This window comes from Pyricularia grisea (genome assembly GCF_004355905.1).
Source record: "Pyricularia grisea strain NI907 chromosome Unknown Pyricularia_grisea_NI907_Scaffold_7, whole genome shotgun sequence".
Lineage (NCBI taxonomy): Eukaryota > Fungi > Ascomycota > Sordariomycetes > Magnaporthales > Pyriculariaceae > Pyricularia > Pyricularia grisea.
This window is the reverse complement of record NW_022156720.1, coordinates 3,456,924-3,527,605: the sequence shown is the minus strand read 5'-3', so window position 1 is coordinate 3,527,605 and position 70,682 is coordinate 3,456,924. Positions and strand designations below refer to the sequence as shown.

Genomic DNA, 70,682 nt, shown 5'->3' with positions numbered 1-70,682 from the left:
CCAGGACTTGACGTATTATCCTCGGAAAGCCAGGGGTACCCTACTCGGAGTATGAATGCCGCCCACATGGATGGAACTTTGTATTTAGCAAAATATCATGGAGAAAATGAGTCACCTAAAGAATAGCCATGGCCGTCAAGATGGAAGCTTGCATTGCATTAGGATAGTTCGCACGATTTAATAGCAGTCCTATAGAATTCATTTCTGCTATAGTTATGCGCATTGGCAGTGTTGAAAAGCATCGGCCATGCCGAATAAAAACTGTTTTCTTTTCTGACGAGATGCAAAACAATACTGTACATGGGTAACCCGGGGCAACAAGTACTCTGACAGAATTGCATCAAATTCTAGGGCACCTTGCGGCCAGAGTTGATATCAGCCTGCTCCCAGGAATCCGACATGTGTATGGCTTTCGCTGTCAACCAAGTTTGTCAAAGAAATGGTTGATTGCATGGATTCCTTTTTCTTTTTTTCTTTGTTTGCTTCAACGTGGCCAAATGGGACTAAGTTCGGTTTGTCATGATGGAAGCGGGGGACCCTAAACATTTATGCGGCATGACAGGAGATTCCATAAATATTTTGGTTCAATCGTACTATACTGGTAGGGGTAAAAATCCCCATCCCTGAACAGTTAGCACAGCGTTGTGGGCCTTGTGGGTGTTCCCGATTTTGGTAATAGTCTTGTGCAAAAAAAAAAAAAGAATTACTATGCGGTAGGTACCTAAAGCTCCCCACGGACAGTTAGGTTGGTACTATGGTGGTAAGGGTAAAAATCACTCCCCTGGCACTGTCGTCCAGTGATATGGGCCTTGTGGGCGTTGCCGACTTTGGTAATAATTTTGGGGAAAAACATAATTTAGGTACTTGATTTCTCCCGCAAACAGTAAAACTGGTAAAGGCCCACGAATACACGTACGGTGGCAGGGGAGGGCTTTTTTCGCACGACACCATAGTAAAGGCCCACGCATATACATACAGTGGCAAGGGGTGGTTTTTCTTTTGCCTGTACCCGTGGTAAGCGCGTCGTTATATCGAACCATATATACTATATTGCAATCAACACGCGTGATTTCACGCATTTGTTCTAGTCAATTAAGTTTAGTTTGAGATGTAAATCCGTTTATTAATCGCCCGGATCACATTTTACTCCGGAGGAAACAGGGTAGCCAAGAATTTAACAACGGTAATTCAATGGCATATGCTCCAAAGAAAAATGCTTTTTCCAAGCTTCAGGCTCGGGGACCTCGTGGGTAGCGGCGAACTAGTTGATACATAATGCTATAAAAGGCAGTGTAAAGTCCATACGTTTTGTAGTCCTTCAAGTCGTCAGAGTCTTGGCTGCAGAACACCAACCCCATTCTATCTCATCCCTCTTATTCGTATCGCCAAGCATCTTCTGAAAATCCGCTTCGCAATATTTATGAGCTCTAAAAGGTTGTAGCCATTCTAAGTCCGGATTTTTCTCATGAAGTAACCTAAAAGCTTCGACTAACCTGGCGTGTACACAGGTCTACAAAAAAATAAACAACCATGAAGTTTGGAGCCGCCATCGCCACCTGTGTCCTGGTCGCCCTTCGAGCGAGCGGCGTCATGGCTGCAACTTGCAAATTGACTCTTATTGAGCTCCGTGTAGGAGGTCATCAAGAGGCACTGGTAATAAAACAGGGTGACGCAGGATCCGATTGTGCGTTTGAGGTAGACGGCGCCAAATACGTTGTGAGGCCTTCAGGTACATGTGAGCCGGAGCATGTCAGCGGGTCGTTGCCGGACAAGTACAGAGTTCGTGGCAGCGTAACTGCTGACCGTGGGTGGTCGAACGCCGTTTTGGGCTGGGGCACAATGGGATACTGTGTTACTATCTGGAAAAAGGTGGATTTGCCCAATATGGATTGGTCTTCTTTTTTGCCACTACGACACAATCGTGGCTAATTCAAATGCTGCGCTTCGGGATCGGATGTGATTATTACCTGAGACCTGTAGCATTAACAAAAATGCTCAGCGACTAAGGCCTGCCAAAGCCCGAAAAGCTTGGGGGCCCGGCCCGGCCCATTAACCCATGGGAATGGGATGGGGGCCCGTAAGGGCCCATGGGTTTTCTTGGCGGGTTAATGGGGGCCCGCGGGCTTACGGGCTTGGCCCGAATTGGGTAACCCGCGGGTTTTATGCAAAATTAAAATTTACGAAAAAATTATTGGAAAAAATAAAATATTTATATATTTAATTAAATAAAACAACGCAAATTTTAAAAAATTGTAACCATTTTTTATGGTTATTTTATATTATATTAAATTATTAAATTAAAATAAAAACGTATTATTATTTTTTTCGGATATAATAATAAATTAATTTTTTTTTATTTTCGTCGGATTTGGCGTTATCGTTAAAAGATTTTTCATTATCGTTAAAAAATCTTTTAACGATATGGAAAATAAAATTAAATAATTTAAACGGCGAAATGTTTAATTCGTTTTTTTTTTGGACCGGAAATAGGTTTTTAAACGAAAATCTAAGGTTATATTTGGGAATTTCTTCCGGAATAATGCGTTTTTTAATAATAAAAATTTTATTATTTATTTTTCCGCCTGTTCGCGGGCGTCGCGCAGTAAAAAACCATAATAATTTTTAACCAAAAAATTTATTTATATTAAAACGGGCGATTTTTTTTTTTAAATTTGGGGCTATTTTTAACGAATATAACGTTGTGGAATATAAATTTAAATTATATATTAACGTGCGGGTGCGTCCAATTATTTATAATATTAAAAATAAATTTAACGAAATTAATATTTTTAATTTGGATAATAATACGGCGAACGTGTATAATATAAAAATTGGAAATTATTTTATATTAAAATGGTTATAATAAATAATTATAACGTAAAAAAATAAAAAGATTTACCAATAAAAAAATTGGTGAAAAACGTTTTAATAATTTTTTACAAAATCGCGATAATAAACGTAAGAAATTTGCAATTAAATAAATATTCGTAGGTAATTTTTCGGATTAAACGTTAAAAAAATATTTTAAAAATAATTAAATCGAAAATTTGCTGTATTTTTCAAATTTCCCGCAAAATAATAATTAAAATAAAATTAAATAAATAAATTAAATATATAATAGGAAAATAAAAATATATTACCGGGTTTAAAACGTATATTTTTACGTTTTTTGGCGATATTTTTTTTATTCGCGGGTTTAAAAAATATTTTGGGCGTTTTACGCGTATAAAATTTACATATTATTTTTATTTTAAAAATTTTGCAAAACGTGTTAATGGAAATAAATTATAGAAAAAAAAATATTATAATTAATTAGAGTTAAATAATAAAATAATCATAAAAAATGGTTATTAAATAAATAATTTAAATCGGTAATAATTAAAATTGGATAAATAATCTGGTGGAAAACCGAAAATTATTACGTAATTACCAAAAAAAAAAATTATGGGGAAACGAAATTAAATCCGATTAAAATTAACGTAAAAACTTTTTTAAATAATAGCGTTTTTTTAATTGGATAAAATGCGGGGTGGATGTGGGGTTAACCTAATTAAAAAAGCACCGTTTGCAAAAAAATTTCCAAATTTTAAAATTTAATTGTAATCATAAAAATTTTAAATTTTTACAAATTTTACAATTTTATAATTAGATCGCGGTTTTGTTTTATATTGGAAAAACCACTATTTGCAAAAATAAATATCGCTAATAAATAGGGGTAAAAACCTGCATTTTCCACAGTAATTTTAATTATAATTAAAAATTAACCAAAAATAACAATATCGGTCGTAAAGTCCAAAATTTACGAAATTACAATAAAAAATTTAAAAAATAAACAAATAATAGCGATAAAATTAAATTATTTGTAAACCGCGCGCGTAAACGATTTAATATAATATTATCGCGGTAAAAATCGAAATTGCGCGTTGGTTGTAAATATATAACGTCGATTAAATTTAAATAAAAATAAATGGAAAATAAATTTAAAACAAAATTTATTACCAAAAAATAAATAATTATTTTATATAATTATTTAAAATAATAAAATTATAATAACCATTTTTTAAAACTATTTAAAAAACGTTAAAATTAATATTGGAAAAATTTATAATCCAAATTTGGTTTAAAAACACGTACCTCCGTCCGAATTAATAACGAATATCGGGAAAATGTGGATAATTTTAATAATTTGGAAAACGTTTTCGAAACCTTTTTTCAAATTTCCATTAAAAAAATTGAAAAAATACTATTTAAATGGGAAAAAATGGNATATAATTATTTTATATAATTATTTAAAATAATAAAATTATAATAACCATTTTTTAAAACTATTTAAAAAACGTTAAAATTAATATTGGAAAAATTTATAATCCAAATTTGGTTTAAAAACACGTACCTCCGTCCGAATTAATAACGAATATCGGGAAAATGTGGATAATTTTAATAATTTGGAAAACGTTTTCGAAACCTTTTTTCAAATTTCCATTAAAAAAATTGAAAAAATACTATTTAAATGGGAAAAAATGGTCGCTATTTTATTATTATAATAAACCAATTACCAAAATAAGGCAAATAAATTCGTCCGCCAAATTTTTTACAGCTTTTTTAAAGGCGTTTCGCCTATTAATATTATAAAAATTGGTAAAATAATGCGCCAAATTCGCTACAAAATCACCTATTTTGGTAATATATTAACGTTTTCCCAAAAAAAATGGTTAAATTGGTAAATAATTAATGGTTATATAAAATAATTACTTTTTATTTAATTAACAACATTGAATAATACATAATTCCGTTTATTATTGTTGGAATAGCCTCACTCGCGCGCGCAGCGGAAAGGAGGTAAAGCCGGGCCGGAGCTGCGGCCCCGGCGATTGGGTGACTAAGCAAGGAGCACGGACCGCATGAAAGACTTTTCATCCGGCCGTGAATAATCAAATGCAGTCGCACGACTTAGGTAGAAGACAGACCGAATATACCCAAATTGCAGAGGTATAACGTTCTCACCCATTGATTAAGTCTACCACGCAATGCATTGTTAGTAGACCTGCGAGTCTACGAACAATTATATTATATATTGGTGCTAATATTTTTTAATTGCGTATTTGGTTATTACAATATATTATTAAGTAAAAAATATTACGGTTTACAACCATAATATAAACCAAATATACCAAATATTCGAAAATAAAATAAAATAAATATTCCCCAAATTAAAAATTATAATACCAAATTTAATAATCATAATATAAAACGGTTTATTTTACGTTTATTTAATTTTTTACCCTTATTAAAAAAATTTTATTGCGCGTTTTTATTTATTATAACGTGCCCAAATTTTTAATTATAAACTATATTTATATTATAAACACCGCCAAATTCCGCGCGTAAAAATTATATAAAACATTTAATTATAAAGCCCTTATCCGCCGTATTTGGGCCAAATAAACGCCTTATAAAATATATGCAAATATATTTAGCAAATTAATTGAAATAATTTGCCGAATAATTATTTAGGAAAATGCCCAAAAATAGGTTATATTTCCATTTATTACCGTTAATTAGGTTAAAGTACCCGATTTTGGCGAAATAATAAATAAAAAAATAAAAAAATTATAAATATTAATTATAAATTTATTTATAATAAAATATTTGAGAAATTTAAAAGAAGTTTTTTGCCTGTAATATAAAATTATACCCAAATACGGTTATAATAAATAATTACGGGATTTTTTTATATTTTAAAATTAAAATATGGACAATTAAATTATGATAAATATTAAAATTAATATAATATAATTTTAACGGTAAAAAGGGTTTTTATTTTCGAAACCTTTTTAAACTTAGTAAAAAAATTAAAATTAAAAGTTTTTTTATTTATAGCTTTGCGTTAAATAAATTAATATATTTTAACCAGTTTAAATAAATAAAATAAATATAATTTAAATAAATAGGAAAATAAACAGGTAAATAAATATTATTTATTAAAATCTTATTTTATACCCCATTATTTGTAAAATAAATCGGATAAAAAATATATTTTTGGTAAATACCGTAACCCGTTTAACGTAAATAACAATTAAATTTAAAACCGTAAATAATTGTATTAAAAATATTTACCCGGTTTTTTATAAAATCATTAAAACTTTAATTTAAATATGTAAATAAACGTAAAACGTAATCGTATTTATGAAATTCTTTATTATACGTTGGAAAACGATTTTGGATACTAATAAATCCGTATTCGATTATAAACGGTAAATATTTTTTAATATAATAATTAAAATAATATATTAATATATAACCATCCAATATAATTATTATAATTTATATTTACCTTCAAATTTAAACCGTTTTGCACAATTTTTCGTCCGTTATCCTTTTTTTATTATTCGGTTATTAACACGGCCATTTTTTCGAACTGGCGGTTTGTTTTCCGTCGTTTTTTTCGCAATTTGTTTCGTTCGACCTCGTTTTATAATTGGATTTTGGAATAAAATTATATCCGGGGGTGGTATTTTTGGTATTTTTCGTAATCGAACGGGTAATCGAAAGTTTAATTATTCGATCGGATTTAACAATATAAATTAAACACGATTAATAAATATAAAAAATTTAATTTCGATTAATTAATATAAAATAAAAATTAAATAGGTGAAAATTTATTGAATATTTGGAAATTTTTGTTTAAAAACCGGTAATTGCCCGCGATATTTTTATTTTATTCGTGCCATAATTTATTATACAAATAATGGCGATAATTTGGAAAAAAAAAATTTATCAATTTTCCAAATTTTTATTTTTCTTTTATTTTAAAAAAAACGTTAACCGAAATAAATCCAATATTAATTATTTAAAATTCCATATTAAATTTTAAGCGAATAAATTAAATCGATAAATAATTTTTTAACGTTTTATATTATAAACCGATTGTTATTTTCTTTTTTTAATTTTTAACCATATAATCAAAATGGATAAATTAATAAACTTTTTAGGGGAGTTAATCGAAAAACTATCCTTTTTAAATGTTAAATTTATTAACGAATTTTACGATAAAATTTCGAACGTAAAAACGCCCGTATAATGTTAATTTAACGTAAATTCGAACGAAAATAATTTCCTTTTGGATTTTAACCAAAATACCGAAACGAAATTTATCGTTATATTATTTATAAATTATAAATTTACGGATTATAATGAGTTTGTGGTAAGCGGCGGAAAAAATAACGTTTATTGTTTATATATTTTTAAATTATAAAATAATTTTTTTTATTTATTCGTTATTAATTTTTGGTTTCGCCGTTGGATTTTAAAAAAAAATAAAATCGATTTAATTTTAAAAACGTTCCAAAAACACAAATTGGCAAAAATTTGGAAATTTTACCAATAAAGATTTTCCCGAAATAACGGTGAATTATATACTATTTATAAATAATATTTACAAATATTAAAATATTTTTAATTTAATAAAAAAAACCAATAATAATATAACGGAATAAATACCTTTATACGGTATCGTAATATTATCGCCTATACCCGAAAAAAATCGGAAATTTAAACGACGTTCGGTAATATTATATAAACCAACGTTAATTTTCGGTAGGTAAATTATTTTTTTTAAAAAAATATAACCATTTATATAATTATTTATATAATTATCCATTATAATTTAAATTTATTTATTTTATATATTATTTTTTTATTTATATAACGTTAATAAAATTTTATATATTTATATAGGCCAAAAACGTACAATAATATTCGAAAAATAAAATCGAAAAATCCTATGTCCGATTTTATATTTCGTTACGGAAAAAATTTAATATTATACACGATTCGGAATTTAAATTATTCGTACAAACCCAAAACGACCGATAAAAGGTTTTTTCGCCATAAATATTTACCAAAAAATACAAAATAATAATTAAAAATATTATTATTTAAACGTTGGTTAATATTCCCCGAAAAAGGAAAATATTTTTAATTATTAACGGATAAACCAATTCAAATTTAAAACACGTTTTTTGGGGTATTATAATTACTTACGTAAATAATAGTTAAATGCGCCGTTATATTATTTTAGATTTTATTGCAATTAACGTTAATAAAACGGAAAAACGATTAATAAAATTTACGGCCCAAATTATTATAAAATACAAATCAAAGGGCAAAATATTGGTTACTACGGCCGATAATATATTTAATTTTCGCGCCAATAACATAACGGCGAAATTTCGGGCTTATAATTCCTAATTATAAATATAATTAAAAATTTCCCAATTATTTTATATAATCCACGTTTTACAATTTGTAAAAGGGGTTATATATTAAAACTTTTATATTATTAAAGCAAATTTCCGCGTTTTTTTGGTTAATTTTTATAACGACGAAAATTTAATTATGAATAATACTAACGAAAGTAAAACGAGGAATATTTTTCCAAAATATATTATCGTTTAGGTAAATAATATTATTATATTAAATAATTTAAATATTATTTAATCCAATATTTTATATTAATTAAAATATTTGGCGGTTTTATTTTATTAAAACCCCAAACGGATAAATTTTTTTGCAATTTGCAATAATTTACCGGTAAATATAAATTTAAAAATTTTCGATTATTAATTAAAAATATCCAAATTATATGGAGTTTAACCATTTTAATTATTACGCGTATTTTTTAATTTCGTTAAATTATAAAAATATTTATTTAATAATATTTTATTTCGTTAAATGGTTAAAATAATCCGATTAATACCATTTTAATTAAATATCGAATTTTTAACGAAAATTGGATTATTTTGGAATATTTATTAACAACAATTAAAATTATAACGGCTTTTACCAACGTTTTTGGGGTAAATAAAATAAAAATAATTATATACGTATTATTTAAATTAAAAATTATCGGTATAATTTTTATTAATTTCGAACGTAAATTTTAATTAAAAATTCGAAAATATCCATAAACGGAATGGTATACCAATTTAAAAACCGTAATTTTAACGGCGCGAGTAAAATTGTATAAATATATCGATTTAATTTAACGTTACCACGTTAAAAAATTATATTTTTTGGCCGTTATTTTAATTTGTTTAACGCGTACGGATTCCCGAAAAAACCGTTTGCGGTATTATGTAAAATACACCAATTAACGCGTGGAAAATTTAATCGTTAAAAAAATTAAACGTTTAACCAAATTATATTCGAAAAAACGAAATCCGAATTTCCATCCGAAAAAAAAATTAATTTAACCGGATATTAATTCGGTTTTATTTATTTTATAACGTAAACCAAATCCGAAAAAATCCAAATATATAAATAATTAAAATTTAAACCCGACAAAATTTCCATACCTTATCGATTAATCCGTCGAAAAAGAAATCCGGTTAAAAATTAAAATGTTTTTAATACAAAATACGTAATATATTAATTTTATTATAATTTAAAATATAAATGGTTATACGGATAATTATATATATTAATTTTTGTCTATATTTAATTATGGAAAACGATAATAATATTTTCAATTAATAGGTTATTTATAAAATAAAATTTCCAAAATTCGCCCAAATTGCCCGCGATATTTTAATTATATTTATTATTTTAATTTTTATCGAACGTTCATAATTATAATTAGGCAATTTTATCGGTTTTAATTAATATTCTTTAAATTTATTTATTATTTACAATTATATTATTATTTATATTTCGATTAAAAAAAAAAATATTTTTTTGGTCGGTATTAAAATTATTATCGTGGTAAATAAATATTTAAACCCGGAAAACGAAAAAGCTAAATACGATAGGTTTACGGAATTCGTCGGTTTTATCCATAATTTGGGTAAATTAAATAATAATTTTAATTCCGATAAAAATAATATTATCGAAATAGCCGTTAATAATACCCCAATTCGGGCTAATATTAACCGTATACCTATATTATTTATTTTTATTTAAATTGGATTAAAATATAATAGAACTTTTATAAAAATTCCAACCAGGGCGTTAAAACGGGTACGGAGCAATATATCGTATAGGCGTAATTTAAGAAATTTTCAAATGTAAAATACTGTTAAATAAATTGTTTTTTTTCGTATTTTATATTCGGTTAATAAAAAAAAACAAAAATTAATAATAATAATAATAATAATAATAATAATAATAATAATAATAATAATAATAATAATAATAATAATAATAATAATAATAATAATAATTATATTGGAAAATATTATATTTTATATTACGTTTATTTTGGTATAATTTCCTTCGGAATTTTACAAGTGTTAATTTTGAAATATTTACGTATTTACGGGCTTTTCCCACGGGGGCCCGCGGGTTGCCAAGAAAACCCGCGTTCAAATTTGGGCCGGGTTGGGCCCCCCCATAAATATCACAGTCTACCCGCGGGCCCCCCGACCCACCTACTTGGGCCGGCGCGGGCCCCCATGGGCGGGTTTTGGCAGGCCTTATCAGCGACTGTTGTGGCGGTCTGGCCTTTTATGTTCACCAACCCTGTGCCTGGTCGATGATAAGGAATATGTTAGAACAACAATAACTATCGCTTTGTAGACTGACTGGTCAAGCTACACGTGCGATCCGAGTGATTGAATTATAGCACCCATAAGTCCCCATGACCTTTTTCTTTTGTGTTGGGAACACATTGTGAATACATTCCTTGGCGCCTTGGGCGAGAGAGACAGTGTTATCTGCGCCGAATCTGGACCATTGAAACCGTATCATCTTCCTATAATTTGCTTCACCTTCTTTCAGGTTGCTCATGCAAAGATCACCCAAATTTCGGAGCTGTTCGCCCCATTTAGGGGCTGTTAGGCCGTTTTGAGGCGGGTTAGGCAAGCATTGCGCGATTTTACCTGTTATCTACTTTATTCAAAGATTGTTTGACCGTGTTTTAATGTGTTCAATTTCATTATACATTAAAGCCTATTCCCTGAAATGATCTCCAATTATAATTACTTTGAAAATCGGCAAAAAATCTCAAACTTAAAAGTTCAATATTTCAACAAAGGTTACAAAGGTAACGCGTAAATCAAAACTAGCAAAATGTTGCGTGATATATGGTGAGAATTATAAAATTCGACAAATTAAGTCGCACACATGGCTTTAAAGTAAAAAGATAATTCGAAACTTAATTCCAATGGAAATGGTCACTCTCGCAAAATCTGCTTATTTATTCCAAAACAGTGTGATAAAGTAGACGTTGAAAAGGAGTAAAACAGCGGTAATTTCTAGTTTCACACGTTTTATATTCCTTCGCCTGGAATACTCCCTAGCATGGACAATGCTATAATTACGAATTAGTTTATTAAAGTATCAAAAATATAAAAACCGGAAGATAAACTGGATTAAAATTGTCCACCGACGTTTTCGCGGCCTTGCCTAGGGTTTTTTGGGTCCCAATATTCTTCCACAAGCTTTTAGGGAGCCATCGGCGAAATGGAAAACAGTCGCAAAACAATAACCTTACAAATCGTCCTTCTTATTAATCTTTTTATTTTGACGGCATTGAAATTCGCGTGTGCAAACATTAAAATATTCTAATACGCCCTGTCCGCCGTTTTTGAGGCATGTGAACGCAAAATAGGAAAATAACATAAACCAGGTAACTTTATTTCCCAATGTTAAACGGCCATTAAAGCCGTATATTTTAAGCCGTGACTTTAACCGTAATTAATAAAGCAGTTATGGTATGCGGGATCCAGCAAACGGTATACCCCAAACCCCGACCGTCTCACGGATATTTAGTTAAGCGACATTATAAGCGCAAATAAAAATAAAAGTAATAAAACGCACGCCACGGAAACCATCCACCATGATGTACGAGGCTTATTATAAAATAATTAACGAAAGATTCGTTGATAATGTTGTCAGCCAGGCGGTTGGTTACAAACTACATTTCAACCCTGAAAGCCCCCTTTAGCTGTTTTCGGAGCAATGCGTCCTATATTTAAAACCGAAGGGCTAATTCGTTTGGCAGTGTAATCTCGTCGGACAAAGCGCGTAGAGAGAAACTAAAAAAAAGTAAAGGACTGGGAGGGCTGCGATAGAGATCCTGCGTTACTAGTAACTATTCAACCGCTTAGTACTGCAACTTACAAGATTATTGTATGTTTATAAAAGGTTTTTATTGCCTCAAATCAGTCGCAACTGCGTTTTATATCGATTAAAACGTGAATGGAACTACTAATCAGCTAAAGTCTCCTGCATTTCTTGTACATGCGCTGACAAGGTAAAAAGCTCTGGTTCTAAGGACGCAGCTTTGGGCCCGGGCATCCCGCCGTCGAACCGGCCGGTCGCCAGGTGCTAGCTGGCAAAAAGAAACATTCGTGGGAAAAGCCATTGGTCGCTACCCAGAAAGCACAGTGTTTTCTACAAATCTTCCTTGACCAGAGTACCTTAACGCTTGAAATTGAACCGCCCGTCCCAATTTAGCAAGCGCAGTAAACAATTGATTGGTATTTGAACAGCAATAACGAGGGCCACCGCAGTATTCATTTAACCTCACATTCTCCACAAATATTGATGATGTAAATTAATGTTATTATGTCCCCCATGCCAAACGCCGCATCCTTGGGGTGACAAATAGCGTTTCTCCCCTGCTTTGGCATAACTTTTACTATGTCTTTTGTAACCTTTTGTGATTTTTGATGGTGAAGGATAAGGCCATGATAAACGATTTGAAGCTTTGTAACGGTACCTTGGAGGCTGTGAGTGCTCAAATAAGTGAATAATGGTTAAGAATCGCATGGAAGGAAATTGGAATTAAATGCTGTGTATACAAAATATGATTGAAATTAAGGTTTCATGTGAAGAATCGGCATTGGTGATTTTGGTTGTACTGTATCGATCCGGATTTGCAAAAGAAAAACTGGCCGTCTCTATTTATAATACAGGAAGCAAGCGAAGATAGAGAAATAGTTGCGTGGGTGTGGCATTAACCCAGTTATTGAACTTTTTATATTTTAGTAAAATATACTAGCAAAATAGCACAGGCAAACTGAAAAACTACATCAGAGCTCCGACTCGCCGAATAACGTATACAAGCCAGTCTTTTTATATTTCTAATAATTCAAATCGATAATTGAGCGTATCTATTCAAGATAAATACAAAATAAATGTTAACCCGTAAATAGCAATTTCTCCCATTTACTATCAGGATTATTAAATTCTTAATCCTCCACACAAGGCTCAGTATCAGTCCCCGGGTCGTCCCACATTCCATCTTCTAAATCACCTAAATCTAGATATTCGCCGCTATTTTGGTCATCAGTTACACAAGACATAGCGTCGTCATCATCGTCATCATAGTTGTCGGCACGCGCAATTAGTTTACCGCCCCGTCGGTGACAATTACGGTGAGCGGCACGGTTTGAAGGGCCGTGGCTACCAGATTTCTTATGGGCGGTAGAGCGGCCGATTCCTTGCTTGGCAAACCCCTTTACACTGAGTCTCTTGCCGCTACTACCAACTGTTGATCGAGTAGCGGAAATGTCGTGATTTTGTAAATTGCCAGTATGGGCGTAAACCGAAAGGGCAAAAGTTAAAGTAGCGAAGAAGGTAGAAGGCCGCATTTTCAAAAAGAAAAGAGTGGTGAGAAAAGAAATAACTGTTGTATGATAAAGATACAATTGGTAAATTTTGAACGGGAGGTAAATGTAGATTTAACTGGCACACAACTTAGACTGGCTTTACTTTTAAAACCGATGAGATGAAGGATAATCTCTCACTCGAAACTAATTACTTTTCGGTCCATTTTATACTTGGGCCAAGTTATATAAATATAAACATAGTAACATTTTATAAGTTATTTATACACAGCGGTTACTTTTGCTAATAAGAGTTGTCTAATCGCTGCCATCGGCGAAAGTCATAGAATAAAACCGGTCGTCTTTTCATGCATTAGAAATTACTAACTACCCCTGTTTATAAAATCACATGGATTTGTTACGTTCTTGGTTGTAATATTTGGTAAAATATTTGGACCTGAAAATTTCCATATTTTAATCCTGACCCCAGACCAAATAACCCACCAGGGTAGAGCCCTCTAACCGCGTCGCATTAAATTTAAAAATATGATTTGTTCCTTGTTTATTTTTAAGATAAAAACTTGGTAATAAGAGCTGACAAATTCAAGTCCAGATTATATTTACCTATGCCCTAATAATATATCTATTAGTCCCGGCTTGAATTAAATTGGAGATTATATTGAAAAGTTAATTTGAAGCATTTTAAATATATATATAATATATTTAGCAATTCCTAGTACCAAGAAAAGTGCTATTCCCATTAGGGATTACTCCACGTAACACATTATTCCACGTAAACCAATTCGGCAAAACAAGGAAGGACTTTCTATTTTGACAATATTAAAAACCAGAACCCCCGGTTGAAATTAACGGAAAATCGGAGTGTAAAGTGGAACGAGCTTTTCGTTTCGCGATTATTCGGGAGAAAAAAGAATCATAATATTAAGTATTACAGTTCCGATAAAGCTTTAATACAATTTCGCATAAGAACCACGATTTCAACAATTCAGCGGAATGGCTCGAGGTTTATTACAAGTAATATTCGGACGTAATAAAACCTCGGCTAAATTTGCGACATTGGATTAAAAGGTTATGACAAATACGTTCGTAAAGGAAGAATATGGGGATAATACGGCAAAACACGATACGAGGAAAATGGGCAAGCGGCGAGAAGTCCCGAAATAATATTTGTAATAAATTCAAAACCTCAACCGCCTGCGTTAATTGGATTTCGAAGGGCGGCAATATAAGTATTAGCCTCTTAGATTACTTTTAAAGCTATTAGTCTACTCTGGTAATTACGCCAGTGGCGGATTTAACCATGTTTAATCCAAATTTGTACCGGGGGTTTTATTACCCCCAAGTTACAAGACCTTTCTCCAACCCGCCCTCACTTACAATCTTTTTTATTTAACAAATTTTAAAACGTTATTAGTACTGTTCAATACTCTAAAGGTATTTAATATATTACCACACCGGCTCCCGGCTTATAAACCCGCGAAATCATAATAACAGGTGTCTTTTGTTTATTTTTATACAACCAAATGTTGTCATAATGTTTCAATGAAAGAAAATATTATTATTTTATCGACATAAAATAATCTTAGCCTGCTTAATTATTTTATTCTTTATGATTATTATTTTTATGTTATTTTACATATTAAAAATATTTCAAAACTTCCCAAAGCTAGACTGCGCTACTCTCTCCGATACATGGCCCGCCTACCCAAAATTCAGGCTGCACGTGCACGTTACTGTGCGTCAAAATGAGGTGACGAGCAGAAATTTTTATTCTGGCGTGGCAAGGGGGACCAAATCTGTAATCTCACCAACGCAAACGAAGCTCTACCAAAGGCGGACTGAATCGCTGACAAAAGGGGCGGTCCCCTGACCCGATAGGACGTATTTTTCAACTAGCAGCCTTTACATATTGCGTTAGTGCAGGCACGGCAACAACATTGTTGGCCCTGCCTCTGGGTTGTGGAGGCTGCCGAGAAGCAAATATACCTGTCGTATTACCGTGGCAAGTCTGGTATCCCACCAGTGACATAACTGCTGGGCAAGCTGATTTTGCCTATGTGTTCACAATTTTGTCTCCCAAATCTTATATATGCTTTTTCTCAGTACAAAAAATTTCAAAAAAAAAAAAAAAACCAATTATTGCTGCGGGCCACCAGAGCCAGTGCTGCCGCGTCTACCAGCGGCACCAGCGGAACCAGCGGAACCAGCGGAACTCGGTCTCCCGGAGCCTCCCGCTTGTGCCTCCTTGGTCGCCAGAGTTTGAGCGTGACTCACTGCCATTACTGCGCCAACGCCGGTGTTGGCCAGCCGTCCAACCTGTCCCATTTGAGCCTGTTTAACCATCAGGGCCCACTTGTTCTTGGTTCTGGTGATCCAGTCATAACCCTTCTCTTTTTCCATCAGATAAGCGCCAAGCAGTTCCATCCTGTTCTGGGCTACCGATCCGGGAGTAATCTTGGCATTCTTTTGCAAGGGCTGCATTGCCTCATTGCTTGCAGCCGAGGCTATGTTCGGTCGCTTTTGACCGGTGTTTAGCTGCTGCATATCGGGGCTTACACCTTGGGGCAAGCCGCCTTTTTCAACGGCGTTTGTAATGGTGCTTCCAGTGATCGTTGGGGTGACTTTAAAGGCAGTGGCCCAAGCCTGGATGCTTTCTGCACACCAGTATAAAGTCATTAGTTTTGGTTATACCTTTTTTATAATTTCCTCTCGGTTTAGCGTTGAAGGTAGATGTTTGGGGAATCTTACGTAGCCCTTTGTCACCAGCAGCCGTCAGCTTTTTGGCATGCCATTGCAACCACTCCTTTCTCAGGTTCAAAACTTCTCTCCGTTCGGATGTCTTAGCTCTGCCTGGCATCGGCATCGATGCTATTTTCATGTCCGCTGCTTGTCTGCAACAATTTAGAGTATTTGTTAGCATTCTTCTTCGCAGCAGAGCGGAGAAACCATTGTGAAGTTGGGATGTAACTGAAATTGCTTACAAGTTGGTACCAATTCGATCGTTCTGGACCAAGAGAATGTCCCTTACAAATTTTAATATCTTCAATTCGTCACGGTTAGTTTTTTTTCTCCGACCACTGCTCCATATAACGGTTGATCGAGGTAAGGAGTTGGGAAGACGCCGTCTTCAGGAGCAACTCACATAATCAAAGCTTGCCACAAGAGGAATAATTGTATCTGGGAATTTATCCGTAGTTTTTGCTGCGTTTTCACCCCTGCTGGTAGCGAGAGCGTTTGCATTTTCTGGATTCATAATTCTAGATATTGTAAAATAATTGTCAGCCAATCTTTGAAAAGCACAAGAAATTGAACCATGTTTGTACTTACACCATTTTTTGCGTGTTGACCGGCTTTGTTAACAAAACAAGCTCCTTTGTGTGTTGTTGGTTGTTTGGGAACGAGTTCACTATCAATTGCGCAATCTCATTGGTCCAGAACATCGCCAGGTACGAGCATATGTCCTTGCCTGTACCAGCAATGTTGGTACCGGGAAATAGCTTCGGCAGGTCGTTCATGAAGCCGGCTGGGCCCGTAAGTTCCTCAACCTCCTCAACGTGCTCAGATGCAATGGCATTCTGGTCCGCATCTCGGAGATCTTCCCTTTCCTGGACGTTCAAAGGTCGAAGTATCACCTCATTCGCCATGTAGCCGTAAGTAACCGTATCCGGGTGTAATCGGAGGAGATCCGTGGTCGAAGGGAAGTTGAGATTTGGCATCCCTAGCTTGTTATTACATACGCTGGGGATTTTCTTCGTGCCTCTTGGCAAAATGCGTGATGTGGAAAATTCACGCGTCGAGGGTTCCAAAGGTCGCGATAGCACGGCGGTGGGAAAAACGCAGCCGATCATGGCCATGGCCAGCAAAACATTGCTCTTATCCATCACTGGATCTTTTGTGGACGTGGGAAGGTGAGGAAACTTTGTATAAAATAGTAAAAGATGGGAGATGCTCAGGGACAGTGCGCTTAGATGATGGGTATATATAGTAAAGTCAGGTGTTGTAAATGTAAAATGTTAATGCTGATAATACATATTGAAACCACTGTTCTTCAACAGACTTTTATAGCTTCATTTAATATCATCATATTCGAACTTGCCTTATGAAAAGGCGACCCCCATGATAACAGTCAGCCACGGCTATGCTCATAGTAATCAATATCGTGACATAGGTTGTGGCTGGTGGCCAAATGGGCGATGCTAGCATGGCTTGAGAGTAGAATGATCATGCACAAATGGTTTTCTGACTGACCAGGATTGCGAGACAAAAATTAACAAGAGGTTTTTGATGCTGTAAAAAGATGTAGGCAAGGCATGTAAACACGGCTGCTTAGATGGGGACAGTAATACAACCTTATTTTTATACATGAGGCTGTGCAGACCCTTGTCCAGGGAGACACGTGAGAATGAAGTAAGAGTAAAAATAAAGAAGAGGCAACACGGCTGCTTAGGTTGAGCAAGGGTGCATTTGGGCTGCCATACTCAGGATCCTGAAGTAAATACCCTGGTGGCTGACAGGCCTAAATTCTGACAACCCACCTAAATTCTGACAACCCAGACATTCTAGACCAGGTCTAAACTAGTATGGGTTAGTTAGGAATGGTGCTAATCAACCAGGATTGGCCAGTGCCAAGCAGGCACCCTAGGTAGCATACATCAGATTGCCCAGCTTAGCTTACAAGGTAATTTCTTAGCTATTTTTACTGTGTGTGTGTGTGTGTGTGTGTGTGTGTGTGTGTGTGTGGCGCAATCAATTCTTGGCATTTGGCACCGCCAACAACCGTGTGGCTAGTTCTAACGTCTAGATCTAGATAGATCCCATTCACCCATGCAATACACCCACCCCTCTTCCTCGCGAACCTTTCTCGACCCCATGTCGTTGGATTCTCAAATGGGCCATTTCCGAAAATAAATGCCACCAACCAAAACAAAATGCACCTCGACTTGGACCGCCAAATGCAATCATGGACCTCGGATTTGCAACTGGAGTCGCCTCTATTCAGCAAATTACCCCCCGAGCTCCGCCAGCGTGTGTTCGCGTTTGCCCTTAGCCCGCTCGAAATACTTGTAGATAACTCGTTTACATTCGAAAGGGTCGGAGAAAGCAGGCAGCCGCATGATTTTCGGATTAAGCACGACCACGAGGGCGACCCTGATGACGACATCGGGGAGGAACCGCGACGTTGGGTAAATGGGAGCTCCATGGGGATTTGGAGTCGGTACCCTGAAAACACCGGCCCTGGCACCTACCAGTGGCACCTTTGCCCGACTTTGTTGGCAACCTGTCGACGCGTCTACGCCGAATCGCACATGTTTCTGTACAATGCCGAACGCAGTTACAATTGCGTGGACGGCATAGTTCGTTCACGACACCGATCCCCCCCAAGTATCAAGTTTGCTGTAGATGAGGCCATTCCCTCGTCCTATGCCGGGCGGCACAAAAAGCGGACCAGTGTAGGCCATTGGAGTCGACAACGCGTAGAATGGGAACGCCGATTCACTAGCATCGACTACCACGGAAAACTATCCACCTTTCACAGATTCCTGGCCAACACCCCCGGGCCCATGGACTTTCCTTGGTCATGCATCACCACCAAACGTTTCCCCTGGACCAAGGTCGAACACGTGCGCCTTTTTACATCGTATAAAGATCGGTGGCTCGAGGAAGTCAACACGATGCATAATCGCTTTTACCATTCCTGGCACCCGCTACTTCAAAGACCCGACGAGGTACCCGCCGTCGGACTTGAAAGACTCAAGCCTGCACACGGTCTCGAGCTGGCTGCCAAGCGGCATTCGGAACTGAAAAAGTCTGAAGCCGAGGGCCGCGTCCAAGAGCAGCACCATCAAAAACCAGGACGGCCGGGTTGGATGCCCATGTCGGCTGATCGGTACCCCTATGGTTCATGGGCTCGGGAATTTGTCAATTTCCCACGTATTAAAACCTTGACCATGAACTTTCATTGCCCGGAGGGCCAGCGACGCAAGCATGAAGATATAATACAGATGGTTGTTGATACGTGGCGTTTTCCTCTCAATCCCAAACATACTGGCCATCACTACCTGTCGATAGACCATGTGGAAAGAATCTCATGGCGTGGCGATAAGTGCAATTGGATAAACCAACCCGACGGCTCGCCGGGAGCGGCCACCAAGATTGAACGGAATATTGGGCCTAGAATGTACACGTGGACCGTTGTGTGGACGCCCAAGACGTACGACGGACCTGAGACGTACCCTTACGGAGGTTTGGTTGAGATTGGCGAGAGGGACTATCAAGAGGAAGGGGATTCCGATTTGGATGAAGACGAGGAGGTTGATTGGGAGGAATGGGGTGAGGAGCCGCCGCTGGATGAAGAGCGAGGGCACAGGAGAAAGAATAAACTTAGTGGTTAGGGCTTTAATTTTAGGTTTATTTGTCCTTTAAGCTATGGAGCTGATAGGTTTGATACCGGGGACTGGTTTGGCATCGAAGCCAACCTGGGCGAGTATTTTTACTGGCTGGCCAGGCTTTTAAAAGCCCATAAATGTGTTTTGGTCCCATCGAGGTAAAAAGACGTGCGTTGAACTAAGTATTACCATGGTCTGATCTCCGTCCTATAAGCAAGATGTTGTACCATCTCTTCAACTGGATTGTCGGCCAAAAACGTCTCAAGGGCCACGCAAAGACTTTGGCCAGCGTTGAACCGATCATGGGCATCATGTTTCCGTGACTTGTGCCGGTGCAGGAATGAGATCGTCGCCGCGGTTGTCTTGCACACGCTTCTTTATGTGCACAGGGAGCCCGGTGTTAAGAATTGCGTTGGGGGGTTGGACGGCGGAAGCACGGGGTAAGGGTCGGTTGTGAAGGGTCCACTTTTCGTAATTTCCCGCAAGTCCATCAGGGCAAGAAGGCAGATAATGGTTCTTTCAGAATCCACAATCAGTGGCTGCTGATGGAATAAGATGTTGCGGGCCTCAACATCATCGTGAAGACCGTCATGTTGATGTAGTTCGACAAGTGCTTTGGAATCAATACAGCCCTGACCGATTGATTGACACGACCCTCACTTGGCGATAAGGGCTCGCCAGCCGGGCTGAAAAACAGGAAATGCTCGTAAACAACGCCGTCGCATCCTGCGGGAGGTCCATAAAGATCAGTATGGGGTATACCGGAGCGTGATTCCCCTAAATCGCGCGAAGGCGGTTATAGATCTCTGCCTCACGTTGCAGGGATTTAAGACCCGTAGCTTCCACACATTTCGCCACTAATTTATAGTTATATAACGATGACCGGGCCTTAAACACTGAGCCAATAAACCGTGGCAGGTATGACGGCGTACAGTCTGCGTCAGGTTTACGACTTTTGGCCAGCTGGGCTCGAAGCAGACGTAAAAGCTCTGTTTTGTTAATGTGTTTCCCCTCGAGGCTATTGGCGTTTGGATAGGTTTTATCAATTGGTTCACCATCCGTGAGGCCAAAAAGGTATTTATGGCTGCAGTACAGCCTATCCTGTATTCCTTTTGCTTTCCCTACCCGCAGTTCTCGAAAACCTTCCCTGCGTCCACCAAAGTTGAATGTATTATTTCTGTAAGCATTGGAGGAGTTCTTTTGGAGCTGGGGAGGGTAAAAAAGCCATTAATGTTCTCATATTTTTGGTAAGAAATAAGCTGGGTCGGCAGCTGCCGGCAAAACGCAAGAGCGCGAATCGGCGAGCGTTTAAAGCCACCCCGACGGCGGTGTATATAGCAAAAGTATCTCGATACATCCTGACACCGTGACACGTTACTCCCGCACCAAGTCTTTATGCATTACTTCATAACCCCTAACCTCGAAGAACTCGGTAAACCGAGAGTCGTTCGAAATTGCATTCACAAGCTCATTCTCGACAGAAAGAGCAATTTCGGGTCCCTCATCTTTGCCCGACGGACCGTGAAGACGCGGTGGAAAAACAACAACCATGCAGGCAGCGGCGGCCGGGGTCAGATGACGAAAAGCACAAGGGCAGCCGAACCCGAAATCACAGCCCTCCAGACTTGCTCGGCGCCAGTCGGTCACGACCATTGAGAGGGGCGGGAGGGACTTGATATCCCTGGCGAGGCTCGACTTGTCGCGGAGGGCGAGCATCCGCGTCACGGCCGCCTCGACTGCCGGCTGCGTTATGCTCAATGTCAACTCCCGAATCCTGGCGGCAATGTTGCCGAGCGGTTCCGTCTCGGCTATCTGTGCCACTGTAAACTGGTCTGCGAGGTCTTGTGTTCTGGCCGACCACAGCAAGTTGCGTTGGAATTTATCAGCCACAGGTGGGTTGAGACGGTCATTGTAACGAAGATTAATCGCCTGCCTCAACAAGGGCTTTTCGTCGCTTCCCACTCTGTATAGCTCTCGGCGGTGCCTGGTCAAAGTCCGCCAGATCAATGCAACAAAAGCATCGTACGTCGAGATCCATGCCGACAAGGGATTTGGACAAGTCGCGAGAGAATCCGCTGCAACTTTCTTTAACTTAATCGCCTTGCTTTTTGACAGGTGGATTAGTAACGACGAGGCTGGCTTCGTTGACACAGAAACAGGACAAGGCTTGGATCGCGGTTCTTCCACTTCCTGTCCTCGGCGCGCCTGTAGTTTAGGAGTAAAACGATCACCATCGGTGATAGCGGCGGGATCCCAAGGAGGAGGCCCGGTGCCGTTCATGGCCGCAGCGCAGTTGCCAGCCAGTTGGCGGGCGCACGAAGACCAGCCCATGACGTCTTGGCAATAATGCAGGTGGTTCATGACAAAAATGAGCCCTCCCTGTATGAAATTGGCCTTGAACGCACAAAGGACGGGTTTCTTGGAGTATGGTTTTAAAAAGGTTAGACACTAAACTAACAGCTGAAGACTTCACGTGTCGAGGATTCTTAAATTGCTCACATTTTCAGGGTGGCACGCTGGCCTTTGACCACATTCCATGCCCGGGGCACAAAAGCGACCGACATCGCCGAGAATGCTGCTGGCAAAGTGTGCCTTTTGTATTTCATCCAAGGACGGGACGTTCGCATCGTCCCAGTACTCGACAATGAAGTCGACCGTATCGTCCTTTCTCTTGACAAAGGAATAACCATCGTCGTCCAGGTTCGTTTCAAATCTGCCAACGAGCTGTCGGCACTGCGAGATCGTTCTCTCAAGACCGGTTTTGAGGACCTCGACAACCTTGGGCCGACTGGTCTGATCGTCCAACTTGAAATAAATTGCCCACGCGTTGTAGGACATGGGGACAGTATAGTCGAAAATGGTGGCGTGTATCCGCTCTTCATCTTGATCATTTTCTCCCCCAAAAGGACGTAGCTTGAAAATTTGATTCCGATTTTCCATCTTGAGGCTGTTGATGAAAGTATTGCTTTTCAGGTGAAGATGCTGGGAGGAGTAAACGACTTAGGGGTAATTACATTTGCAGTGCTCCATCAAGCAGCCTGAAGATCTTGTTCGCAAATTGAACCTTTTCCTGTGCAAACCAATTGTTCATCTTACTGCGGGATTAACGGTCTAAATACGTGTCAGAAATGGGCTATTTTTATACTTTCCGTGCCCCTCATATTCGCTTGATAGGCTTTCAAGTGATCAGAGCACCCCCGTAACGCAGACACGCAAGTTTATTTCGGTGTTACAGTGCGGAAAGTTAAACAGTAGCTTCCAATCCTGTGATAGCATTTACCCTCCCAGGTAGCAGTAAATCATGGCTGAAAGAAACTTATTTCTGGGTTCCCGCTTCATTTTCTTTTAGCACTCGACGATTTCTAAGCTGTCAAACATAATGAAAGCTATACCCAATTATTTGTTCCCGAACCCACATTCATGCCTGGCTTCAGTGCGAAACTAGTGAGCTGTTTCCATGGGGGACTCCGAGCTAGCTCATTACCGTACTCTTCCAATCTTTCCTCTTGCACTCGGCATCAAACAAGACAATCCGTGGGAACGTGTCATGTTCTTCAAGAGCTCGTCGTCGATCTGTTCGACTTGGTCGTCCAAAACCTTCCTAAAATTTCCGATGGAAGCTTCCCAATTTCTGGGGTCCGTGATCCACCTCGTCAAGCTCTCGAGACTGCGCAGCAAAAAGGTCAGCACTGGCGGCTTTCGCAGGAAAACCCCCCTCCAGCGGACTTCCTACCTCTTGGCAACTCGTGCTTTTTGTCCCCCGCTCAGCGCATCCCCCATGAGATGCATGGCCACGACGTCGCTGTTCACGCCGCCCAGGCCAAGCCGGCAGAGCAACCCGATCCGCCAGCGCGCCACGGCCGCCAGGATCCGAAGACTCGGGAACGGCTCCATCGCTCGATCCATTTGCGCCTGCGCCCCGAAGCCTGGGACCCAGTTGAACTTCATAGTGGTGAAAACGCGTTGGATCGTGTCCCTAGGGACCCCGACGGCACGCTCGAGTTCTGGCCACGGCGCGAATGCGTGCTTGGTCAGGTTGTTTTGGTCGTCCTGCATCCGGTGCAAGAAGTCGAGCACCCTCTCCGTGGGGTCTATTTTTACCAGGTTTGTGACAAACTGTATGGTTGGGCCGGCGACGTCCTGCGCGTCGGCGAAGATGCCGCTTTGGTGGTTGGGCATGGGCGGCATGAAAGGCCATCTGGTGCGGCCGTCCTCGCAGCTTGCAAACAGGGCGTGGGTGTGTCCCGTATGCCAGACGTTTAGGAGGGCCAATGCGCTTTTGAGTATGACTGGCGGCGATATGCTCGGGTGTGCCTTTCTCAGTGCAACTATTTCTGGCGCGTGAAAGGTATAATGCACCCCATCAGGATATCCTCTGCCGGTTTGGTCGATCTCTCCGCGTGCCGGGATCGGTGGCCACAGCGCCCTTTCTACATGGCCTCCAATACCGTCCAGATATTTTGCATGCCAGTTGATCGAGCTCCGGGTTTGAGGTGAGCCGCGGAAGGAATAGTACGAGTCTGCCCAAAGTTTGTAATCTACGTGGGGCTGAATTCGCTTGCCTGACAAGATGGTGTCCAAATCCTCCTGGAACATCCATATGCTGCTTGCGTCCAGGACCGCGTGGCTCACTGTAATATAATTAACAAAGCTTCCAGGTCTCGAACGAGAGGTGTCACATACCGATGTAAAACAGGCCTACAGTTCCGGTCTCCTCGACTTCGTAAATAAACGCCTTGAATAGATTTCCAGGTAGAACACCACTCTGCGGTTCGGGGCATTCGACAGCTAACCTCTGTAGATCGTCTACTAATTTAATGGTGCCAGCTATCTTCACCACGTGGTCGAAGAGCTTTTGGTTGTGCTTTAGCGCAACGTGGAGCGCCAAGTCTGGAGGCAAACCAGAGGTTCCTTCCTGATCCCAGACCAGATAGGAGGCCAGAATGCGATTGTGGAAAAGCATTGTTTGCACTGCCCTTTTAACATGCTGGTTGTTTCTCGATGTCTTAGGCACGCGGCTTTGTAACTCTGTGGGGGGCATACGACGTACCTCGGGGTTCTTTTCAGCGGTCATCAAGTCGACGAAATGGAATTTGGCACTATCAATCACACGACTCCGAGAAAGCTCGCTAACGCAGCTCTGGGCAGGAAATATATCTTCGACGTCGTTCCAGTCAAACCCATCTTTGCGAATAGTCTCAAGAACCAAGTTCTTGGTCTGGTCCAGCAGATGCGGATACTCGGTTAAGTGAACCTAAAAGTCCGAATAAGCTTTGGCCAGCGAGGACCTTGGTGTTGGGAGACTTACCATTTCATCAACGCTTGGGGGTCCCTCACGTTCTACATGAGTTTGCTTGGATGTAGGCTCTCCAACATGGGCCTCTGCTATCTTAGTATCTGCCAAACGTACCACCAGTTCGGTCTGCTCCTTGATGTTTTGAGCCTGCATCATTTCCTGAGCCGACAATGTGGAGCAGCCTGGTATCTGCCGTCGGATCTTTCGTATGACACGTGCGATCGTCAAGCTGTCGGCGAACTGGGAAATGGGTTGCTCTAGTGACAGATTGGCCGTTTGAAGACCGACGGAGCGAGCCCATATCATCAACATGGTTTCTTCCAGCGTATTCCTTCCGCGATCGATGTCACTCTGGGCCTCGGAATCTTCCTGTGCTCTTAAGAGATTCTTGACCGCTTCCGCCAGCGGCGGTTTCTTAATCTTGCCTGTGCCGGTTCGCGGCCACTCGGTCATGCCGAGTGCTTCGAGCGTGAAGATGTGGGCGGGCGAGTACATCGGCCCCATCTTGGTGATCACGGTATCGCAAATCTCTTGGGCAACTTGCTCCAGCTGCTCGGCGCCAGTTTCGACGATCGCGACGGGGACCTCGCCGGCAATGACGTCAGGTGCCCCAACGATCTGGATAGCGACGCGGGCGAGCTTGGGGTTTTCTGCAAAGCACGATTCGATGGCGGCCGGGGCGATGTTTTCTCCGCCCCGAATAATCATGTCCTTGGACCTGCCAATTACGTACAGCTGTTGTGTGTTATCGACAAGACCAAGGTCGCCCGTGATGAGCCACCGTCGTCCTTGCAGATCGTGGTAGCAAAACTCGTCTTCATCCGGCCTGTCGACGTATATGGTCGGGCTTGACAGCCGATGAGGCCCGTAGTAGTGGATTTCCCCCGGCGTCCCGATGGGTAGCGGCAGTCGCTCCGGACCCGTAGCGTCGAGTGCGCAAATCTTGAGCAAAGCATCGCGGCTACGCGGTCGTCCCACTGACAGCATCCCTTTGTCGTTGGTCAACTTAGACCAGTCGGCGCATGCGTCGGTGTGAGCTTCTGCACCCTCGGTCATGCCGTAAACGGACGTGATCGATTTGACCCCAAGGATTTCGGAGCAAATCTTCAGGTCCGCCGGCGTGGGCGGCGCACCGCTCATATAGAGTGAGCGTATCAAGCTTTCTCTCCGGGTAGTCTGTTCTTTAAGCCTTGGGCTCAAGGCTTGGCCCAGCAGCCTGATTAGACTGGGCACCATTGCCGCGTGCGTGCAGTGTTCTGCCACCAACAAGTCTGCAACCTCGTCAACGCTGAAATAAAAGCCGGGATATGCAACACCGCCACCAGAGGTCATAGGCGACGTGATCGATGACCGTCCCATGCCGTGGTTGTTAGGCAAGAATGAAAGCCATAAATCCCCAGGCCTGCGATCGCAGCCGGCCGAATTGGCAAAATCATATATACCTAGCGATAGCGTAGGATATTCCATTTTGATGGCCTTTGGACGTGAAGTCGAACCGCTGGTGAATAGTATCTCGTCATCGGTTGGCTGCTCATCTTGAAGGCCACAGTTGCCGTGTGCCACCGCGGCCGACATGAGACTTTGGAACGAAATCTCATCATTTTCAGGGGCGCCCGAAACGAAAATCTTGGCCAAGGGGCAAAAGCCTTTCAGGGGCTCCGATCGCAAAAGTTCCTGGTCGAAAACCACCAATATTGGCGGTTTTTCTCCCGTAACTTTTACTACCGTGGACAGCATATGCTCAACCTCCTCTTTATTGGACACATTCCGAGGGTTAAGGGGGGCCATGACTAAACCCATTCCGCGCGCCGCCCACCAGGTGAGGACATACTCGGCACAATTTGGCATTAAAGCCACTACAGCCGTGCCGGGCTGCGCACCGAGAAGCCTTAGTCCGACCTTGAGTCGCTCGGCGCCGGACTTCAAGTTACGGTAGGTCCAGCGCAGATACACAGGGCGCTTTGATTCCCCATTGGAGTTTTGCTCCTGGAGCTTCTTGGGTTCGCTTGGAATGCCGTAAAGGTCTGGGGCTTGGTGAGCGCATATCAGTGCTATGTTATCGGGCCACCTGGCTGCGGACTCATCAAACAGCTGGGCCGTGTAGAGAAGTTCTTCAGGACTGATTCCATTGTCTGAAGTGTTCCTGCTAGTGAGCAAGCTCAAGGATACCATGATTGTTGAGATTATTAATTTTGTTGCCCACTTGAGAGAATATCAGGCAAGCAAGCTTCGTGTTAGTGCATGATGTGCTGTTTATAAACCAGGGGTACGGCGCATTATCCAGGCAGACACACTACGGGGTTCCACTTCATGTTGTCCTGCTTTTTACAAAAAGAAATAGATGCTATGACATATCAAAACCTCCGCCTCACTCTGGTATGCATAACATAATCCAAGGGTAAATGACCGTTTTATGGCCGAAACGTACGGACGATAATTAGAGCTAGAACCTTTACTGCCTAAATCTTATACCAGTCTTGAGTTGTTTTTCTTTTCACGGTTTAAGCTCGACGCTATGGACTCACATGCTCTGGAAGGTGCCCGGAAAAGTAAGATAAATTCTTACAACGCCGATGAGGTAGCAGAAAGTGTAGCATTTTGATATTGGCCTGGGGTTATTCCCACCCCAACCCACTCTCGTGGGGTCCTGCATCATGGTACTCAAACTGAACTTTATACTCCAGATTAGCAAGTTGTCCGAAGTTAAGCTCGTGTGTGTCATACGTCTGGCAAGTCTTGTCATCGATCTTGATTAATTGTAAGGTTGTTCCGATGGAAAAGCAGGCTTCTAGCGCAATAATTGCTTTGGGTCCATACGATTGGTGGCTGCAACGAACTCTTCAAGTCGTGAAAGTCAGATAATTTCAATACATCTTCAATATCATTCAGAGTGAGCCTAACCACCGTACTCATAACACGGTGCTACAAGTCACCAGCGATCGATCTGGTTCGGAACATCCGGGGGTTGTGAGGTTGCAACAGGCTCAAGTAATTGTAGCCAAAAGGTCTTTGGGCTCCCAATGCGGCAAAGCATACATAATGTTACTTGCAAGCCAAACTGAATCAGTATATAGGGAAAGGAAATAAGGTACCAAAATGTCATTTTTACTTGGGGATTGACAGGGTTAAAATTTTTTGTGTAAGATCAGGTTAACCCTTGGAACAATCTCAGCGTAATGCTAAAGTTTGTTGCGTACCAAGTGATTATTGGTCCAGGTCTATAACTAGCCTCTGCAGCTACCTTTCCGTGAGCCACGTAATTGATTGCTCAGCTAGGAAGGTCATTTGCTGGTCAACTCCCTTTACTATGTGTTATCTTGTTAGCGTATGAAGACATAGATAGGGCCGAAACTCAACTTACCAGAGCTTATCATACCATATGCTTTCCCATCTGAACCATTCTGCTGCCTAGAAACGTAAAAGATACCGGAAATTATTGCCATGACAAGAACCTTGTGATTGGGGTCTCGAGTGCTTAAACTTCAATGGTCTGCTCGGTTTTCGAATGAACCTTGAGCCAAATTGGAAGGAACCAAAGTAAGCTTCCGAGGTTTGTGAAAAAGAAAAAATGAAAAAAGAACACCCCTCTACAGGCAGACCATAATCGACTGGATCCCGAATCCTTCCTATTTCAGCCTAGCCTCAATGACACTATCGCCCCGCGCTTCAAAGTATGGTGTGACCTTGATCACTTTCATCCCAGCTGCGTCCAACAACCTTCTCCAATCGCCTTCGGTACGCTCCGCCCCGGCGAGATGGGTCAACATCTCCATGTCCAACTGCGTGCCCCGCCAGGGGGGGTTGAGCTCGGGAAGGACGACCTCATCGAGCAGTATCACCGAGTCTCGGTCCATGGAGAGGGTTACGCTTGACAAGATCTCGAGACTCTTTTCATCGGACCAGTCATGCAAGATATTGCGAAGGTAATATACACGGGCACCTGGAAAGAACGGGTGGGAAAAAAAATTAGATCTTAGACTGCCGATCCTCGGCGAAGCTAGTCTGAGGGAAAGAGTGTGACTTACCCTTGAGAGGCGTCGGGCCCGTGAAGAAATCATGCCCCTGGGTCTCGATTGTTTCGATTCCCGGTCGCGCTTCTTTATTGACCAGATCTATGATGTGGGGCTGATCCTGTAGGAAGACGCGGCCGGGGACGTGGGCGTATCGCTCCCGCACAGCTGTGGTTACGTAGCCTCTAGAACCGCTCACGTCCACAAAGAGTAACGTGTCTTGGTTCGAGTTTTGGAAGAACTGCATGAGGTCCAGCGAATCGAGAAAACTCGGGTTGCCATCACGCGCGTGCTCCATCCAGCCCAGAAAGTCTTGATAACGTTCGGGCCTTTCTTTGCCCCACGTCCAAGGGTCGAGCTTGGTGTTGTGAGCAATCTGGAAAGGCGTGTCGTCGATATCGGTAATCAGTCTGTAACCATGCTTCTTGAAAAAGGGTGGAATGGCCATAAAAACAGGGGCTTTGAAATTGAACCTGTCGGTGGTCTGAGTTAGTGCTTTTCCCTCAGTCTTCCCTACTGATTGACGCCTCACCCGTGTGTAATCGCGGTGCACCCTTGAGCCGATGCAAGAGCCTCGGTGACGTTATTTGCAGTCCATTTGTCCTCTTCGAGCTGGGCAACCACACCCAGGGAGCCCCAATAACGGAGAACCCGTTTCATCATGATGGGCTCAAATCCGGCCTTGGCAGCAAGCTCTTTGTGCGAAAGGGTGTGGTTGTCTTGTTTGGCCTGGGTAAGGATCTCAAAGACATGCGTGTCCACGCCCACTTTAGCCATGGCAAGCTGCAAAGGCTATAGCTTTTTGGAATAGATTGAGTAAGCGTTATTTTACAGCTCGATTAGGTTGGGTATACCTACAGTCTGTCTTATTCTGTTGACGGTATCACCTTGGCTTTCCAAGGCCATACTCAGCTTGGTCGCAGCGGCTTGCAGACGACAGCGTTGGGCATCGTCATTACGAATTGAGGCGAGGGCATTGGCATCGCTCAATGCGCTATTGATATCCCTTGTGAGAAGTTCTGCGGCCATTTGGCTTGTAGTTTGTATTGGGAGAGGGATTCAATGTAATTAGTGATATTCCCTTTGTGACATGGGACGTCGTGCTGTGAGACAGAAGACCATTTGCGGCGACCAGAAGCCTGTTTTATAAACATCTTGCACACTAAACAGCTCAGTAGAGCTATATGATGCGGCAGCTTTTCTCACTTTGCCCAGATATATTTTAACACCCGTGCAGTGCGTGCACTCAGCCAAGAGCGCGCACTTGCTACGGAACCAGGCAAAAGGGCCCTCCCCTGCTACCGTGAGTGTATGGGTGGGCCCTTGCCAATCTACTACTATAGTGGTATGGGTGAAAATCCCCATCCCTGAGCAGCTGGCACAGCGCTGTGCGCCTTGTGGATGTTCCCGATTTTGGTAATAGTTTTGTGCAAAAAATAAATTTACTATGCGGTAGGTACCTAAAGCTCCCCACGGACAGTTAGGTTGGTAAAGGTAAAGGCCCACGCATACACATACAGTGGCAAGGGGTAGCTTTTTTTTGCCTGCACCCAGGCTTGTGGAACCCCTCGGATCTTAGCCGTTTTTGGTAGTAATTCCGGCCCAGATTAGTCAGGGTACAAAACCTTATGCACAGGTGGCCAGAACGAAGTACCACAGGTAAATAAAGGTTGATTGCAGGGCACATCCCTGAACCGCGAGCCCCACTATTTAAACGCGGCTTACTACCCCTATCAGTATAGTATGGTAATTGTGGTTTTGCTTGATACCTGTGGGGCCAAATATAAAAATTACACCGGTTTAAATTTAAGGACAATTTGTCGATTTTCGTCGTTTTTCACCACTTCGGCGACCGACACTCCGTCATAATTAGTTTTAAAGCTTAAACCAAACCCCCTGCGTTACAGGGTGGACCAGGGGCTTTATATTAGTCTCAGGGCTCATCCCTGAATCGGAGCTCCACCAATTGAGCCACGTGGCCGTGGCTCAAATCGTGGCTTTGCATGTACCTGTGGGTCTAACCAAAGATTACTTAGAACGGGCGCGATCTTTTCGGCCGGTTTGATTGGTCGAAAAGCCATGTGGCTGAAAGGTACATGGAGCGCCCGGTTCACCCTGCAACGCAGGGGGGTCTAGTCTGAGCACGAGCACTGAGACTAGCCGCGAGTTGGGTTGCTTCGATGCCACCAAGTAACATGCGAAATGCCTATGCACAACTCTTTGGTCATTAGAAATAATAAGACGGGAAAGGTATTATGAATCTTTCTATAAAGTCTGTTAGCAAGATAGTATTAGTGATTCTTGATTAAAAGAAATCTCACCGGGTGAGCAAAATCTAGTACCTTTCGACTAATTCCATTCAACGACATGGCATCAGTCGTGAAGCTTGACTTTGCCCGGTTCACTCACGGAAGTGATCAGGATAAAAAAAGATTCGGACAAGAACTGGTTAAAGCTCTCAACAAGTCCGGTTTTGTCAAACTTTCCAACCATGGCCTGTCCGACCAGGAGGTTGAAGATATCATGCAGGTAGTACGAAACATGATTGACACCAATTTTACTCACTTTTACTCTCACCTTTCCCTTGAAGATGCTAATCCTCGCGATAGTCACGCCACTTCTTTCACCTGCCGCGGTCAGTAAAAGCGAGGATAGAAGTTCCCCCTGGCCCAAACCCTCAGCGCGGATGGAGCGGACCTGGTTCAGGGGAGTATGTTGCCGGAAGTAGGAAAGAAAACCATGAGGGTATGGATCTAAATCAACTCATGGACGCGAGAGTAAGTCTAATCGTTTTTCTTTTCGATCAGAGGATCTTACTGACATATTTGACTCGAAAGGAACATTTTGACGCCGGACCAAAGGATGATACCCAGTTCCCAAACAGATGGCCGTCTGATGAAGAAGCTCCCGGGTTCCGGGAAAAGGCCACCAAGCACTACGAAACCTGCAGAAGTGTTGCACTCCAAATTTTGGAAGCCATCGAAGTCGGCTTAGATCTACCTGGCATTTTTGTCGAGAGATGCACGAAAGACGCCAGCGAGATTTGCATCAATGTGTACCCAGAAATTAAAGCTGAAAAGATCGACGAGTGCACCAAGCGCATCTGGCCACACACCGACTACGGGGTCATAACCCTGCTATTCCAAGACCGAGTCGGTGGGCTGGAACTGGAAGATCAAGACAGGCCCGGGACCTTCTTACCGGTTACACCTACAAACGCCGGCGAACCCATTGAGATGATTGTTAACGCGGCAGACTGCTTTGAGCGGTGGACCAACGGGTTTATAAAAGCTGGTTTGCACCGCGTCACTGTTCCTGTCGACACGGTTGAGAAAAATGGCTCCATATCCGAGAGGTGCTCAATTGCGTTTTTCTTAAAGGCCAGTCGGGACGCGATGGTTGGACCGCTTCCTCCATTCGTGTCCGAAAAAAACCCGGCCAGGTTTCAGGACATGACTGCGCTGCAGTTCCAGCAACTACGTAACTCGTCACTCTACAAGATTTAACGTGGACTGCGAGATACCCCAGAATGGAGGGGATAGACTCTTCTCTTGGAAGCAGGATGTTCTTGTTAATTCGATGCTACCTAAAAAAACCAATTTTGATTCGGCGTCGGGTTGGGACCCGAAATTTTTCCTGGCAGACACGTGATTCTTAGAAAAAGCATAAAATGTTGTTATTGCTGTCAAGCAACTGACCAAAGTGAATATACTTTTTTATTACAAGTTTCTCAACTTTTGCACCTTCGACGCCATCATGTTCTCGCCGGCCAGTATTACACTTTTATCTTTACTAGCAGTATGTGCGTTTTATAAGATGCTACTGCCAAGACTTTATCCTCGTGTGTTGCCTGGCATTCCACACAACGAGAAGCACGCAAAGCGTCTTCTTGGGGACTTGCCCGCAGTAGAATCTCACGCAGCCGAGAAGGGTTGCTCAAAGAGCGAAGCCACATTCGACACGATCAACCGCGGCACCACCAATTTTCCGATTGCTCAGATGCTCGTGCCAAACATCATGCCCCACGCCATCTTGATGATCGACGACCCGCGCGAGGTGGAGGATATCCTGCGCCGACGAGGTAAAGAATTCGACCGCTCCTCTATGACGGCTGCGTTTTTCAAGCCTCTCTTGCCCAAGGCCAGCATATCTCTATTTACGACCCCGGAGCTGAAGGCTCAGAAGAAACTGTGGGCCGATTCCATGTCGTCCGATTTTCTGAAGACTGTGGTGGCTCCGCACGCCTTCCGCACAGTAAGTTTGCTCGTCGACATTTGGCGCCTCAAGGTGGGGACAGAGTTCCAAGCCCAGTCCGATCTTCTCGACGGTCTGATGGACTTGATGTGGGCGACCGTGTTGGGCAGCGACCTGGGTGTGTTGAGTAGCAAGTTAGCGGCCCCGCCCACCACAAGAGCGGACCTGTACCTACTCCCGAAAGCCGCGGCCACTTCTCGGCAAATGTTTTTCGATGCAACCTCCTTCCTAGAGGGTGAGAGCGTTTACACCAGGGCCGGGTGGGGCCAGCTCCGATCGGGATTCATCAACCTTCTGCCCGGCTACCACCGGGTCCGGAAGAATATGAATCGTGAAATGAAACGTCTCATTGCCGCCGCTCGATCTAGACCTCAGCAGAAGCATGGGTCGCAGAACAGCGGTATGACCTGCGCAATGGACTTTGTCCTCGAGCGAGAGTTACAACTAGCCGACAAGGGCAACATCGTCGAGGCGACAAACCTGGAACAAGAGCTGATGCTATTCATGATTGCCGTATGACGACCCATGCCAGTTTTGTCAAGGATGACATAAAGTTTGGATGACAGATCGCTGATCATTGATGTAACTGGCAGGGTATTGACTCGACTGCGTTCACCCTTGCATGGTGCCTCAAGTTGCTTTCGAAGCACCAGCAAATCCAACACGAGTTACGCGACGCTCTCAAAACTGCCTTTGGGGACTGTGATAACGGTGAGAGCCTCCCTCCGGTACACGATCTAGCCAGTAAGGATATCCCTTACCTCGACGCCTTCATTCATGAGATGCTGCGCATAGCCAATACATCAGGCTCGGTTGTGCGCCGCGCCACTACGGATACGACAGTCCTTGGATGCTCTGTGCCAGCCGGGACCGAGCTTGTACTAAACACCAGGGTCATCAAGACCCCGATATCTGTTGATGAGACTCTCAGAAGCATCACCTGCCGCGAGGCGCAGACCAAGCGTCCTCGTGGCGGCGTAGAGGGCCCTAGTGGGCAAAATCTGGAAGCCTTCGACCCTCGCCGATGGCTGTACTCCGACACTGAAGGCATGGACGTCTTTGACCCAGAGGCACTGCCGACGCTGCTGTTTAGCCACGGGACCAGAGGCTGCTTTGGTAAGCTTTCCCGGGACCCTTGTTTACACATGCCAAGCGGTCCATTTATTCAGCGGCTAACTGAGGACAACCAAGGGAAACGGCTTGCCATGTTGAATCTACGCGTGTTCATTGTTATCTTGGTTTTCTCTTTCAAGTTCATGCCCATCCCTGAAAGCAAAGACGACTGGTCTGCCGATGAGGCAATATTTAGGTCACCTAAGCAGTGCCTAGTGAAACTCTCCGTATGCGATCAGTAGTGATCTGGGACAAAGGCGTGGCCGGATATTTCATTACACCCGAACCCCGAATGAATCCGGACACACGCCCTGCATGGGGCGACCCTGCTCGGAAAGACTAATAAGAATTCCGCCGTTAGCTCATCGTGCATTGCGTGGTGCTGGAATTTATGGTTTTTAATGGCAAACACAAATAAACTCAGGGTATTATCGTTCTTCACTTGACAGGCTGTGCTATTCCTATTTAAGCGGCACTTTCTCCTTATCGCAGGGGTGGCCGCCTTTAATTTAAATTGCCTCGTGTTACACAGGTTTCGATAGCAATATGAGACGGATTTGGCAACATCATGGACAGTAGTCCAAAAGGTAATACATACAAAGTTCGGATGGGATTTTGAAATGCTACTATGGTGTCCCGCGAAAAGAAAAACCCTCCCCTGCCACCGTACGTGTGTGTATACGTGGGCCTTACCAGCTTTACAGTTTGCGGGAGGAATTAAATACCTAAGTTATTTTATTCTCCAAAATTATTACCACAGTCGGCAACGCCCATAAGGCCCACATAACTGGACGACAGTGCTAGGAGGGGGAATTTTTACCCTTACCGCCATAGTAGAAGCCAAGGAATACAAAGTTTATTTTGTATGCGTGGTTTTCGAACTGGTTTGACAGCCTTTTCCTATTTTAAATTAGGGTGTGGTTATTTATTGCATTACATTAAAAGTCAAAACAGTAAATGATTAATTACGATTTTTTAGACAAAAACGTGACTGCTATAAAGCAAGCATAAAACCATATCCACATCTGCACGACCGAAATAATTGGATAGCCGAAAGTTAAGGCGCACGCGCGTACGCCACGCGCCATCCAATTGATTGCATTGTATGTGCATATATCTTTATTATATTGAGATGAAAATCAATGAATGGTCCAACAGTCTAGAACAAATGGTGCAGGTATGCACATGGCTAAACTTTAAAGGTTGTACGTGCTGGGTTTATAGGGGTATATATATCAGCGATTATGTTGTGCCGGTGTAGTTCGTACTGTATGATTATGTATTTGTTGGTATTACACCGATTTGTACGGGTTAAATGACCAAACCCATGTCAAATGTTATTATGCAAATGTATGTAGCTGCTTAGGAAGATTTGGTCCTTTAATCCCTGTTGACCTTTTGATGCCCAAGAAGTGCGGAGCGGGTTAAGGCTTGGCGTTATTTAGGCGATACACCGCAGAGCAATGCATTAAGTTTTAATTCGGCTCTGTTGGGAGCCACAGTCTCGTCAAGACTTACTAGGTAGAAAACGCCTGATACCCTGTTACACTAAGCTCTCACATGGCGTGGCACTACCACGTGGAGTATGCTTAAAGTTGAGATGCGGATACATTGGCTGGTCACCTTCCTCGTTGGTGATGAAATCGGTCTGAAGAAGTATTGTCTGCATGTCGCTTTGGCAACGGCACGCATCACGGCACAGACACACGTGAGTTGAAGGTGTCCATTTGTGTGGAAGCTCAATTGTCCATCACTCTCCCGAGTACGTGGCATTCTTCAAGTCTGGAGTCATTTGTTATGACAGACAACAGGCTACAAAGCAAGGATCCTCTGGGAATTCAGAGCGAACCTGTCATACCTATCGCCTCCTGGTAAACAGAAGAGACAAGAAAAACACCGAGATCAGAATCACTGGTAATGACTTCCCAGAAGCCAAAAGCCCCAGAGCCCATCGCCATTGTTGGCACCGGGTTTCGATTTCCAGGCGGCGCGTCCACACCATCCAAACTATGGGAGCTTCTGCACTCGCCAAAGGACGTCCTGGCCCCGATCCCGGCGACGCGATTCAATGCCGATGGCTTCTACCACCCTGACGGTGAGTATGGTGGCCACAGCAACGTACGGAACTCCTACACCCTCTCGGAAGACTACGCGGCATGGGATGCGGGGTTTTTCAAAATCGCGGTGGGCGAGGCGTCGGCAATTGACCCGCAGCAGCGGCTGCTTATGGAGTGCGTATACGAGGCCCTCGAGTCCGGTGGACACAGCATACAGAGGCTGCGCAGGTCCGACACGGCCGTGTATGTGGGTTTGGTGAACGAGGAATATAGTGATATTCACTATCGCGAGCTGAATACAACGCCTAGGGTTAGCAGTCTTCTTCGTCTTCTCTTTTGTCTCGCCTTAACGTCTTAGTCTCGAATACTTACTCGATCATGATGGGTGCTTTTGTCGTAGTACTTTTCGACAGGAACAGGCCGGTCCATTGCATCCAACCGCGTGTCGTATTTCTTTGACTGGCGGGGCCCCTGTATGACGATAGATACGGCGTGTTCGTCGTCGCTCGTCGCCGTGCACCAGGCGATTCAGGCCATCCGCTCGGGGGTAAGCAAGGTCGCGGTCGCAGCCGGCGTGAACCTCCTGCTCGGTCCCGAGCCTTATATTGTGGAAAGTTCGTTCCACATGCTCTCACCGACGGGGCGCTGTCGGATGTGGGATGCATCCGCTGACGGCTACGGACGGTTGGTTCTTTTCTTCATATTTTTTGCACTCTTTTCTTTTATCATGTTTGCTCCTCTGGTGGTTTTCTTCTGCCTAGACTGACTGGCTTTTCGTTTATAGCGGAGACGGGATAGCTGCTGTAGTGCTGAAAAGCCTCAGCCAAGCTATCGCAGATGGTGATAGGATCGAGAGCGTGATCCGGGAAACGGGTATAAATCAAGATGGAGCCACGAGCGGCATCACGGTACCTAACCCCAGCGCCCAGGTCGCTCTGATACAAGAAACGTACAGGCGAGCCGGGCTCGATCTGACAAAAGCGCGGGATCGGCCACAATTCTTCGAGTGCCACGGGACCGGAACCCCGGCGGGGGACCCCCTTGAAGCACAGGCCGTCCAATCCTCTCTAGGTAGGCTCGTTGCCGCTCCAGGCTCTGGCGGACCGCTCTACGTCGGCTCGGTCAAGACCGTGATAGGTCACACCGAAGCAACTGCCGGCATCGCAGGCCTGATAAAGGTCTCCTTGGCCATCCAGCACCGCCTGATCCCGCCAAATATGCTGTTTGAGATGCTCAACCCTGCCATTGAGCCCCTTTATCGCGGGTTGCAAGTACCCGTGGAAAATATCCCCTGGCCTGAAACGGGGGCGTCTCCCAGGCGTGCGAGTGTGAACTCTTTTGGGTTCGGCGGAACAGTAGGTACTGCGAAGCCATTGGCCAACAAATCAAAAAAAAAAACAGGTGAAAAACCAGCTAACGTGCGACCAGAATGCACACGCAATCGTCGAGAGCTACCAGCCACCAAAGATGGATGGGGCTGCCAGCGACACGCAAGAATCCGTCCCCCTGCCTTTTGTGTTTTCAGCCCAATCCAAAGCTTCCCTCAAGCGCATGCTCGCGAAATTTGCCGACTTTCTCCTTCCAGGGCGGGTACCCCGAGATCTAACGGATCACGACCTTGCCTTTACTCTCAACTCGAGACGATCACTTTTGTCGTGCCGCGCAGTGTTTGCGGCGCGTGGAGTCCAGCACTTGGGCAACCAGGTTCGCGACGCCATTCAGGATCAGGAATGGCAGCCGGCGGCCACAGTGTCCGAGTCAAAGGACGGTGAACCTGCACCGCGCATCCTCGGAGTCTTTGCAGGCCAGGGGGCACAGTGGGCGGGCATGGCGAGACGAGCAATTCGCGACATACCGTTCGTCCGGGAGAGATTTGCAGAGCTGGAGGGCTACCTCCAGGACCTACCGGAAGAAGACGTGCCGGCGTGGTCTCTACGAGATGAGTTGTCCAAGGTCGAGGGGTCGAATCTACACCTGGCACAGTTCTCGCAGCCCCTGTGCACGGCACTCCAGCTGGTTCAGGTCGACCTCTTGGCCGCCGCTGGGGTCAAGTTCTCTGTCGTGGTGGGCCACAGCTCGGGTGAGATCGCGGCGGCTTACACTGCGGGACTGTTATCTGCACGCGACGCCATGGTTGTGGCCTACTACCGAGGCTTGCACAGCTCTCGGCTCGCAAACAAAAATAGCAAAGCCGGAGCCATGATGGCAGCAGGGATAGATTTTGCCGAGGCGTGCAGGCTGGTGGGATCGGAGCAGTTCAAAGGTCGGATCGCCGTGGCCGCACACAACTCACCGACAAGTGTCACGTTATCAGGTGACGAGGACGCAATTCTCGAAGCCAAAGAGCTCCTTGCTTCGCAGGGCAAATTCGCGAGACTTCTGCGCGTCGATCAAGCATATCACTCGCAGCACATGCAGCCCTGTCTGGCTCCTTACATTGCCTCACTGCGGAGGGCGGGCGTAGGTTCGATGCAGCCCAGCTCCTGTGGGAGCAGGAGCACCAAATGGTACTCATCGGTGCACAAGGATGGTGACGCACATCGTATCATGACAGCGGTTGACTGCGAGTACTGGGCCGCAAACATGGCGCAGACGGTCCTTTTTGCTGGCGCCGTGGGGTCCACACTGACTGCCGACCCCGCGGCAGCCCAAGAACAGCCTTTCACCGTAGCCGTTGGCATTGGACCTCACGGTGCCCTGCGGGGCCCCTTTGAAGACATCATTGGATCCGTGTCCAGCACCCGCCTTCGAATACCCTACATCGACGTCCTTGCACGAAACCAGGACGACAGCATTAGTCTCATGCAATGCATCGGCAACCTCCTGGCCCACGGTGCAGTGGACAGCATGGACGTGGGTAGATTCCAGGCCATGATCTACCATCTGGAATCCAAAGGTCGACGGCTGACGCCTGCGGCTAACCTCCCCACCTACCCATGGGATCACTCGCGAACCTTCTGGCACGAGTCTCGGAGGTCGAGAGCTCTGCGGACGCGCTCCAAGCCGGCGCACCCGCTGCTCGGCACACTCTCCCCGGATTCTTCGGCCACCGACTTGGCCTGGCACAATCTGCTCCGCCTGGCGGACTTGCCGTGGCTCCGTGGGCACCGGCTGCAGGGCCAAACGATATATCCTGCGGCTGCATACCTGGCTGGAACCATCGATGCAGCTTTGCACGTCGCTGCGGAGATGCAGAGGACGGTGAAGACAATCGAGTTTAGAGACGTTTGGATCGGCAAGGCCATCGCATTCGATGACGACTCGGCCTCGGGCGTCGAGATGTACACGACCCTGACAATCAAGCAGGACGGCCCAGGCGGGGTTCTAGGGGCGAGCGAGGTGCTCGAGGCAGGCTTTCGCGTCCGCTCCACCGTATTTGGTACCGCCTCGACCGATGCCCCCTTGAACTGTAGCGGCACAATTTTAATTTCTTTGCTTGACCGCGACGAGATGAAGCCAGCTCTGCCGCTCTTGTCGCCGCAAAAACAGCCGCCGGCCCTGCTCGTCCCGGTCAACGACGAGGAATTCTACAGGGAGCTGAGCCACATTGGCTACCAATACACCGACTGCTTCAGAGCTCTCGCGTCGGCGAGGCGGAAGCTGGGATATGCTCAAGCCACGCTCAATCTGCCAGTGTCCCAACAACTGCACCGGTCCGAGCGGGGCTTTTTGCTGCACCCGGGTCCGTTGGATGCGCTATTCCAGATCATACTCCTCGCATACGCCTGTCCGGGGGACGGCCGGCTGTGGTCGCTCCATGTTCCTATAGCCATCGACAGGATAGTGATGGACGTGAGTGAGATTCGAAAAGCAGACTCCTCCAGCAGCACATCCTACACCATCGAGGCAGCGGTAGACCGAGACCCCAGCTTCTCAGGCCGGCCGCAAAGTGGCCTCGGGGGCGACGTGGGCATCTTCACGCGGGACGGGGGCGTCGGCCTGGTCTGGGCCGAAGGTGTTTGCCTGGCGCCGCTCGCCACGGCCTCGGCAGATGACGACGTGCAGATGTTTCTCGAGCCAGTGGATGGACCCGTATTCCCCGACTGCGCCCTGGCTATGTCGTCTCCAGCGGACAAAACGGTTGCGCGGGCCACCGAGGACGAAAACAAGCTGGGCTGGCTGTTGGACCGTATTGCGTATTTTTATCTGGAGCGCCTGACCGAGGAAATAAAGCCGGAGCAGGAGGCCAAAGCCAAATGGCACTTTCAAAAGCTAATGAACTATGCGCGCCACGTATGCCGAGAGGCTGCGGCTGGTCGTCAGCCGTACGTCCAAGTCGAATTTTTGCAGGATACGTACGAGGAGATAATCAAGCTTATGGATCAGCATATGGACATCATCGACGTGCAGTTGATGCGTGCCGTGGGAGAGAATTTGGCCGCCGCCGTGAGGGGCGAGACAGTTATTCTGCAACATATGATGCAGGACGGAATGCTAGACCGGTCGTATGAAGAAACGCTCGGTGTTAAGCCCTTTTCGGATTTTTTGTCGAGGGTTATAGAGCAGATCCTTTTTATATACCCGGAGGCGTCCATCCTGGAGATTGGGGCGGGAACCGGCGGCGCTACCAAGGGCATACTCGGCCGCAATCCCGACAATTTTGGGCATTACACCTTTACCGACATTTCGTCTGGCTTTTTCGAAAAGGCCGAATCGGTTTTTGCGACTTTCGTCGAGGGTGGGCGCATGAGCTTCCGCGTGCTTAACATCGAGCGAGACCCGACGGAGCAGGGGTTTGCGGAGCATTCGTACGACCTTGTGCTGGCGTCTTTCGTGCTGCACGCCACGGCGGACCTGGAACGGACGCTGCGTAACGCCCACCGGCTGCTCAAGCCAGGCGGCTACCTCGTGCTGCTAGAGATGACGAGCAACGACACCCTGAGGCTCGGCCTGACCATGGGTGGATTGGAGGGCTGGTGGCTCGGCGCCGAGACCGGCAGGCCCTGGTCGCCCTGCGTTTCAACCAGGGAGTGGCATGCGCTGCTCAAGGCCACGGGATTCACGGGTGTGGAGAATAACACGCCCGAGCTTGACCCCCTGGCCTGGCCGTACGGCGTCTTGGTCTCCCGGGCGTTGGACCCTCGAGTAACTCTGCTTCTGGAGCCCTCGAGCCGACCGCTGGTCGAGCCTTTTGAGATCCAGGTCCTGCTCATCATTGCCGGGTCCTCTCCTCAGAACGTGTCTCTGGCGAGGGAGCTACAGGGCATTCTGCAGCCCTTTTCCCAGTCCCAGGTTGTCGTTACCGATGGCATGGCAGGCTTCTCGCGCCAACAGGCTCACCGAAAACGGCATTCGCATCCTGACGGGGCGAGAAAGTCGGGACAAGATGACGATCGGGCGAACGACCTAACCGTGCTGTACCTAGCCGACCTGAACGAGGAACCGCTCCTCCAGGGCATCACACCAGACGGCTTTCAGGGGCTGAAGGAGCTGTTCAACCTGTCTCCCAGGCACCTCCTCTGGCTAACTCACGGTGCCCGCGACAGTCAGAACCCATACGCGGTCGCCTCGATCGGCTTGGGCCGAGCGCTGATGATGGAATATCGTCAAGTGGATATGCAGTTCATGGATTTTCCCACACCAGTCCCCGACGCCAAGGTCGTGAGGGATCATCTTTTGCGCCTCGTCATCCTTTCTGCGATTGAGAAGGAGGATTCGGCCCTGCTTTGGAGCCGTGAGCCAGAGATTTCGGTGGATCGGCAAGGCCGCTGTTGGGCATCGCGGATCAAGCCGCACCGGCACTTCAACAACGGATACAACTCAGCCAGACGAACTATAACCGAGCCACCCAACCCGGTTGAGGAGTTCGAGGTTTACGAGGAGTGGAGCGAGGGAGATGAATCCGTGTCCCGGCTCCTTGTTCGGACGCAGGCTATACCGCAAAGTCTGCAAGAGTCAGTCCCACACAAGATAAAGCCGTTGTATTCTGTCCCTATTGCACCTCGACCCGGAGGGGGCACGTGGAACTTGACCGCAGGGCTTCTGATCAAGTCCGCCCAGACAGCTGATCAGGGGATGGTAGTGGTGCTCTCGGACCGCTTAGGTTCTGTCATCACTGCGCTCTCTGAGCCCGTATCCATTTCTACCAAAGTTACCCCGGTTCTAATGCATGAAATTGGAGCGCACCTTTTTGCATCACTGATTATGAATGAAGTGAAGCGCCAGTCTCAGCTGATGAGACACGGCTACCAGCAAAAGTCCAAGAAAGTCTTCCTGATCTTAGAGCCGGGCGCGAGCCTTGCTCGGCGACTTTCCCAGACTGCCGCGGCGTCGGACTCATGGACTGTCGTGTGCGTCACCACATGTCGGGCAAAGCTGGCGTCGGCACCGGAGTCTTTCGTCTTTGTTGACGTCAACAGCAGCAGCTCAGTCAAAGGGAGGGCTCTCAACTTGTCTTCGTCATCCAGAGTCATCGGAATCTTCATCTGCTCCGATCCGGCTACCCGTGTTCCGGGGGAGCAGACTCTTGCCGCAAGCCTTCGAGGATCACTGCCAGAGCTGAGTCGGACGAGGACGTGGCTGGCTTCCGACCTGCTGCAGGATGCCGATGATGTCCATGTCGCTCAAGACAATGAGGCTGGACTTGCTCCGCAGCTTCTTCTCGCCTCCGTCTTGCGAGATGCCGTGGCTAGTGCACAGGAAAGTTCAGCATTGATCAAGGAGGGACATGTGGATGTGGAGCTTCTCTCACTACAGGAATACGTCCAAGGTGCTCGAGGGACAACGGCTCGGGAAGTCTCCGTGATCGACTTTTCCGCAGGGTGGTCCGCGCCATTGACAATCACGGCCCGGCCCCTCGACGGCATCCAGCCTCTCCTCAAAGGTGACGGGACATATCTCCTCCTGGGCCTGGGGGGTAAGGGTGGCCTCGGATCTTCACTAGCCGAATACATGGTTCGTCTGGGGGCGAGATACATTGTGCTCACTAGCCGAAACCCAGGAGTCGAAGAAGCCTTGACTCTAAACTATGCCAAGCAGGGGGTTCAGATCCAGGGCATGGCCAACGACATCACTGACGAGTCTGCTCTGCGCAAGCTGATCCGGGATATCGACGCGTCTCCCGACTGGCCACCGATCGCAGGCGTCGCCAATGGCGCCATGGTGCTCGCCGACGTCTCGCTCCAAAACATGGAATACGATCAGATGGTGCGGGTGCTGCGACCAAAGGTCCTGGGCAGCATCCTGCTGGACAAGATCTTCGAGACCGTGCCGCTCGACTTCTTCATCCTCATCTCCTCGCTCTCGTGTGTGCTGGGCAACCGCGGCCAGGCAAACTACGACGCGGCAAACATGTTCCTCGTCGGCCTCGCGGCGCAGCGCCGGTCCAGGGGACTGGCGGCCAGCGTGGTCGACATCGGCGCCGTCATGGGCACCGGCTACATGGCGCGCGCGGTCAAGGAGCAGACGCTGAAGCAGATGGTCGGTGCCGGGTTCGCCAAGATGTCGGAGCGGGACTTCTACATGGCCTTTGCGCACGCCATACTGGCCGGACGCCCCGAGCAACGTCATGGCAGCTACGAGGTCATCACCGGGCTCAACGTGCCGCAGCCAACCGACGAGTTCCAGCCAGACTGGGTCACGAACCCGCGCTTTTCCCACATGATATCCAGGAGTCGGGCGGTCACGGGACGCAAAACACAGGAGTCTACGTCGGGGAGGCAGGCTGAGAAGACGCGCGACTTGCTGAAGCGGGCGAGGACCGCGGACGACCTCTCGCGGATCGTGTCCACCGCGGTCGTCAAAAAGACGATGCACATGCTGCAGGTCAGTGATGAGATGGCGACCGACCACGACGCCTTTTTGAGACGGAGCACTTCGAGCTTGGGCGTCGATTCGCTGGTGGCGGTAGAGCTGCGCACCTGGGTGTTCAGGGAGTTTGAGGTCGATATTCCCGTCTTCAAGATTCTCGCTGACACGAGCTTCGGTGACATTGTTAACTTCATCTTGGCGGTCTTTCCGGAGAGCCTCGTGCCGTGTTTTGATAGAGACTCCGACAATGACGCTGTCCCGGCTTCTGCGCTGGAGTCCATGCGAGAGAGGCCATCAAACAAGATGAATGGTAAAGATGCGTCGAAGCAGCCAACCAAAGACTCTTTATTAAACTTTTCCAGTCCTTCAGGGACACCAGTCTCTACTCCAAAACTGACACCTGTTGCCTCGCCGGATAACAGCTCAGAGCGAGACCCTGGCGAAGAGGACTCGAAACAAGACCGAGTGGACCGCGAGAGCAGTGGATCACCCACACAGGACTCCCCTACGGGGGCTAGATTCGAAAGAGTTGTCGCCATGTCGTATGGCCAGAGGCGATTCTGGCTGATGAGCAATCTGGGCCCAGCGCCGACCATCTGCAACGTCGTGAACGACATAGAAATCAGGGCCGAGCTGGATACGGGCTCCCTAGCCCGGGCGGTTTGCTCGCTGGGGGAGAGGCATGAAGCCCTTCGTACGGCGTTTATCAGTAACCCGACCTCGGAAGTCCCCGACCAAGTCGTCCTGAAACAAAGTCCGCTGCGATTGCAAACAATCAAGCTACAGACTCTGAATGAGGTCGATGACATATACCACGACCTGCATCGCTCCGACTACAACCTAGAAACGGGCGAGTTGGTCAAGATGGTTCTAGTGTCTCTTTCGCCGGGGCTCCACCACCTCTTAATCGGATACCACCACATAAATATGGATTCGTTCAGCATGTCCGTCCTGATGAGGGAGCTCCTCGAGCTCTACGCTGGTAAAAGCCTAGATCCGCCTGCCCTTCAACAGTCCGACCTTGGCGTCTACGAGCGCAAACTGCTGCAGGGCGGCAGGTGGTCCAAGGAGCTGGTTTACTGGAGCAACCTGTTCGCCGGGGCTCCATCTTTGTTCGATCCCCTACCAATCCTGCACGTCTCTCCATCAAGCACAAGCCGGGTCCGACCCGAGCGCATCGCCTACAAATCACACGTCCAGTCCAGACGCGTCTCGGCCGACACTGCCAAAAGCCTGCGATCCCTCTGCCGGAGCGCCGGCGTGACACCCTTCCACGTCTACACGGTCGTGTTGCAGGTTCTCGTGTCCAGGCTGGGCCAGCTCGAGCACGTCACCATGGCCATGGGCCACGCCAACCGCGAAAACCTGGACCTGCCAGGCGAGGACGGCGCCGTTGGCAATTTCCTCAACATGGTGCTGCTGCGCCTCCGCACACCGTCTCGCGGCCGCAGCATTCACAGCTTCCTCTCCGAGACCCGCGCCGTGGTGCTCGAGGCCATGGCCAACGCGTCCGTCCCTATCGAGCTCGTCATGGAGCAGATTGGCGTGCCCAAAACGTCCAGCTATAGCCCGCTGTTCCAGATTTTTATCGACTATAAACGGGTCCAGGAGAAGCTCCCGTTTCCAGGAGGGGGGACAGTCCAGGGCACGAGGTACCTGCTCAGCGAGACTCCATACGACATTATGCTCGATATCATTGATACGGCGGCCGGGGATGCGCTGCTGCAGATGCACGCGCAGGACGGCATTTACACGCCCGAGGAGACGACCAGGCTCTTGGAGCTGTACTCAACTCTGCTAGACTCGTTTTCGCAGGCTGACGGCGAGACCATTATCGGGGACGTGCGCATGGCCGCTGCTGATCAGGTCAAAGCCGCACTGCGGTTGGGTGAGGGTAGGGCTTTCTTCCTGTTGAGAAATGTTTTGTGTTTGTGTGGTTGAACATGGCGCCCTCTGCTAACTCGCACATGTCTAAAAGGTGAAATCTTGGAACTGAAGCACCAATCCATACTTCACTCCATAGACCTAACAGCCAGGTCACTCCAGGACGTCGAGGCGCTTGCCGACACCAGCAACAATAGCCTTTCCTGGGCAGAACTGATCAGCAAGTCGACCGCACTCGGTCATGAGCTCCGCCGGCTAGGGGTCGGGCCCGGATCCAGGGTGGGCATCTTTCAGGAGCCGACGGTGGACTGGGTCGTCACCATGCTGGGTGTCTGGCGCGCCGGGGCCTCGTTCGTGCCAATGGACCTCGGACAGGGGCTCCCGCGGCTGGCCAGGATTGCAAGGGCGGCTAATCTCGCGGCGGTCGTGGCCCACCCTGAAACCGTCGCGCTTGTCGGTGAGCTAGGACGTGATCCCCAGAACTGCGTTGTTGATATTACGGAATTGCATATCTCCTGTCCGGTTTCAACTTCTGAGGCGTCTGGCGTTCAAATCAAGAGTGAAGATGAGGCTGTGGTGCTGTTTACGAGTGGCACCACCGGAGAACCCAAGGTTGGTGTTTTTGTTCCATGATTTCTTACCCACGACTTTAAATTCTTTTGTTCTTCTGTTTGGAAGAAAACGATGAGATGCTGATCACCAAACTTTACTAGGGTATATCAATCCCCCATAGGGTTATATTGACCGGAATCAAGGGCATGGTTCAAAGGTGGCCAGACCTCAACTCGACGCCTCTCACCGTCCTTCAGCACACGTCGCTCAACTTTGACGTCTCCGCGTGGGTGGCTCTGCTCGGTCTCGCATGCGGAGGCAAAACTATCGTCGCTTCGCGCGATATACGCGGGGACCCGAGGGCCCTAACCCGCGTCATCATCCAAAGGCAGGTCAACTTGAGCGTCGCGACGCCCAGCGAGGCCATCGGCTGGCTGCAGAGCTTCGACCCCGGCGAGGTTGCCACCTGCAAGTGGAGGTGGCTCGTGGCTGTCGGCGAGCCCATACCCATCACCTTCCTTAGACAGCTTCACCTGCACGGAAAGGCCTCGCTGAGGGTGATAAACGCCTACGGGCCGACCGAGACCTGGATGCCGCTGGCGTACGAGATCCCCCACCACGGGTCCAAAACCGTCGCCGAGGTCGATCGGCTCTGGCCTGTACCCATCGGCGGCTTAATGCCCAACTACAGCGTCCGAGTGGTGGACTCCAATGGCCATGTCCTACCGCCAGGCATGCCCGGACAGTTGGTCATCGGGGGTTGCGGCATTGCGCTGGGCTACGTCGGTTCCTCCGCGCCACACGACCGCTTTATACCCGACCCCAACCCCGTGCAGGCACACCTCGCCAGCGGTTGGCGCAGAGTCCACCTGACTGGCGATTACGGCTATATGACCGAGGACGGCGTTTTCTACTCGCTAGGCCGCATTCAGGGGGATACACAGATTAAGCTGCGCGGCCAGAGGTTGGACCTTCGTGATGTGGAACAGGCCATCGTGGAAAATGCGGGCGGCTCTGTCCTCGAAGTTGTAGTCAGCGTCCGGAGGATAGACGGTCAACCCCTCGACCGTGCTGCACTCGCAAGCGACTCGACGTCCAAGATGCTCGTCGCTCACGCTGTTGTCGCTCCATCTTGGGCTAGTGACTCTGCAGAGTTTCTGCGATCCCTCGTCCAAGGTCTTCCGCTGCCCGACTACATGAGGCCATCCGTCATTGTCCCTGTCGAATCCCTTCCGCTTACCATGAACGGTAAGCAGGACCGTACAACCATATCCCAGTGGCCCGTAATATTGGCTTCTAGAGGAGTTCGGGATTCTCCTCCAGAGTTCGAGTCGGCGCAAGTCCGAATCGCTCAACCCAACAATCGGGGTCTCGAGACAATGGCCGAGATATGGAGACAAGCCCTGGCCTCGTCTGCCACGGGCCTCGATGTGTCTGAGCCTCTGGACCCTGAGGTTGACTTTTTCCACATTGGCGGCAATTCGCTCCTGCTAACGCGCGTCCAGCGAAGCATCAGGGTGAACCACGGGGTGGACGTGCCCCTACGCCAACTGTTTCACAACACCAAGCTCGCGAGGATGGCGCGACTTTTACGCCCAGAGAGCGACCTGTCGGACGATACCATCGACTGGAACACCGAAACGCGACCCATTCCCGAGCTGAACCTCGCGCTCCAGGTAGCTAAAATCTCGCCTGTCGACGAAGCAGCCTCGACCGACGCCACCCGAGGCCTGGTCGTGGTGCTGACGGGTGCGGCAGGCTTCCTCGGCTGCCACCTGGTCCAAAGCCTGATCCAGCACCCGGCCTTTGCAGAGGTCCACTGCGTCGCCGTCCGCAGCCGGCTCCAGCGACTGGTGCCGCTCCAAGATGCCGCCCGCGCCGCCGGCAAAAAGCTCCATGTCCACCTGGGCGACCTTTGCCAGCCTGGCCTGGGCCTCACCGACGCCCGATCCGTCTTTTCACTCGCCGACGTCATCATCCACAACGCCGCCGACACATCCTTCCTCAAATCCTACGCGACCCTCCGCGTACCCAACGTCGACTCGCTTAAAACCCTTGCCCGTCTATCATTAACGCACCGCACCATCGCGCCACCCATGAACTCTCCCCGTCGCTCCCCAGCGCACCTACATTTCATCTCCACGGCCGGCGTCGCGACTTATGTGGGCCGGGACCTGGCCGAAGAGCCGCTGGGCCGGCCCCCGCCTGCGCACGTCACCGAAGGCTACCTGCTGACCAAGTGGGCGGGCGAGCAGTGGCTGGAGCACGCGGCCGCCGCGTCGGGCGGGCTGCTGCGCGCGACGGTGCACCGCGTCGCGTCGCTGGTCGGTCCCGGCGCGCCCGTGCTGGACATCGTGTCGAGCGTGGTGCGACATTCGCTTGCCGTCGGCGCCGTGCCCACGCTGGCCGGCTACCGAGGCCAGATACAATTCGTGCCCGTGGAGGAGGTCGCCCGAGGGATCGTCGGCGCAGCGGCCCTCGAAGCGGACGGCGCTGGGGTCCGGTATCTGAACCACTGCGGCGAGGCCGACGCCGCTGTCGATTTGGGGGATCTGGGGAGCTATTGCAAGCGGAGCCTGGGCCAGGACGGGTCTTTGCCGGTTGTTGAGGATGAGGAATGGATCCGGAAGGCCGAGGTGGTCGGCTTTCCGCCGCTATTGGGGTCGTACCTCAGGGCGGACACGCTTGGTGGGAAAAGAACCGAGTTTAAAATCTTGCTTAAACGCTAGACTATTGACGGGGGCAATATTGGAAAAGGCTTGGTTTATGAATCCTGCCATTACTGTATCCCGTATGGTATACCTGACCGAATATGGAGATTTCTTTGTGGAGAAAATACAAGAATAGAAAAAATTACTTGTAACAAAGCAAGGAACACAATTGTTGTTAGGAGAAGTCGGTGTTTGCTTTAACTGACGCAGGATTTGATTTGGATCTTGGACGCAAATCCGTTTTGTGCCACTCTAGTTCTGGGCTTATAAGTTATTCAGTCATCCGGATTTATATAAGTATTGTGTAGAGCACTTTGAAAGCCTTTCCCGGTAGAACTGCAGAGGTATTCATATGGCCTACCTGAACAAGGCAGTTTTGGGATGATGTTACTTTGCCAAACAAGCTCTCAAAGATTTTCGAAAACAAAACCACGTTCCGTGGCCAGGGAGAGTCTTCAACTGGATACGCCTTTCACCACTACAATCCCGCGTATTGTTCCACCAGGAGGTGCGCGGGGGACGGCTTTTGGTTGCCAGAAGGTGTAGGGGTCTGTATTAAAGCATTTTGATATTGCGTAGCTGGCACCACAGCTGACTGTTACAGACTACCTGCGGAGTACCTTGTTATTTTGCGAGTCACTGAGATTTTAACTTCTAAGAGCTAAATCCATTTGTGCCCAAGCGTTGAATCCCCGAAGCACGACATCTCGAGTACGATCGATACAGGAGAGGCGTTGTTTCGCCCGTTCACCAAGCGCAGCCTATATTGCATCGGATAACGGTCATAGCAAACATATTGGTTATCCTGTCCTAACGTTAAATCTTTCTCGACTTTTTAATTTTGTTCGACATGATGTTGGCATGGCATTTGCCGCGCTACTCTGGCACTTTGACTTTTAACTTGCGCCAAAGTCATACGACAGGGCAGATGCTAATAGGGCCAAAAATAATACTCACATCATTCGAAAAAAAAAAAGAAAAAAAAAATAGGCCTTTGCGGGTAAAGGCAAGCCCACTAAAGATGTGAACTCAATGTATTCTGGATGGTCTGTGCAGAGGCTGGGTGGGCTCTTACATTTTTCGGCGTTTAAGTATCGTTTTTATGACAGTTCTGCGGTACATTGACTGAAAAGTACCAACTTGGCGTGTTGAAATGTGCGTGTATAAAAAAGAAATTAACCCCGACTTGGGTTAGGGCGTGATCTTCTCGTTAATAAAGTTTTCTCTTCCCAATTAGGCGGTACTTTACCCATGTAAAAAAAGTGGGAAAAGGGCTTGAAAATAGCTTTTTCGACCGGGCTACCCGGGATAACCAGGGGCTATGGGTTTTGGCCGTAAAAACCCCTTTTTTTACATACCCCTCGATTATATACGTTTTATATTATAACGTAATTTTTTTATTACGGCTTTTGTAACTTTTCGTTAACGATAGCTTTAAATTTTTAAATTAAACCGTTTTAACGATATTTAATCCCTTTACCAATTTATTTATATAGGTGTAAAAAACGCCTAACAGGGGAAAACGCCCGTTACCGCCGTCCTTATAAATTAACCCGTCCAATAAACGAACCGCGATACCGTCGTTCCGTTGGTTTATTAATCGAATTAACGAATTTTTTAGGTAATTTATAAAATATTTTAACGAGGGTTTTTTTAAACCCAAATAAAATAAAACGACGGTATTTAAATTAATTATTAAGAAAACGTTAAAAATGTAAGGAAAATATATAAATATAATTTTTACGAAAATCCAAACCAAATACGATAACGAAAAAAAACGATACCTGGTTTGGAAATTATAAATTAACCGTTCCGGCGTTATTTACAATAAATAAAACCGCGTTAAAATTAATCCCAATAATAAAACGTAAATCGAATTTAACCGTTATATTACGTTTTTAGCCGTAAAATAAATATTTAACGGAAAATTTTTTGGACCTATGGCCGAAATATATTATATTTAGGCGAAAAATTGGGCCAAAAATACCTGGTTTAAAAAACCTCCGGTCGTTTTAACCGCGGTTTTTAAACGGTATAATTATTATTTCGAAAATAAATTTAAAAATTATTTTAACGGTAATTTAACGGAAAAAAACGAAAACGGTAATAAAATCGAATCGACCGCAAATAAAAATAATTTTCTTAATTTATTTTTATTTAACGGTTAATTTACGTAACGAAAAACCCCAATAGTAAAATTAAAAAGGGAAATAAACCCCGATATTATTTTTTTACCAAATTTGGGTAAAAATTTGGCTATAATCGAACCCAATCGCCACCGAAAAAAAAAAGGGTTTTTACCGGCACCCGAATAACGCGTTAACGATCCTATAAAAAATCCAACAAACGTTAAAAACGTTAATAACGTAATAAAGCGATTATATAATTTAATAAAATTTAAAAAATAAAATATTGGGTGAAATAATGGTTTTATACGCGTTATTAAAGGATAAACGGCCGGTAAAAAATTTATTAACGGTATTATATTTATTAAATTAATAAGATTACTTTTCGGTTTGGAAAACGCTTCCAAATTACAAAAAAAAAAGGCGTATATAATATTCGTATTGGGCCGCAATTAAATTGGAAATTGTTATAAAATAAAAATAATATTACGATTATGGAATCGATTTTAATAAACCTTATTATATTTGGTAGGCGGTAAATATATCGATAAATTAAAAACCTGGCAAAATTCCAAAATTTAATCGCTTTTCGCTATTAATTTTAATAATATTGGAATTATTTTTAATATTGTTTTTTTTTTAACCATTATTTTCGTTTTTAAATTAACTTATTTCCGGCCCAAATTTTCCTATATATTCGTTATTACGGCGATTAGGTATTTCGTTTACGTTTACGCCGGTATATTTTCGATATTATACCGTTATATAATGGGCGGTTAACCAACGAACCTTTTGGGGTAAACGCGGTATTAATAATCGTTTTATACGTATACGCGTTTGTTTAAAAATATCGCGATTTTCGGCTAATAACAAAGGGGGTTTTACCCGTAAATTTTTTTATAAATTTTGCAAAACTATAACCGTATATATAATCGCTTTTTAATATATAAACGTATATTTAAAAGCATTATTTTTAATAATTTTCTACGTTCGTTTTAAAAGGCTAAACGTCTATTTAATTACCATACAAATTCGGGTATACCGCAGGTTATATAATTTTTTAATTGTTCGAATCGGTTTATCGGCTTTTTTCCAATTTTACAAATAATACCGTACGTTTGGAAACGGTATTATAATACCGGTAATAAATCCAAAACCGGTATTTGCAAAAAGGTATTTCCCTTTTAATATCGATAATTTAAAAAAAAACGCTTTACCTAATAAATTTGCGTTATTTATAAATCCTTTAACCTTTAATAATATTTATATAAATAATAAATTAAACCGCATTACCGCAAATACGTTTTGGGTAATATTTTTTTTACGGTTATACCATTTTTTAATAACGGCCGATCCTAATTTAATTTAAACCGAAATATACGTTCCGTCGATTACATTTATTACCCCGCTTAACGCGTTTAAATTAGGGTCGAATTTAATATCCGGATCAAGCCAATTCGAAGGCGGTATTTTTATTATAATTGCGTAATATTATTATATATTAGTTAATACGTAATAATACGCGCAATATACGGCCAATTACGTATATAATAAAAAAAAGGCTATTTGGCGTTAAAAAACACCCGTGGCCATTATATATAGGAAAATAACGAATTTTTACCTCGTATTTTGGTATTAAAAACCACGTAAATAATTATAATTTATTAACCAATTATAAAATTTTGTAAATTTGTTTTGGGTAAATTTAAACAGCTTTTAAAATCGTTTGGGCGACCTTTTTAACAATTAATTAATAAAAATTAACGATTTTATTGGCCCGTATATATGGATACTAAACCGCCCAAACGTTAAATTTACGATAATTTCGTCGATTTTTAATAAATTTATATTAACGGGTTCGTTATTTTGGGTTACGATTATATAATAATAAAATACCACGCAAATAATTTAAATAATTTATTAGGTTAAAAATATGGCTATATAATAATATATATAAAAAAAGGGTTTTTTTAATACTAAAAAAATATATTACGAACGTGGTTCCGGTTTTATTTAATTAACGTTTTTATTAATAATAATAATAGTTATTTTTAATTTGTTACTATTGTAAATACGGCCTTTTTTTCCTATTTGGATTATTATAAAAATACGTAATTTAAATTATATATTTTTATGGTAATCCAAATAAAAAATTTACGCGTTATATAACGGTTTTTGCTAATTTTCGAAAAAAATATATAATGCTATTACAGGGGAATCCGGCCTATGGTTTTTGGGTTTTATTAACGCCGGATTTACGGCGTAAAGGAGGGTGAGACCCATTTTTCCTGCTCCTTTTGGCAAGATTAACAAGAAAAATTCGTTGTTATGGACGAGAAGATCACACCCTTAAAGGCGCCGCCATTGAAGATGCCCCAGTCAATAAAGCTAATAACAAAGATAATCATCTCCTTAATTTCCCCAATTTTAAGCTCTTGGATGAGTTCGCCTGAAGTCCAAGACGCCATGCTTATCTTTGCTTGTGCAACAACTCCGACTCGGGGCTAGCACGCCATATTGTTCGCTTGTTGTTAAGGTGATAGGAAAAGGTGGGAGGATAAGGTTGTGAGGGGGTGCGGGGCCAATGTCAAAAGACGCTGTTACATCAATCGGGTTGTGCCACCGGGCACAAGATTGACGTGATCCTTGGTTTTGCCCCAAATGTTGGAGCAACCCCAATACTCGATCGATCTGGACCTGTCCCCCGACTCAAAACAGCTAGGCCGGTAATGGGATAGACGATAATATTATTTAGGCCAATGTATACTACAAAATATCGAATTGACCTGCCAACGTCCACTATTGTGGATTTCCAATGGCAACTTGTTACTGACTGTCTGCGCGAAGACACTAGAGATCCTGGAGCAATAACATCTCCATTAAATAATGGGCGCAATCGACGCCTTAAGGGTCGCCGACGAGGCTCCTCCGCAACCAGTGGTGGTGCAGGAAGAGCTCCTTGCCGTCAACAACGTCTCCGACACCGCAAAACCACAATTGACGGCAAGTGAGATTCAAGTTCCGGGCAATGAAAAGGTGGCAAGCTACCCCGAGGCAAAGATATCCCTAGTCGACAGATTCATCGACGAGCCGAGACCGCTGAGGGTCGCAGTAATTGGCGGTGGTCTCACGGGCATTTTGGCAGGGATTCTGCTACCAGCCAAGGTCCCCAACATCCAGCTCACCATTTACGAGAAGAACAAGGACTTTGGGGGCACCTGGCTTGAAAATGTTTACCCCGGCGTGCGATGCGACATCCCATCACACGTCTACCAGGCCACCTTCTCTCCCAAGACGGACTGGTCGGACGAGTTCGCCCCGGGGGCCGAGATCAGGGACTACTGGCAGGCGCAGGCGCGAAAGTATGATGTGTATCGATTTGCCAAGTTCGGCCGTAGGGTAGAGGACGCCTCGTGGGACGCGGCCGAGGCGATATGGCGTATCACCCTGCGCGACGAGGACCTGGGAGAGGAGCTGGTTGAGGTGGCGGACTTTGTGCTGACGGCGACTGGCCGCTTCAATGCTTGGAAGTTGCCAGAGTACCCGGGGATAGAGGATTACAAGGGGGTGCTCCGACACGCCTCAAACTGGGATCCATCGTTTGACCCGACCGGGAAAAAGGTGGCTGTCATCGGCAACGGTGCAAGCGGAATCCAACTGGTTGCAAATCTTCAAAAGACGGTTGGGAAACTTGACCATTACGCCCGCAACAAGACCTGGATCGCCACATCATGGGCCGGGGACGAACGTACTCTAGAACCGCAACCATATCCACAACATCTCAAAGACTCGTTCGAACGGGACCCCGAGACCTATCTCCAGTTCCGCAAGGAGATCGAGCAGAAGTACTGGCGCGGCTTCAGCGCATTCTTCAGGGGCTCCGAGACAAGCACCGACCTGCGCGCCAAGTTCACCCAAGTGATGCGGCGTCGCGTCGCCGCCAAACCCGAGCTCTTTGACCACCTCGTCCCGGACTTTTCACCAAACTGTAGACGTCTCACCCCAGGACCCGGCTACCTGGAGGCCATCTCGTCCAACAACGTCGAGTACATCCGCACGCCGATCCGACGCTTCACCGAGACGGGCATCGAGGACGAGGACGGCACCCTGCGCGACGTGGACGCTGTGTTTTGCGCCACGGGGGCTAACGTCGACCACGTTCCGCCCTTTGGGGTGCGCGCTCACGGCCGCGACCTGCGAGAGCTCTGGAGTGCCGGCAGCAGCAGCGGCGGCGGCTACGGCTTCCCCTACACGTACCTGGGCCTCGCGACCCCCGGGTTCCCAAATCTGCTCTTCATCGGCGGGCCGCACGGCACCGGCCCATCGGGAACGGTGCCGCACGCGGCCGAGGTGCAGCTGACGTACGCGGCCAAGGTGCTGCGCAAGGCGTCGCGAGAGGGCGTGCGGAGCATGGCGCCGACGAGGCGGGCCGCCGACGACTTTGTCGAGTACAGCGATGCGTTCTTCGCCAAGACGGTGCTGACCGACAAGTGCAGCTCGTGGTACAACGGGGGCAGGGCCGGCGGGCGGATCCATGGCGTCTGGCCGGGTAGCGCGGGTCACGTCACTGCGGTGCGGAGGGAGCCCAGATGGGAGGATTGGGAGTATGAGTATCTGGGTGGTGACGGCGGTGTCTCGGCGAATAGGTTTGCTTGGTATTTCGGCAATGGGTGGACGAGCAAGGAGGCGGACTCGGGGTCGGACATGACTTCGTATCTACGGGTGCCTGATGAGATTGATCTACGTGACTATCACGAGTCTTGGTGGAGTTTGCCATAGGTGACGGTAGCGGACAAGGGAATCTACTGTAATCATGATTGTTTTTTGGCGCTGAATGCAAATTTTTGGTGTTTTCATAATCACGCCACGCGGCAAGGGAGAGTCAAACTCTGCGAGAAGCACGCGTGATAGTAGCAGATTCGAAAAGATCCGTGTAAATTCTAACTGCGGTGACTATGAAAACCCAACCCGAATACCCTGTCAGATATCGCGCAAGTTTCAAGAGATTACGGAGATCATGTCAGTTTGTGATATTATCCGTTCATGTTTCCATCTCAGAAACTCTAAGTGATTGCCTGTGGTCCAAACCCAAGTCCATTATATTGTTATCATTTTAGTGCTTTACCAAGCTTTATCCAGACCAGAAAAAGGAAAAGAAAGAGCGAGAGATAAGCCCCACGTCCCGTCTTGGTTTGCACTCAACCATGCACGCCCATATTATTGCGTGCTTGACGTGGGGCTTGTCGCGATGCGAGAACGTAGCCAGGTTTCTACCAAGGTTGCACTCATTTGGAGTCAGTGAGGGGTTGGGTTATTGTTGCCAACAGCAGCGACATCGCTATTCGGGAAAGGAATATGGTAATAAGCATGTGCTAGTGCACTCCCTTTCAAATTTGGAAAAAAAGTATAATAGCGATATATCAGCAGTCGCTGTGCTCATAATCTCTTTGAAGGATTAGGATTGTTCCCAGCTTGTCCGTCACTACTCGTCACTTGCCAACATTGCAACACTGCTTAGTTTCTTGGGATAAAGACATCCGGTAAATAGTCATGTCTCATCACGAAAGCGATGAGGAACCTCCCAAGGAGCAGCAACATCCAGGTTAGTCAGGTTCTCCGTCATTTGTTAGCACAATTGGAGAAGATGCAACATTCTGACGTTTGTTTTGCAACAAGTAAAATGGTATCGGTCAACATTTACAAACATTACCATTCTCGGCCTTTGCAATTTGGCCGCCCCTGGTATTTGGGGAGCGATGAATTCTTTAGGAGCTGGAGGTGCTGCCCGACCTGAACTGATCAACGCCGCCAACGCCCTTACTTTTTGCCTAATGGTAGTATCCTGTTATTTTTCCAGCGCTATCGTAAGATATATCGGTATCAAAGGAGCGCTTATTTTTGGAACGCAAGTTTAACCACCGACGCCAAAACCATTACTTTCCTTTTCCTTTTGTTAACCATCTTTAAACAGACTTGGTTACGCTCCTTACGCAGCAGGCCTTTATACCAATAACCGCTATGGGAACGAGTGGTTCGTGCTACTCGGCGCCGCCCTTTGCGGTATTTCCGCCGGCGTTTTCTGGATGGCCGAAGCTGCTATCGCCATCGCGTATCCGGAGCCGTGGAACCGCGGTCGGGCTCTCGGTTATTGGCTTACGTATCGGCTGAGCGGCCAGGTGCTTGGCGGCGCTATTAATTTAGGGTTAAACGCCGATCGCAGCGGAGCTGGACAGGTTTCATATACGGTTTTCCTGGTTTTTATCGCTATACAGGCCGCCGGACCGCTGGTGGCGCTTTTACTAAGTACGCCGGCGCAAGTGCAAAGAAAGGATGGGAAAAAAGTCGAATTGGCCATTACGCAGGATTGGTGGGTCGAGGTTAAAGCCACGACCAAGTTGTTTTTTACGCCCAAGTTTCTTCTTTTATTGTTGTGGATAGGACAAGCGGTCTTTGCTGAGGCGGTCTATTTTACTTATATCGCTTGTAAGCCTTGTTTTCTTTGTGTTTTGGACTTGGAAGCAAACAAAGCTGACATTCTCTCTTCAACAGTGTGGTTCAGTGTCCGCTCCCGAGCGTTGGCTTCTTTCTTGTCGGGAATTCTTGCCGTGGCTGCTGGTAACGGTCTAGGTGTAAGTATTATCACCATTTATCGGTTGCGATTTGAAACTAATCGGATGAACTACAGTACTGGCTAGATTCAAGTCGAATCTCCCTCAAAGTGCGATCTCGAACCTCCTTTTGGGCCATTGCAATCCTCCAAGGAGCGTGGTGGACCTGGGCAACGGTAAATGTGACGCGATTCCACCGGACTCAACCAACGTTCGACTGGGTAGATGACGACTTCGGCCAGGGTTTTGCAGTTTTTCTGCTTCTCACCATTGGATTCCAGCTGAATTATATGTTTTTGTAAGTTGTGATTTCCCGAGATCGTTTCCTAGCTTTGATGCTTTGATCCAACTCAATTGTCATTGTATCATCCTTGGTTACGCCTTCGATCCGAAACTGACACTCAACTCCATCCACAGATACTTTTTCATCCACAATCTCAGCCAGGACGAGCCCGAGATTATTCGCTACGCAGCCCTCTTGCGTGGAACCGAATCTGCATGGCAGGCCCTGTCCTACGGTCTATCGTCTTTGACGATATTCGGCGAGATCGGTGGCGTTTACATGAACTTTGGCTTGTGGGCTGTGTCCATATACCCTGCTTGGTTGGTGCTCCGCCATTTTGGCGTGCACAAGTCGACGAGCGTCGAGACTGTTTCCCAGTTCCCTGCGGACGACAAGACTGTGGGCAGCTCTTTGGAGGATCGCACTATAAAGGCTTAGGAGGCGATGTAAAAAGGACAGAGGTTTCGAGTCTGGCCTGAGCATGGCTTCAAATCGATTCAGTTGAGAGGTATTAAAATTGCACGAGCATTTGCGGGGTACATAAATCCCTTGCCTTGCCCGATGACGAACAAAAGATCAAACGTGAAATTTCATGCTTCCCATCCCATTCCATCCCATTTTCTTCTTGGCATGCTCCTCAATCACCAAAAACCGGTCAATTCAAACCAAGTTCCTCCCTCTGCCGTCGGAACATAATCTTGGTGTTGGAATTCATCAACAGATCGAGGCGTATGTCGATGCGCCCGGCCAAGGACCCCTTTGGAAGCCTCCAGTCGTAATTGATCAGCAAGTGGTAGAGCTCTACTTGGGCCTTTTCTCAGCGGCCTCGGCACAAGTACCGGCCGTAGCAAACCTTCAAATAGGTCGACTGATCACGTCTGACAAAGAAGAAGCGCATGTGGTGGGCTTAGGTGCTACAGGCCAGCTCGCCAAGGTGGGCTTGCTGTCCATGGAAGTAACAGTGCAGTGGATTCACTGATGTCGAGGCTATAAATGATGGGTAATCTCAACAGTACAGATTGGTGTAACATAAACAAAGACTTCTCTACTGGGCCATAGTTCTCATCTGATGCTCCTGGCATTCGTGGTGTTGCTGAAAACTATGACAGGCCTACTAGCCTGATTTCTCATCTACCTGCGTATATATCGCTTTCTCGTTTACTTTATTCAGCCACTCTGTTCACATTTACAACCACCTTCCCTCCACTTATTTCGCCCCTCCTCATCATATCCAGACCCGTGTTAACGTTATCCAAGCCACTCTCGACATCGATAATCTCAGGTGGCTCAACCAATCCTTGCTCCAAAAGCCTCTCGAGCCAAGCGGTCAACGCGGACCCAATGGTCCGCACCTCGTGGAAGAGCTTGATAGGGACCATGTGAAAGAGAGTCCCCTCGGGAGGATCCTGCTTGGGCAGACCCGCCAGACCGACCAGGTGGGCTGACAGAAGCGTCGAGTCCCCGGGAGTGTGTGGCGGGGAAATAGGCTCTACAGAGCTGCTATTTTCCTCCCTACCACTGCTGCTGTCGACGTCCGACTTGTGCCCCGGGGTGAGTGCCTGGAGCAGACTCGCCGCCGACGACTTGTCTCGGGTGTCGATGCCAAACCGCAGACGGCCCGCCGTGTTCCGGCGCAGGATCTCGACGGCCCTGTCCGGGTCGTGGCTGTCGATTAATAGGTCCGGGCGGAGTACCCGATGCTGTGAGAGTCGCAAGCCGTGTTTTGCCTTGTCAACTATCACAGCCACGCGCAGGCCGGCAAGTTTCGCCAGCTGTACCATCAGGTTTGCTGACGTTGATGAGCCTAATGGTACAAAACGATTAGCTGGTCAGCCTAAAAATGATACCATGACTCCCAAGAAGCAAAACGTACCGCCCCACACAGCCACCCAGTCCCCAGCGACTGCCCTCTCGTGGCTTTGGATTCCGTCGAGGCACTCGGACCGGACATCCTCGGGAAGGTCCGGAGAGCCTACTGCCCTCACAAGCTGGAATAGATTGGGTCCTCCGGCGACAGAACTAAAGTCGACGCCAAGCGACACGCCCAGGGCCAGCACTGCGGCAACGTATGCGACCCCTATGGTGGCACCCTGCTCCATTGATATGCTCGACGGGATCCTGACGACGTTGAAGTCGGAGGCAATGGCATACTCTTGGTATGCGGCTTTCCGCTTGTCACGATAGTCTGTTGATATGGCGATAACCTGTTTTGAGAGTTGAGCTTTTTGGTCAGTTGAGGTGTCATCATCTACTTTGCGTGAACTCTTTGGCATCTGCAGTCGACGGGTCATTGCTTGCCTTGTCACCTTTACGCCATCTGCTGGCTGTACCCTGAACCTTTGCGATAGATCCACTGAACTCCCTCCCTGAGATGTACGGTAGTTCTGGAATGGCAAAGTTAAAGTCCCTAGTGTTGGACAAGTTGTAAGCCAAGCAAGGAGGAGAAAAAAGATAGACCACAAAGAAAATGGCTTCACTTACGGTGCCTTCCAGTCAAGGGGGTTCAAACCAATAGTATGAACCCTGATGAGCACCTCGGCGTCGTCTCTCAGCTCAGGAACTGGGTAGTCAGGGGTGACTGTGTAGGGCTGTCTTGGCTGGTGTAGAAGCAACACTGTCTGCAGCTCAGGCACGGGAGCCGTCCGATCCGCTGTCTCTTCTGCATTGGCTGCCGGAGTGAGGGTTGCATCCCCGCCCTGGGCTTGTACCTTTGTTTTCCCATTCTTTATGGAGAAGCGACGGATCGCAGACCAGGCACTAGAGACGGCTGCCATTTTTATCGAGGGGTTTTGTCTGGTATGGTTGTACTGGGCGTCTTTCTTCTTTTTTTTCCCATTTTATCGGGCGACTGACAGCAGTTAGACTTTGCTATTAATCCCAAGGTGGTGGATGCGGCATCCCAGTCATTGTCTTGATGACGCCATCCGTGTGCTTGTTCTTATCGGCCAATAGTGCAGTTTATTTTGAGGGGATTTACCCGTTAATTCGTTCAGTCGACATGTAGTTTGGCTATAAACCCATCGCGACTGGACGAAGATCGCGTGGGGCTCCACGTTGCGCAAACACCATCGCCAGAATAATTGCGCCATTTCCCCAGTTGGGGAACCAAGATCAATGCTCCGATAAACCTCCAACATGATTACCGATGATCGGCCTTACAAACCAAAACAACAGTGTTATCAGATCTCCAATTTTCTTTCGTTTTACGATTTTCCCCTGATTGAAGTTTGCCGTTGTATACTTTGGTCCTGTCATAAAAATCACAAGTCAGAGAAGCTGCTCCTATCTCGTCGGGTCAGCTCTTTCAGTAGAGTGCATCGACAAATTCTTACACGACCCAAAATACTAAAAATTTGGAGCCAGCAAGGCAGGAACAAGCACGCACAAAATGTCTCTGCAGAATGGCGACACCACACGCAAGAAGCAGCTGGTGATCAATGCATTCGTCGAAATGTGTAAGCAAATCTTCTCGGATTTGGCAGCCCCTCACCTCGATCAATCTCAGGCATTTCAGACAAGGGCGAACAGCACAGTCAGTGTTGATAGCTTATCTCCTCAATCCGGCTAACGCAACTCGTCATAAACAGGCAGCGGTCATCAGTCCCCCGGCCTCTGGCGACACCCTGCAGACGAGTCTTGGCGCTTCAACGACGTGGACCACTGGGTTGAGCTGGCCAAGCTGCTGGAGGAGGCCAAATTTCATGGCATTTTCATCGCCGATGTCCTAGGTTTGTCAATTGCCTCCACTAGATCCTTTGTCTGCGCTGTGTTTGTTGACGATAGCGCTCAACATATTCTCACTCTAGGCGGCTACGATGTTTACAAGAACTCGTTGGATCCCGCCATCGCATCTGGCGCCCAGTGGCCAGTCAATGAACCTCTATCTGTGGTACCAGCCATGGCAGCTGCTACCAAGAGTATCGGCTTCGGAGTTACTGCTTCCACCACCTACGAGCAGCCGTTTCATTTGGCAAGGAGGCTATCGACGGTCGATCATCTGACCAAGGGACGGTGAGTGTCCTGTCATGGAATTCCTGGCCCAGTGCACCGGAAACGACGTCAAAGGAGAAATTTTGAGATGCCCGGGTACTAATCTTTAAATAAAATAAGAGTTGGATGGAATGTAAGCCAGCCTTCACAGACGATTTCTTACATGTCTGTCATTGTCCTACACAGCGGTGGAAGTTGACCACTGTCACCTTTGCAGATTGTAACTGGTTATCTCGACTCGGCCGCACGCAACCTCGGCAAGACAGAACAGCCACAGGTAGGTCTAATTACTCTTTAGTATTCATCGCATCACAGCACTGACCCTACCATCAATCAACAACGCCGTTAGCACGACGACCGATACGCCCAAGCCGAGGAGTATATGAAGGTTATGTACAAGCTCTTCAACTCGTCGTGGCGAGACGACGCCGTCCAGCTCAACCGCGAACAAGGCATCTACACCGACCCCTCTCTCGTCCGCCAGATCAACCACAAGGGGAGTTTCTTCACCGTCCCGGGTCCCCACATCGTTCAGCCTAGCCCCCAGCGCACCCCACTCCTGCTGCAGGCCGGCACGTCGCGGGCCGGCAAGGAGTTCGCTGCCCAGCACGCTGAGGCAATCTTCGTCTCGGCCCACTCGCCCGCCGTCCCCGCCGCGAGCATCGCCGAGATCCGCCGGCTGGCCAGGGACAAGTACGGGAGGGATCCCGACGGCATCAAGGTCCTGGCCCTGGTTACCGTCGTCCTCGGCCGTACCGAGGACGAGGCCAGGGAGAAGCTGCGCGACTACAGACAGTATGCGTCGTTGGAGGGTGCTCTCGCTCTGTTTTGCGGGTGGACGGGGATCAACCTGGATCAATACGGCGACGAGGAGGAGTTGCGACAGGTTGAGAGCAATGCGGTTCGGTGAGTCCTTTAGCCCTGCTTATGGTTGTTCTTGTGTCAGTTTCGGCTGCATCGCAATGCCACTTGTGTACATGCTAAACCAATGTTAGCTCAACCGTCGAGGGTTACGCCAAGTTCTCACCAGTTAATTCCAAGTGGACCAAGCACACAGTGGCAGAGCACATCAGCATTGGCGGCAATGGGCCTCTCCTCGTGGGCACCCCAGCCCAGGTTGCCAACGGCCTCGAGACCTGGATACAAGAAGCCGACGTGGACGGCTTCAACTTTGTGAGTGCTTTTTCCAGAGCGGGTGCGACGCATAACACTCATTACTGATAAAAACCAGGCATACGCGGTGTTCCCGCAATCCTTCAAGGACATCATCGAACTTTTGCTCCCCGAACTACGGAGCAGAGGTCTGTTTTGGGACGACTATGCCGTCCCTGGGGGCACGTACCGGGAGAACTTCTACGGCAAGAAGGGCCAAACATTTCCCCCTGACGAGCATGTTACGTCCAATTATAGGTGGAAAAAAGGAGTCAGTGCGATAGAGCATGTGATCCCAGAGTAGCTTGAATCGCATTCATTACCGCCCCAGTCCTGAGCAGGGTGCTCGAGAAACAACTTGGAACATTGCTGGCGCAGTAAAACGAGGGTCGAAAAGAGGTTCTCCATCACTGTCAGTACAGCTCATAACCACTCAGCATGGACCTGAAACCTATCCAACTCAGCTTCCAAATATTAGAACCAGTTTTAACTCCCTTTTGAGGTGCAAGTTCAGTGTGGAGTCCTTTCGTCCCCAGTACCGTGGTTGAGCAGAATTTTCCAAAAGAATACATTTCTGGGGATCTGGCCTGTTGTAGGGCCTTGTTGTTGCTTGCTTAGTTGTTACCTTTACCAAAATAATGAATACGGTTATGCAGTACTTACACGTTTTATACCGTAAGAAATACATTGTGAAATGGAGTGGCCTGCAGTAATTTAGCGTGTTCCTGTGCTGTAATATCTAACCCTTACTTTAAATACAAGAGTTTGATGCCAAAATATTTACAAGAATATTCTTTCCAAACCACCAGTGTCCCAACTTCCACTAATTCTTCTCTCACACCTTCGGTCGTTAATCGCATGCTGCTCCATTGGTACCCACATGACCTAATGAATCGCTAGTCGCGGAACAACAAGCGCCGAACGCATTTTGCGCAGTTAAATACTGTGGGATAAATTAGTCTTTACACCGTACCATTGTAATAACTGTTTCGAGACATATACTTACATCCAACTTGACAAAATCAGCGCTTGCAGTAAAATTGCAGTTTACGGTTGTCGCGTCAAATGTTCCAGCGAGTAAACCAAAGGAAAAAGTAGTACCGTGGCAGCAGCTCCCAGTAATGGAACTGACAGACGCGTCTGACTGTCCTTTTTTTCCAAAACAAACACAATGGGGCTAAATTGTACATGTTAGAGACAAGTCCACAATAAAAGGCTTTTGATAAATCATAATAACATACCCCAGCAGCAGAAACAATCAGGGCGTTGCCTATTAGTCCTAAACTGGTAATAACAACTGACCGCATTTTGATAGAAATAGAATGGGAAAATATTTGGATTGAGAAAGTAACAAAATGCTGTAAGGTTGCGCGGTTAATAATTTGTTGACTTTGTTGAAATTCGTTCAAATTACAAAGGATTTTACCGACTTTTATGTTCTCAAAACTGCTAAATAGACGTGGTAGGAAAAATGGACCAAAACGGTTGATGTTTTATCTCAGGTCGACTACAAAATGTGAAACTTGAGGCGAAATATTTAAATCAAACGCGTTGCAAAACCATATTTAAAATTGTATTATTACTCGCAGCTGAGAATCGATCACGTACGCCAATCCTGTTAACAACAGTGTGGTTCAAGCCCGCCAATGGGTTCTGAATTGATTCCGGCCATTTATATCAAATTAAAAGCTATTTTATCAACATTCCATATAACCCTATAAGATGACCAATCCCCATCTCAATATCTTCAGCAAGACATGATCCGGTGATAATTGTCAAAATTCCAAGACTTAATGAAGGTCCTTTTATTTTGTTCACTAGGCAGAGTTCCATTTAAAATATAAGTTATGCATTAAACGGGCCCATGGTGTGTCCCAAAAGGTAACATTGTTGGTCAATTTTGGGCTTGATTATCATGTGACGTCGGAGGAAATCAACATTTGTCAACCACGTGGTGTAAATATCGCATTATGTTTACAGGACGCGAAGAAAAATTACACACCAGACTACCCGATCTTTTATGTAATATTTCTTTAATTGTCACAATTGGCGCTACAAGTCTCATCCTGGGCTCTGACCTTGCCTCCAATCATTGCCGGCGACGAATAGACCGGCGCACATTCTCGGGGTGAAACTTAGCCCCCAAGCTTTTCAACGGATGCTAATAGGGTCGATTGTAAGGTTGACCCGTTTGGCGGCTTTCGGTCATTCTTTTTGGGCGGCCTAGTTTGAGGATTCGCCAGCTCCTAAAAATAACTCAGCAAAGCTAGACCAGTAAGCCATAGCTGCATAGCAGCTAATTCCGACAGGAGGAAACGAATTAAAACAGGGACGTAGTCGGGGGAAACACCAAGAATAAAAAACGCTATAATACCTGGTTATCTCGTTTACAAGCTAAAAGGGTATTTGGAGATACGGGCTTGCCGCCGTATTTCTTTATTCCCGACAAGCTACCGTGTTCGGGGAATATACTTAGTCGGAGCTACCGACCCTCGATTTCGAGCAGGGAGGTTCAAGTAGGTAGGACGATAAGTCGAGGGTAAGGTTGATGCTGGCTTTTCTGAGGAGTAAGTCTTGTAAAGGATTCGTTCCTATTGGATTTTACCTTTACTGAGCCTTTTGAAAGGATCAGGTACTAGGCTGGGATAGTCTCAGTGCTCAGACTAGACTACCCTTGCTTCGCAATGGTGGACCGGGCGCTCCATGTACCTTTTAGCCACATGGCTTTTCGGCCAATCAAATCGGCCGAAAAGATCGCGCCCGTTCTAGTCTGAGGACATGTTGTCGATTATCGCCGCAAGTGGAGGTTATCGCACAGTATACGCACTGTGCATACATTGTACGTGCATTATATGCGTAACGGTAATATAGTTTTTTAACTGTGTATTTTTTATTTACGAATATTTAATTAAATAAAAATGGTGAAATTATGGTAAAAATATCGTTATAATATTTAAAATTAGGGCTTTTTAACGGTTAAAATTTCATATTTATGATAAATATATATAAATAAAAATAAAAATAAATAATAATATTATTATTTTTAACGCCCTATTTAAAAATTTATATATAAATAATAATATATATAAATTTTTTATTTTAAAATAATAATAATTATAATTATATTAATACCCACGTACAAATATTTTATCGAAATTATCGTTCGTTAATTTTTTATTTATATAAATATACGTTAAATTTAATATTTTATATAAATATTTAATAATTAATATATTTATTAATAAAAGGTTTTATAATTAAAAATTTCGATATAATAAACCTTATTATTAATTATATATAATAATAAAATAACGTTTATTATTTTATTTAATTTAAAATAAATATAAAATAAAATTTAAAAATATGCAAATTTTATTAAATTTAAATATAAAATACGCAAATTTAATAATATTTAAACTTTTTTTTAACGTGGACGTTTGTTTATACCGGTTATTTAATCGTTAAAATTCTGGTTTTAATATCGTTAAAATTGGTAAAAATATAAACCCATTTTAATTACAAAATTTATTAAAAATATTTAATATTTAACCTATTCGAATATTTAATACCTTATATTACGTAATATATTAACCAAAATTTATATATATTATATATACGTATATACCACCTTCCACGTACAAAAAATTTTAAATTATATTTAAAAATAAAAATATAATTAAAAAAAATTAAAAAAATCAAAAATTTATTAAAAATCCAACCTTCATTTGAAAATTAAAGGCACCCATATCCCAATTCGACCAATATGACGATTAAAAATATAAAATAAATCGTTATTAATTTTTTTATTAATTTCTATATCCAACGTACAAACCGTTTATTTTTGCGATTTTTATTTAATTAATTATAACGGAGTGTCGGTCGCCGAATTGGCGAAATCACCTCCATTTGAGCCCAAAATGAACAAGTTATCCTCAGACCTGAACCAGAGTAATCTTTGGTTAGACCCACAGGTACAAGCAAAGCCACCAATTGAGCCACGGCTTAATTAGTGGAGCTCGCGTTCAGGGATAAGCCCTGAGACTAAATAAATCCCTATTCCAACATAAAAAAATAGTAATATAACGTTATTAATATAACTTTTAACGCAATTTACGTAAGATAAAAATTCCAGTAATTCTTTACTTTACCAAGTTTATAGTTAACGCATATTAATAAATACGTGCAGGTTAAATAAAGGGGTAGAAAAGCCATATATTGGGTTAAATAACGTTATCCAGCCAAAAAAGCGCGGAGGCTTTTTTATCCTGCTTTTAACGCTAATTTAACGCTCGCTGTCATGTGATGACTCGATTTATCGGATTATCTAATGCGACACCTTACAAGTAAGGCACCCAGATCGTACGTGCATCCCAATTGCGACGGTCACTGATATTCTACGTAAATTCTTAATGTTTCCAGGAGGGCGGAGAATGACCGCCATAGCCAAAATCGCCGTAACCCCGCCTATGGTCAGTTCCGACAGCCTCCTCAGCAAACCAAGCATAAGTATCAGCATTCCAAAGGCTATACTCTTTTGTAAGCCTATCCATGTTTCCACAGACTATTAGAACCTTTCTTTTTTTCCCTTTTTAAGAACAAATTAATAAAGTTGAGAAGACTTACCGGATTGCGTCAGACCACCCATGGGTTGAGTGAGTGTCAGTCCCTCTAACTGTTTAAAGTTAGCTTCAAATTAATTTATCAACGCAAATGTGTGTTATTCGAAATGATAACTTACTAGAGCTAAACTGCGAAAGGATATTGATCAAATTTCGAGCTTTAGTTTCTAAATTATCATGAAACCAGGCTGGACACAAATGCACTGTTGTATCACTTCCGTATAGTATACGACTGCGATCCATACAATGATCATTGTAATGATTTTCACATCGGAAAGGAATGTTGCCTTGGTTAAGATCACATCCGTTTGCGATTCCCTGGTAGGCCTTCTGAAGGGCTTCAATTTCCTGTTCGTCATCGGTTTTAAACCATCGACCCCGTAAATATGGGTTTTGTACCACAGCGGAAACAGCTACATCGGCCAAATAGTGGCATCTGAGTAAAAAGTGTTAACGAATGCACAGGGTATAGAATATAATATTACTGTACCTTCGCATAGCTTCCTGCATCTCCCAGGCTTGGTTATCACTGCAGGACTTGGTAACATAACCTCGTTTGGTGATTCGAAGACCGAGGTTACTGGGCTGTATAACATTTCAAGTTAAATTTGGAAATATAATAAATTTAGATAAATAAATTCTCTACTTGAATAGAAGTTCAGCTTACAGTGTAAGAGCGAGCAGCTAAACTATCGCTAGAAATAGGATTTTCTGTATTTGAAATCAGGTTGGGTAAAGTCTCAGGAGGGTTTGTGGCTGTAGCAGCCGACGAGGCGATAATAAAAGGGAAGAAAATAATCAATCGCATATTAAGTGTAGGTAAACAATAGTCAAAGGAGGGGAGACGTTTTCTTGAAAACAGAGAGTAAAAATGGTAAATATGCAAGGGTGAAAAGTAGCTAGTTTATCATCTTTAACCGAATGCCCGCACTTCTTTATTATTTCGTATTATTAGCCTTTATATCACCAAGTTGTGAAGTGGTCCAGACTAATCTTTACCCAAGACATTGATTGAAACTATAAATATAGTTATCCTCCATCCCTGCGATTTTAAGCTCGGAGTTAGACAATGTAAATAATATATCCAATTATGCAGTATGTTTGCCCATTATTCGGACTTATCCGTGCTACTATTTTAAATGTTTTTTCAAGCAGTAAAAATAACTCCCCCAAAGTTTATAAAAGTTAATTCCTAATAATAATATTGAGCTCCAATTGCTTTAGTTAAAGCCATATAGCTAAAAATAGGAAACTTTCATATACTGCGGCAATTTGCCCATTTTTCTTGGGATTCATATTCGTGATTCTCCTCAAAGAGAAGAACAAAAAACACCAAATACTGTGCCATTCTAATTTGTTTAGTGCTGGTTAATAAAACTTACAATGGACACAGGACGACATAGGGGAGTTTACCATGGAAGTAAAATAAGACCGATAAGGGCCGCGAGTCCAGGAGCGGAAACTGGGTGTTCCCATATTTGTCACTTACAATATGCTGCTATGAGGTACATCGGATACCGCATAAATCTCCTAGTAATTAATGGGTTAAGTTATGCGAAACTCACGATGTTATATCTGGGGTGTGGTTATTCCATTACAACAGGACACTAAATTTCTATATTGCTGGCACATATAATTATAAACGACAAACCCTAAGGCCCATGTTCATTAGGTTATTTACCAAGGGCTCAGCCCTCCCGCACAAACCCTAAGTTTCGAAAGAATTATCGCCAACGGCCAACTGCTGCATCAATATTTGAACCATTTGTTGCTCAATGTGAATTGTAATAATCGCGCGCGCGCCTTTTCCTTTACTTATTTGCTACTTACACAAGCTCTCAATTAATAAATACGCACGCACGATTATTATAATTAAAAGTAGACAAAGATTAATGCAAAAAGTGGTGCAAAAGGTGGTGCGCAGCAGATGATCGTTGGCGATAATTTCCCAATTTTCTCAAATTTATGAAGGCGGTTGGGCACGTGGTAATCGGTATATGGCTTTGCGTGGTTTGTTGTACCGACCTTATTTATATAGTAAAAGGTATCCGCTTGGTAGCGGTCTACATAGGGGCGAGTTATCCGGCACCCACGATATTTTTATTTGGTACCCTAAATATTCCACCTCCTTTCCTTACCCACACAGCCTGCTCTTACACTCGGTACTTGTTTAATGTAATATTGAGCCCAAATTCAAGATTAGGTTAAAATTAAAAAGGGCCAAATGGTGGTAGCGGTGCGAATAATAAAGCCCGTCCTTTTTTCAACCCAACGGTATATAATGCCCACGATATAAGGTGCGATAATTGTAAATTGGGAAT

The 70,682-nt window shown here is 45.5% G+C and overlaps 11 protein-coding genes across 11 annotated transcripts; 6 read left to right on the top strand and 5 right to left on the bottom strand.

Moving 5' to 3' along the window:
• Nucleotides 1-13,193: 13,193 nt before the first annotated feature.
• PgNI_10069 (uncharacterized protein) lies at nt 13,194-13,595 on the bottom strand (the record flags this gene model as incomplete). Its single annotated transcript, XM_031130045.1, has 1 exon — nt 13,194-13,595. The coding sequence occupies one exon, from the start codon at nt 13,593-13,595 to the stop codon at nt 13,194-13,196; it is 402 nt and encodes a 133-aa protein (XP_030977657.1).
• A 2,050-nt stretch (nt 13,596-15,645) lies between these two features.
• PgNI_10068 (uncharacterized protein) lies at nt 15,646-17,842 on the bottom strand. The gene is made up of 5 exons (XM_031130044.1): nt 16,899-17,842; nt 16,714-16,828; nt 16,553-16,611; nt 16,320-16,462; nt 15,646-16,225 (listed from the first exon to the last, which is right to left on the bottom strand). The coding sequence occupies exons 1-5, from the start codon at nt 17,450-17,452 to the stop codon at nt 15,708-15,710; spliced, it is 1,389 nt and encodes a 462-aa protein (XP_030977656.1). The 5' UTR covers nt 17,453-17,842; the 3' UTR covers nt 15,646-15,707.
• Nucleotides 17,843-18,499: 657 nt separating this feature from the next.
• On the top strand, nt 18,500-19,963 carry PgNI_10067 (uncharacterized protein; the record flags this gene model as incomplete). The annotated part of the gene is made up of 1 exon (XM_031130043.1): nt 18,500-19,963. The coding sequence occupies one exon, from the start codon at nt 18,500-18,502 to the stop codon at nt 19,961-19,963; it is 1,464 nt and encodes a 487-aa protein (XP_030977651.1).
• A 1,368-nt stretch (nt 19,964-21,331) lies between these two features.
• PgNI_10066 (uncharacterized protein) lies at nt 21,332-22,897 on the bottom strand (the record flags this gene model as incomplete). Its single annotated transcript, XM_031130042.1, has 2 exons — nt 21,332-22,375; nt 22,457-22,897. The coding sequence occupies 2 exons, from the start codon at nt 22,895-22,897 to the stop codon at nt 21,332-21,334; spliced, it is 1,485 nt and encodes a 494-aa protein (XP_030977650.1).
• Nucleotides 22,898-23,437: 540 nt separating this feature from the next.
• PgNI_10065 (uncharacterized protein) lies at nt 23,438-27,425 on the bottom strand (the record flags this gene model as incomplete). The annotated part of the gene is made up of 4 exons (XM_031130041.1): nt 23,438-23,624; nt 23,691-24,588; nt 24,641-25,211; nt 25,266-27,425. 4 exons carry the CDS (start codon nt 27,423-27,425, stop codon nt 23,438-23,440), a joined length of 3,816 nt encoding a protein of 1,271 aa, XP_030977649.1.
• A 1,454-nt stretch (nt 27,426-28,879) lies between these two features.
• On the bottom strand, nt 28,880-30,292 carry PgNI_10064 (uncharacterized protein; the record flags this gene model as incomplete). The annotated part of the gene is made up of 4 exons (XM_031130040.1): nt 28,880-29,193; nt 29,279-29,736; nt 29,796-30,055; nt 30,122-30,292. 4 exons carry the CDS (start codon nt 30,290-30,292, stop codon nt 28,880-28,882), a joined length of 1,203 nt encoding a protein of 400 aa, XP_030977648.1.
• A 1,338-nt stretch (nt 30,293-31,630) lies between these two features.
• On the top strand, nt 31,631-32,769 carry PgNI_10063 (uncharacterized protein; the record flags this gene model as incomplete). The annotated part of the gene is made up of 3 exons (XM_031130039.1): nt 31,631-31,795; nt 31,873-32,040; nt 32,101-32,769. The coding sequence occupies 3 exons, from the start codon at nt 31,631-31,633 to the stop codon at nt 32,767-32,769; spliced, it is 1,002 nt and encodes a 333-aa protein (XP_030977655.1).
• A 250-nt stretch (nt 32,770-33,019) lies between these two features.
• On the top strand, nt 33,020-34,872 carry PgNI_10062 (uncharacterized protein; the record flags this gene model as incomplete). Its single annotated transcript, XM_031130038.1, has 3 exons — nt 33,020-34,030; nt 34,111-34,633; nt 34,709-34,872. 3 exons carry the CDS (start codon nt 33,020-33,022, stop codon nt 34,870-34,872), a joined length of 1,698 nt encoding a protein of 565 aa, XP_030977654.1.
• A 1,675-nt stretch (nt 34,873-36,547) lies between these two features.
• Nucleotides 36,548-49,601, top strand: PgNI_10061 (uncharacterized protein; the record flags this gene model as incomplete). The annotated part of the gene is made up of 6 exons (XM_031130037.1): nt 36,548-36,997; nt 37,088-37,371; nt 37,472-38,042; nt 38,116-46,324; nt 46,415-46,932; nt 47,034-49,601. 6 exons carry the CDS (start codon nt 36,548-36,550, stop codon nt 49,599-49,601), a joined length of 12,600 nt encoding a protein of 4,199 aa, XP_030977653.1.
• A 4,994-nt stretch (nt 49,602-54,595) lies between these two features.
• Nucleotides 54,596-56,488, top strand: PgNI_10060 (uncharacterized protein; the record flags this gene model as incomplete). Its single annotated transcript, XM_031130036.1, has 1 exon — nt 54,596-56,488. The coding sequence occupies one exon, from the start codon at nt 54,596-54,598 to the stop codon at nt 56,486-56,488; it is 1,893 nt and encodes a 630-aa protein (XP_030977652.1).
• Nucleotides 56,489-61,988: 5,500 nt separating this feature from the next.
• PgNI_10057 (uncharacterized protein) lies at nt 61,989-64,046 on the top strand (the record flags this gene model as incomplete). The annotated part of the gene is made up of 7 exons (XM_031130035.1): nt 61,989-62,055; nt 62,188-62,611; nt 62,711-62,723; nt 62,808-62,867; nt 62,940-63,496; nt 63,586-63,763; nt 63,822-64,046. The coding sequence occupies 7 exons, from the start codon at nt 61,989-61,991 to the stop codon at nt 64,044-64,046; spliced, it is 1,524 nt and encodes a 507-aa protein (XP_030978142.1).
• Between the last annotated feature and the right edge of the window lie 6,636 nt (nt 64,047-70,682).

Coding starts and splice junctions, on each gene's coding strand:
- PgNI_10068 (XM_031130044.1), bottom strand. CDS start 17,452: ATGGATAAGAGCAATGTTTTGCTGGCCATGGCCATGATCGGCTGCGTT. Junction 16,612..16,713: donor TTGTGGCAAGCTTTGATTAT/GTGAGTTGCTCC, acceptor GACGAATTGAAG/ATATTAAAATTTGTAAGGGA. Junction 16,226..16,319: donor TGCTGGTGACAAAGGGCTAC/GTAAGATTCCCC, acceptor ACTGGTGTGCAG/AAAGCATCCAGGCTTGGGCC.